Consider the following 72,089-nt stretch of genomic DNA (forward strand, 5'->3'; position numbering starts at 1 on the left):
TATGGGTGCTGAACATGTCCTGTGGATGCAATCTGGGTGCTGAGGCCAGTCGAATGTGTGCAATGGGGGTGCTGGAGTAAGTCCAATGTGTGCAATTGGGGTGCTGGGGCAAGTCCTATGTGTGCAGTTGGGGTGCTGGAGCAAGTCCTATGTGTGCAATTGGGGTGCTGGAGCAAGTTCTGTGTGTGCAATTGGGGTGCTGGAGCAAGTTCTGTGTGTGCAATTGGGGTGCTGGGGCAAGTCCTATGTCTGCAATCTGGGTACTGTGCAAGTCCTGTGGATGCAATATTGGTGCGGGGGCAAATTATAATGTTTGCAATCTGGGGTTCTATGTGTGCAATGTTTTACAAGACAGCCTAACAGTGATTATATATGTGTTAGGTTGCATAAAATGAAACATATTCCTATATTTGTCCCAGTCCCCACACACACAAGCTGTGTTTCACATAATCTTCATTGTACCTACTTGTGCTGTACTGGGGTGGAGGTCCCCTACACCCCCGTTTAAAATCTACCACTACTTTCCACCACTACAGACCTTTACGTTTTTGGTTCATTCACTTCAGTTTATGCGCCTCCTGATGCTGGGCTCCAGGATTTGATGTAATATCCTGGGACTCTCTAACAGCAGGCTGTGATAAACCGTGAAAAAGAATCAATAGTGTCATAGTGTAGGGGGCCTAAGAGACAGGGCAAAGGGTCTCTAAGATAAACTGGGGTTCAGAGTAATTACCCAGCATAACAAGGACTAGATGCTATTGTCCATGAGAAATTCAGGTACCCTAGGTCTAAGCCTATAGCTATGTGAATAGTCTATACTTTTTTTCTGTATTAAAATATCTAGCGATGAATTTGGAGCAGAGATACATTTCTCATGGATAATAGAATCTAGCGCTTACTGTGCAGTTTCATCGAGGGTTGTTTTGCTAGTAATGTAATAGGTTGGCCATAGACACGCTATGTAAAGAAGCTGGTCTGCAGTGATGCAGCTGTGTTACAAATGCGTCCATGAGTCTCAGCTTACTTGTGACACTTAGAAAGCATGTTTGACATCTATATGTGTGCAAAAGTGTCAAACAAGTCAACATTAAATTAGTCTTGTTTGTTTTGTACAGTATATGGTGCCACATTTTTACTAGAAAATAACCAGTGGCTAAGAATAAATAAAACAAACGTGTGCTGTCCTGTTTTCCCTTAGATTTGGTAAAGTAGTTTGCAGAATGGGAATTGATAACAGGTAGCACTTCAGGACTACACTGTCACAATAACATAGCAAAAACATTGTGGCTACTCCTAGATGGAACATTACGGAAGTATTGTTACCATACTTATTGTTTCTACCTGAAATCATACTTGGTATTTGGCCTTGGTGATATGTTTACCATAGCACAAGGCCTACTACATGTATGCCTCAATGGGAACTCCCTTTATCTTTTCTTGTAAGTGGCATATTAATATTGTTAGTAGGATATTAATATGTGCTAAGTACGCCTTTTGTTACTTTTGTTACTTGAAGCTTAGGAGAAAAGTTTAGCATGGGTATCTGACTCCATTTGTGGCATAAATATCTACATGATTACATTACAAGGCTTCACTTGTGATGCAACTCGTGCCATGTTCCGATCTCCAAGAGGCTACCAGATCACAGGAACTAGCTTTACAAACTACAATAATATAAAAGTATAGTGTGAGTTGCCTTTTAAATTACAACACTGTATTGGCATCTAGGTATATCTTTTCACTCTTCTAAATCAAATTACTCCAATCTCCCGTCTAAACCAAACTCATGCCAACCTTCCACTCTCCTTACCCTCCTATCTCTGCTAACGCCAGCTTCCCGTTCCTGCTGATAATGGCCTCCTGCTCATAGCAGTGACCTACAAACCTTACCGTCCTGCTAACATTAGCTTTCTGATTTTGCAATACTAGCCTCCCATTCCTGTTCACACAAGCTTCCTGATCCTCCGTGCACAAGCCCTTTACCCAGGAAATCTTTTCTGTCAATATCATAAGATTTGATCTACGGTATTTACAAGTTGCTTCATATTGGAAGATATTGATGTTGTTGTAAAGTTTGTTTTCTGCCTTGGCAGTTTGCTACAGATTTAATAAATATCTAGAACAGTTTCACACATCAGTATGAAAGATAACTGTCTGTTTCAGTAACAGTAAACTGCAAATTGTCTGCTCTTTTTTATCTGTTTCAACTAATACAATAGAAAACTGAAATAAAAATAAAGGGGTTGCCAATTACGTAGTTAAGCAATTCTATGTAAGAATTTTTTCAAGAGCCTTATAAAAAAAATGTAATTTTTGCTAGACTTCCATCAAGATTATCAATAAAAAACCATCAACATGAAAAACAAAATACCACTTTGAACTAAGAAATATAACTACAAGTGCAATTTTTCCACGAGTGTCTTCCTGATTTCACCTGTGCTGCGCCTAATCTCAGGAATGTTTTATCTCAGCCTTTCAGACTCTTGTCTATGATTTCTAGCTTTGAAAATCACCAATCTCTACCTACATCTGTCCAGAAAGTGTATAATCTATCTTTTACTCATCCACAACATACATTCCGCTTTCCCAGCTTTCCCATATCTCCAGACCACCCCCATCTTGATTCATGGCTCACTAGGTCAACATGGTCCTTTTAAAGCAGGACAGGGCCTCCACCTCAGGAACTGCTCCTTAGGCCTACGTTAGATTACACCACTGCCTGTTGCTATCAAAAGCCTCCTGTATAAAACTGATCTGCTGATGAAAATGAACAGTATTTCTGTAACTCACTATGATGCAATATTTTGTTGCTAGAAGCATTATGGCATTGTTTTACTAATTGAACCATGGCTCAAATGCCTGTAATGGTCTCAATAATAAACAAATTCCTCCAACTCAAAAGGAAATGGAACTCCTTGCATTAATGATGCAGTCATCAACTTTATAATCACTCCCTTTCCAAAAACACAAAACCTTTCCGTTCTTGTAGCCTACCGTATCTATATTTTAATGGTCGTTTTTTTCTCATATAATGGCTGTTACAAGACAAAATATGCATGTGTGGTTTCTGTCAAATGCAATCCATTTGAATGATGGTGTCTTCAGTGCACATGACATTAGAGACAAATGATTAGTTATTCCAATAAATTTCAGAAGGTTTGCAAACCTGGCAAACAAAGGCAGTTGTCTAGGGAATGGGATTTGCTTTGAGAAGCAGGAGTAGCATGCTAGAGCTGCACAGCAAGACAACAAAGGACAGGCTAAACCAGTCTATGTGCATACTGTAGGAGTCACAGCTAGTCTCAGGGAAATCAAGACTTCTAGTTACTTTCTTCTTGCATGCTATCACTGTTATTATTGTTTGAGTTATTACATGGCTTAGTTCTAGGACATTTATGGCTTCGCCGAATTTCATCAAATGACATCTTTTGTGGTTGCTCTAGAGCAGACCTGGGCAAAGCACGGCCCGCGGGCCACATCCGGCCCGCTGAATAGCTCGGACCGGCCCGCAAGGAGTGTCCTGGTGACTCACCAATGAGTCCGGTCTCCCCCCCCCCGCCCCGGTCACTTACCTTAAACTCCTGTGTTGGAAGCGTTTGTCTCGGGTGCCGGCGCTTTACGCTGGGCGCCGGCATATGACGTCAGACGCCGGCGATCAGCAGTGAAGCGCCGGCACCCGAGACAAACGCCTCACGCTTCCAACACAGGAGTTTAAGGTAAGTGACCGGGGCGGGGGGGGGAGATCCTGAGAAGGGGGGGTTAGGGAGTTAGAGGGGAGATACTGAGAAGGGGGGGTTAGGGAGTTAGAGGGGAGATACTGAGAAGGGGGGTTAGGGAGGGAGGTCTTACTGTGTGTGTCTTACTGTGTGTGTGTGTATCTTACTGTGTCTGTGTGTGTCTTACTGTGTCTGTGTGTGTCTTACTGTGTCTGTGTGTGTCTCACTGTGTCTGTGTGTGTCTTACTGTGTCTGTGTGTGTCTCACTGTGTCTGTGTGTGTCTCACTGTGTCTGTGTGTGTCTCACTGTGTCTGTGTGTGTCTTACTGTGTCTGTGTGTGTCTCACTGTGTCTGTGTGTGTCTTACTGTGTCTGTGTGTGTCTTACTGTGTCTGTGTGTGTCTCACTGTGTCTGTGTGTATCTTACTGTGTCTGTGTGTGTCTCACTGTGTCTGTGTGTGTCTTACTGTGTCTGTGTGTGTCTTACTGTGTCTGTGTGTGTCTCACTGTGTCTGTGTGTGTCTTACTGTGTCTGTGTGTGTCTTACTGTGTCTGTGTGTGTCTTACTGCGTGTGTCTTACTGTGTTCATAGCTTATTCAGTTATTGTAATAAATATTTTAGCCCATTTTTTAGCTCAAAATATTTTTTCCTTTTTTTTCTCCTCTAAAATCTAGGTGCGTCTTATCAGCAGGTGCGTCTTATAGAGCGAAAAATACGGTATGCACTCCGAAGCCTTGTTCATTTTGTTCACTTCTGTGCTGTGCTAATAGTTATTCAGGCCTTACTTATTCAAGCACCTCTACCAATGACGTAGGCTTGAATAACTTTATTAAACAGCACATAAGTTAACAAAATGGACAAGGCTTCGGAGTTTGTAGTTTGTAGAGGTCTGGCCCTCTAAAACCATTCCAATTTCTCATGTGGCCCCATGGGAAAATTAATTGCCCACCCCTGCTCTAGAGCAATGAACTAGGACATTCTTAATAATAAAGAAGTGATCACTGACAAAATTGTGGTATATATAAATGTAGAGTGCCCTGAGTCGTTTGGACTGTGTTGGACCACAACTCCTTAAGCCATCAGCCACCAGATCCATCAAAATAGTCCATTGCTTGACCCGAGCCCATCCATCTATAAAGTAAATTTCTACTGCCATGTAATAAATCCATTAGTAAGAGACAAAACAAGCAAGCAGCATGGAATGTAAATTAGGAAGATTTCTGCATCCAGCAGTTGGTTTCTAATAGAAAGAAATACACAGCTATATATTCCAGAGGCTAATGGAAAGTAAGGACAATGTCTGTGGGTAGGGAACAAAATGCAATTTAGCGAATGATTTTTAGTTTAGGGGAAATCTCTTACAGTGTCTGTTCTAATGTTCTCAAACATTCATTCTCTTTTATCAATACAACCCAAATTTGCTGTGTTTCTGCAGTTTGGTGGATACCTGGGTTATAAATAGAAAGAAAAAAGGTAAAAAAAAACGTTAACAAAATATTGAATATGTCGGCTTATTGCATCACTTGTACCACTTTGGGATGGGATTATCCACTGCCTCTTGTGATTTTTTCTTTGTGTGTCGTTTCCATTTCCTTGATAACTATTTTTAGAAATGTGTGTGTATGTGTATATATATATATATATATATATTTATTTTTTTTCAAAATCTTTTATAGCTACATTTACTGTATTTGATATATATTCACAGCATGCATTTTTTGCTTTCTTCCTTTAAATGTCTTGCATGTAACATGATACATTGTTTTAATAAGTAAAGAATCCAGTTTTACAGTTCTCTTGGCAATTAGGAAAATTACATGAACTGAAATGTTATTTGCAGTTGAAGCACTAAAACTTGTGAAATTAAATGCTTATGTTTTCATCTTATTATAGTTTTTTGTCAGTCTGCTCAGTAGAATATATTATATCAGATGATTATAAAATCTTTTTTGTTATATCATCAAAGTTATATAATATCAAGTTATCTGCTACTCCTATGCTTTGTGTCTTTAAGCCATAGGACACGAAGACTAAAACAAGCAAGACTGACTACATTATAGCAGGAAGCAGGCATACACCCATAAATGTTAAAAATGATAGGCTGAATATGTGTATCTTCCATCATTTTCCATCACAATGATAACAACTCAATAAATACATTTATTTTTTTGTATTTAAAAAATAAATAAATATATATATAAGCTGGTAAGCTTGTGGGCCACGATTCCCATCACCCTCAGCCAGCAGTGAAAGGCCTAACACCTGTTGTTATTTCTTTAAATAAACCAATATTGCGGGTAGAGCAGAATAAAAAGCATTCAGAGATTACCAATAATAATTTGAATCTGAAAAGTGGCCAAAGCAGCAGCTTTCAGTTCTCTGATCAGTTAATTACGCTTAAATCAATTCATCATATGAAAGGCAGCCTCTTTACCCGTATTTAGTGGCATTTCAATTACCGAGAGCTGTCCAAAAAAAAAGAATATTATGTGAAAATACAAGATTTGTGTGAAAATGCCTGTTTCTATGGTAACACTTAGCAATCGGAAACCTTTTTTGGATAGTCATTTACTGTACAGAAGTATTTCAGAACACAATAAGCATAATCAGTGTCAACTGCATATAAACATCGACATCTCTGAAAGACTGAAGAGATGCTAAGCAACTAAATGTCATGTGCATGAAATTCTTTAAGTGCCAATCATGTAAAGTACGTGGCTGACTACTTGGGTCTGGACGACCTCCTATACGGCTGCAGATTGGTCACGGCATCAAATTAAAAAAAAATGTACACTACCAGATCTATCCCTTACGAAAAATTACTGCAGTTTTTTCTGAAGTAATACTGCAGTTTTTTGGACATGAAAAAACTGCAATACTGCACTTTTACTGCAGTATTACTGCACATTTACTGCACTTTTACTGCAGTATTACTGCACATTTACTGCACTTTTTTTTTTTATACTGCAAACCTACAGTTGTACTTCAAAGTACTGTAGCTTTATTGCATTTGTACTTCCGTACAAAAATAACTGCAGTACAACTGCAGTACAGTGAAGTACAAATGCAGTACAACTGCAGTAAATGTGAAGTAATACTGCAGTAAAAGTGCAGTATTGCAGTTTTTTCATGTCCAAAAAACTGCAGTATTACTTCAGAAGAACTGCAGTATTTTTTTTGTAAGGGATGTGCTGGGATTGGTTTAAGAATATGGCAACTTAGTGTAGCTACCGGTTTCCATGGTTACACAACAATAAATAAGAAAAGCCTACATGTTCTCCTCTGATCTAAAGCAAGATCTTCTTGTTAGTATGTAGGAAAAATCATTTGATCCCTGCTTACATATATAAATTATAATTTCAAAAACAAGCATACAAATTATGGCAGGGGACCCACATCTTATATGTGTTTATCCTACGACCCTACGATGTGGCGTTTACCATCCCCTCCATAGGCTTTGTGTGCAATCTACATTTTATATAATATTGGAAGTATTTACTAAGGGGTTTTACTGTTTCAAGAAAAAAAAACTAGGCATTTGAGAATAGCCTAATCTCCTGTTCTGAATATATATATATATATATATATATTGTGACAGAAAGCAGGGGATGATAATGGAGGGAGTGTACTTATCCCCTTATATTTTGCAGGGTGGTTACCCACAATAGTTTCTACTAGCCCCAGGGAGATGTATTGTTAAGATTGTAATTGCTGATGTCTGTTATTTGTGTATTTTGGGTCCCTGGGGTGGAGCACTTGGAGAGTAGGGCGGGCCAGTGCTCCACTCCACATTTTGTGAGCAGCTGAAGACCAGCAGGTGAGAATCCAGTCCGGAGATTCACAGAAACTCTCCTACTACTCACCTGGTTCCACTAATTAATGGGAGAGGCAGTTAAGTAGCCTCCTGATCTGAGAGCAAGAGAGAGAGAGATCATTTGGCTCCCTGAGTGAGAGGGAGAGGGAGAGGGAGAGGGAGAGAGAGAGAGCTGCTAAGCTACTGAGTGCTGCCAATATTGTATACAATTTGTTATTTTGTTTGTTGGGAACGGATAAGCCGTCCAACTGCTGCTAGGCTGGAGAACTGTGTATTAGTGCTCACGAGAGCAAGGCTTTTTGTTTTGATTTATTTATTTTCTGTAATGCCTGTGATGACAAAATAAAAACAGGCCCAGCCTTTTATTTTGCCCTCCTCGTGTCTGAGCCGTCTCTGCAGCCTGGAAGACTGTGTGTAAGTAAAGATTCCTGGACAGAGTACCAAGTGAAGGGGTATTGTGTCACAATATATATATATATATATATATATATATACTGTACAATTATCCCATAGGTAAAGTGTAAGCTGTTCATAAGGTTGCTAAAACTACAAGGTTATCATACAGTCTATAACTATAGTGAAACTAGACACTAGGCATAATCGCCAGATTCCCAGAACTGAAAAGAAAAGAATAAATAATGTGCAAGTGAATGTCAACAATAACAAATATGAGGGGCCTATTTCATTATGTAAATTGTTAAAGTGCCACCAAACCGAAAGTGGCAGAGCTGCGCAAAGAAACATGGAAACCCCCTAGATTGCGCAGGTAGGAAGCAGGTACTTCATTCATGTCAGAATATGCGTGACCTGTCAAATAATTGTATTCAGTTTGTGTAAAAAAGAAATCTTCTTGATAAGTCTAAATTTAAATGAGGGATTTAGACAATAATCTAAAAGCATGACATTCAAGTATCGGTAGCCACCAAAGATCCATGCTGCTAAAGATACATATTGGCTATTGCATTATTTTGTTTATTGTGTTGTTTCATTGAAATATTTTATAATAAAATAAATCTGTAAAATATACACGGGAAGGGCTTCTAAAGACAGATCCACTGAGTCATAACTGCGAGGTCTATTATTAAAATGTTACAAGAAGAACATCTGATGTCCTGAAAGTTTACGTAACTTTATGCCTCTATCTACTCTGGCTCAATAAAAGGTATCAACTTCAACTGCAGACTCCGATTTCTGTTGGGCTAATACGGCTATATCCATTTACTTAAACAAATACAGAGAATGCAAAAGCGTTCTAAACGTCTAACATTTCTATTTTAGATGCTAATTCTTTCATAATAAAGTTATTTGTCGTGTCCTAATCAATATGGAGCTTGGAGTGATGAATGCAAAACACAGCTAAAGGCAGGCAACGGTTAAGATCTAAAAATGCCCTTTATATGTTATTAGAGTGGCTCTTCACAAAGAGTCGCTGTTCTTGTGTTTTTTCCTGGTGTTTTCATTGGCTAAGATGTATTTTCTTAAAATGAATGAGGAGGCTAACAGCACCATATAGTCTGCCCTCTTGCTACATCTAGTGGCGGACTTCTGAGATTACTGAAGTCAAAATGTTTTATTAGCCCATCACTATTTTACGCTGAGTAGTTGGCATGATGCTACTTAAGGTCTGCAATGGTCCCTGACTTTCCAGCAGTGAGTACAATGACTGCATCCACATGTGCCTCAACGTATTCATCCTGGTAAAACAATTTCTAAATAAGGATGTTGTATATTGTCATGCCTACAAAAGGGAATCTGACCCTTTAACACTGCCACCGCTATGTCTCAGTTTGAGTGTCAAGACTACGTAGTGGTTCTAATGGAAATATCAATCATAAATATTATTAAATAAACTGAGCAAATATATTCAGCATCTTTATGGTTCTTCTAACTTTGACTATCATGTTCCGTTACAGGGTTATAATGTCATACCGCGCTGATTCACTCATTACACCATGATGCGGTGTCTGCGAATGTCCAGCCAGCTTCCACCACCATTATGTGACTCTACATCTTGTTCTGTGGCTATGCTGGCTCTAATGACCTCTGAAGATGCTTTAGGGTCGAAAACATCAATATCTATTCAACCCTTTAGGATACACTTTCTTGTCTGGATTGTTGAGGACAAAGTGTGTGATTTTCTGTGCTACTGTGGCTGAAGGCCAACCTCCCCCCCCCCCCAGTTATGCACATCTGCCCCCAGGCTTGCCACTCTGCCCCCAGAAATGCCTTATACCCCCCCCCTATTTGCCACTCTGCCCCTTGATGTGCCTTTTAACCCTCTATATGCCACTCTGCCTCAGAAATGTCTTCTACCCTCCTATATGCCACTGTGCCCCATGATATGCCTTTTAACTCCCTATATGCCCCTCTGCCCCATGATATGCCTTATACCCCTATATGCCACTCTGGCATATAGGGGGTTAAAAGGCATATCATGGGGCTGAGTGGCATATAGGGGGTTAAAACGCATATCATGGAGCTGAGTGGCATATAGGGGGTTAAAATGCATTTCTGGAGGTATATATATATATAACAGTATCCCGCTGGTTGTTGGAACTCATAGTTCCGCCATATTGGCACCATTAGGTAGACATACTGTAGAAAATACTTACAAGTATCCTGCTATACATTCTCCAGATCAAGAATACAGTATGTGTAAAAAAAACAAAAAAACCCCATATATCTTAAAACATTTATATATTTAATTAGAAGCTAAAATGTAAATCAGAGCTTTACATTTAGTTTACATCAGAGAGAGGAGTGGTCATAATACAAATGTAAAGAAAAAAAGTACACATTTTGTCTTATTCCTGACACAAAATGAAAAGCTCTGTTGCTTAGATACAAGCAAATAAAGGACAATGTTGGTCATTCCTTTAAAAAATAAATCAACATAAACAGTTTTAAGTAAAGGATGACATTTTAGATGCAAGAATTGGAAGAATTATTTATATGTATGGCTATCCGATATTTTCTATGCTTTGCTACAAATGGAAAGGAAAAAGTAAAAAAGCAACAGGTACCCTCCTCCTCCGTGGGCCGACTTTCTTGATATTGATTAGTAGATCACAACAGACCCTCGTCTGCATTATCTGCATATTGGGGGACCAAAAAAACAAAAAGCCTGAATATAAGACTACCCTATAGGAAAAACGTTTTACTAGTAAATATTAATTAATGTAAACATATTTAATAAAAGCTATGATTGAGAAAGATATATATTTTTTATTTCCTTTTATTTGCCAACCTGCCCCCCCCAGTTATGCACATCTGCCCCCAGGCTTGCCACTCTGCCCCCAGAAATGCCTTATACCCCCCTATTTGCCACTCTGCCCCTTGATGTGCCTTTTAACCCTCTATATGCCACTCTGCCTCCAGAAATGTCTTCTACCCTCCTATATGCCACTGTGCCCCATGATATGCCTTTTAACCCCCTATATGCCCCTCTGCCCCATGATATGCCTTATACCCCTATATGCCACTCTGGCATATAGGGGGTTAAAAGGCATATCATGGGGCTGAGTGGCATATAGGGGGTTAAAATGCATATCATGGGGCTGAGTGGCATATAGGGGGTTAAAATGCATTTCTGGAGGTATATATATATATATAACTGCTAACAGCAATCACACTCCTATCAAGCCAAGGCAGCCAGTACATGCTGGAACCTCGTCTTATAATCGAGCAAATATGGTACATATCTGGGATCTTGTGGGCTCCAGCTACTCAGAGCCTACCCTTGTGCACGCGGCCAGGACTGCCCACTGTCCTGCTGACGGTCCTGCTGATATTGCGGGAAACACCCCAGGGGGAAATGGTCAGGGGGTGGGTTGTGTCAGGAACCTTCTCCCGCGATCCAGAGGATTTGTGGGTCAACCCCGAGAACTGGCCAAACCCGGAGAGTTCCCAGGTATGATCGCATACATTAAAGCATGATGGCTGGATCGTCCCTTTAAGTGGGGATCACAATAATCATATGCTCCTGAATTCCACACCAGAATTAGCTGTTTAATTCTGGATAATTATGTGAAGACCTTAGGTTTCTTCATGAAACAATATACTGTACTGCGCTACGGAATTTAATAGCGCTATATGAAACAATAAATAATAATATTGCAAGATTAAATTAATGACCTAATTCCACAAATTCCCAATGACCAAAGCTGACGCATTTTCCTTGAAACTAGGCTGGAATTGGTCTTGGACATATCAGTTAGAATGTCCCTGACAGCCCTACTAAAGAAGAATGCATATTAACCCCTTAAGGAGCAATGGTAATTTCACTCTTTTCCACATTTCTGCTACCTCCTTCTACTGGACTCAAGCTATCAGACAGTTTCAAATCAGTGGTCATGCCATCAGACGCTTTTTCTTAAGATTAGCAAAAGGTGCCTTAGACCTGGAAAAGTGATAATAATCATATAATGTTACAATTTTTAGTGGATTTTGCAGAGTTCTCACACAAATATATCTAACTGCAAAATTAGATACGTTTATTAAACAAATTAAAGGTAAATATCCGCTGATTTCTAGCAAATTACCTTTTATAACATTTCTGCATATATTACAAAATTCCACCGTTGGACCAACACATTTACACTGCACATATCTCACACACACACCCCTATATAATATCTTACAATATGGTGCATTTTTACTGTGGAAATTTAAAGATATAGCACCCCAAATAGCAGTGCAGTACTTGATAAATGTCATATTTCAACATTCTAAATGGAATTAAAAAAATTTCCCCCATTGGACCAATACAGTTACACTGCAGATATCTCAAACACAACCCCCTCTATTATTTCTGAGAATATGGTGCATTTTTACTGTGGAAATTTAAAGCTATAGCACCCCAAATATCATCCCAGTAGACAGCAACTGGCATTTTTCAGCATTCTACAGAGGGTTAACAAAAATTCCCCCATTGGACCAATACAGTTACACTGCAGATATCTCAAACACATGCCCCTCTATTATTTCTGAGAATATGGTGCATTTTTACTGTGGAAATTTAAAGCTATAGCGCCCCAAATATCATCCCAGTAGACAGCAACTGGCATTTTTCAGCATTCTACAGAGGGTTAAAAAAAATTGTGTTTGAGATATCTGCAGTGTAACTGTATTGGTCCAATGGGGAATTTTTTTAACCCTCTGTAGAATGCTGAAAAATGCCAGTTGCTGTCTACTGGGATGATATTTGGGGCACTATAGGTTTAAATTTCCACAGTAAAAATGCACCATATTCTCAGAAATAATAGAGGGGCATGTGTTTGAGATATGTGCAGTGTAACTGTGTTGGTCCAATGGGGATTTTTTTTTTAACCCTCTGTAGAATGCTGAAAAATGCCAGTTGCTGTCTACTGGGATGATATTTGGGGCGCTATAGCTTTAAATTTCCACAGTAAAAATGCACCATATTCTCAGAAATAATAGAGGGGCATGTGTTTGAGATATCTGCAGTGTAACTGTATTGGTCCAATGGGGAATTTTTTTTTAACCCTCTGTAGAATGCTGAAAAATGCCAGTTGCTGTCTACTGGGATGATATTTGGGGCACTATAGGTTTAAAGTTCCACAGTAAAAATGCACCATATTCTCAGAAATAATAGAGGGGCATGTGTTTGAGATATCTGCAGTGTAACTGTATTGGTCCAATGGGGAATTTTTTTTTAACCCTCTGTAGAATGCTGAAAAATGCCAGTTGCTGTCTACTGGGATGATATTTGGGGCGCTATAGCTTTAAATTTCCACAGTAAAAATACACCATATTCTCAGAAATAATAGAGGGGCATGTGTTTGAGATATGTGCAGTGTAACTGTATTGGTCCAATGGGGGATTTTTTTTTTAACCCCATGTAGAATGTTGAAATATGACATTTATCAAGTACTGCACTGCTATTTGGGGTGCTATATCTTTAAATTTCCACAGTAAAAATGCACCATATTGTAAGATATTATATAGGGGGGTGTGTATGAGATATGTGCAGTGTAAATGTGTTGGTCCAACGGTGGAATTTTGTAATATATGCAGAAATGTTATAAAAGGTAATTTGCTAGAAATAAGCGGATATTTACCTTTAATTTGTTTAATAAACGTATCTAATTTTGCAGGGAGATATATTTGTGTGAGAACTCTGCAAAATCCACTAAAAATTGTAACATTATATGATTATTATCACATTTCCAGGTCTAAGGCACCTTTTGCTAATCTAAAGAAAAAGCGTGTGATGGCATGACCACTGATTTGAAACTGTCTGATAGCTTGACTCCAGTCCAGAGGCGTATCTACTGAAAATAGCGCCTATGGCAAGCACTGAAATTGCGCCCCTGTCCAAATATCTAAAACCCATTTACTAGCCCCTGCTGCCTATATATATATATATATATATATATATATATATATATATATATATATATATATATATATTAGTCCCTGCTGCCGATAGCAGGTATAGATCAACACACAAACCCAGATCAATTGAAATTCACTTGTGACCTCAGCACTGAAGGTATATATCAAATAAACAGAATCAGACATACAAGTCCTGTATTTGCAGGTATTCAATAATAATATATGAAACGTAGCATCGCAGGTATAGATCAAATAAATACATGGAAACAGCATTGCAGGTATTAATCAACTGAATAAGACATATTAACCCTGTATTTGCAGGTACACATAAATAATGTATGGAAACATAGCATAGCAGATATGGATCTACAGAATAACACAAAAACCCAGCTTTGCAGGATCAATTGGAATTCACATAAAAACACGGCATTAAAGGTATATTTAAAACCCCCTAAATTACAGGCATAGATCACAGGTTGCACACCCCAAAGCCAGCCCTGGCGTCCACATTGCCCACATAGAACCTGACCAGCGCCCAGATTACACACATAAAATTTGCAATCTTTGTCGCCAAATAGCCCAGCACAAGTCAACTTTGTCCCCAAACAGTCCGGCCAGTGCCATCTTTGTCCCATATACACCCTGCCTGTGCCATCTTGGTCCCCAAGGCTCAAACCTCCTGCTAGTGCCAACTTTACCCTTCCACAATTATACATCTATGATACACAAACACTTTTACAGTCACTCACTAATTCACACTTTAATTCAGACAACTCATCCACACATTAACTCATGCTCTCCCTCATTCACTCAATGCATCCACACATTAATGCACACTCTTTACTTATATCTACCCCCTCTCCCTTATCACTTTTTAACCCCCTCCCTCCATCCCTTATCACTTTTTAACCCCTCCCTCATCACTTTTTAACCCCCTCCCTCATCACTTTTTAACTTCCTCCCTCATCACTTTTTAACCCCCTCCCTCCCTTATCACTTTTTAACCCCTCTCCCCCCCCTTCTCTCTCACCTTGAAGTCCAGCGACGGGAGGACGATGCTTCTGTCTTCCTGCACCGCTCGCTGGTGCCCGCTGCTTCACTGCTGAGCGCCGTAATATGACGTCATATTTCGGCGCCCAGCAGTGAAGCAGCGGGCACCAGCGAGCGGCTTTTAAACGCTGTCTTCTTTTTTTTTGATGCGGGGGAGAACGAGGGGCGCCGATCGGTTGCTAGGCGCCCCTCTCTCTCCTCCGCATCAGTGTTTAAAAGCCGCTCGCTGGTGCCGGTATTTCATGCAGAGAGCCGCAATATGCCGGCATATTGCGGCGCTCTGCATGAAATGCCGGCACCGGGACGGGGGTAGAGGGCTCGTGGAGGAGAATGAGGGGCGCCGAGCGGTTGTTAGGCGCCCCTCTCTCTCCTCCGCATCAAAAAAAAATACAAAAAAAATGCCGGTGAGCGGCATTTAAAAGCCGCTCACCGGCGCCCCCCTTGAGATGACGCCCATGGCACATGCCATGGCTGCCATACCCTATATACGCCTCTGCTCCAGTCTCCTTCTTTCATGTTTCTCATTCAGCGTTTTGCATAGAAAGTCATTTCTGGCAGCCAGAATTTAGGGACACAACAACATCATCAAAGCGCAGGGGCAGGAGTTTCTCTGAGCAGCTTTACTTGAATGAAAAAATATTATAAACATAACTCAGAATAACTAAATCCGATTTCATAAAGATGTTTATTAAACAATGCTACAAAACCATATATTTGCATACATGGATTGTGGTAAAACTAGGTAACATTTTGGCTGAACTGAATCTGACACCAGTAACCAGTTTTCAGGAACCGGAAAGAAGTCACGACAAACCGGGCAATCACACCGTTTTCACAGTTTCGTGTGCGGTGCGACCGCCAAAACCAAGGCATCTCTCTCAGTCTCGATCCCCCGTCTCCACGCGCACGCGCGCTTGCCTAAAGCCACATCCTGTGCGCGTTCACGGAATCCCCGCCCCAGTCTCCACCCCCGGGTGCCGCTCCTCCCATGGTTCCTGCCTGTGCTTCGTTGCTGTGAAGTTTCTGCAGACGGTTATTACAGGAACATGGCTTCCCTAGCGACGGTCGGCGGCGATTCGGAGGCGGCAGAGCCAGGTTTGGAGCAGGTACACAGTGGCCGGGGGTATAGATCTGAGGAGATCATGATGGGGCCCGGAGTCTGCTTGCCTATAGATGTGTGTCTGTGTGATAAGTTCGTATCAGGGCAGCCGCTGTACAATAACCATTAAATATAACATATTTACTAACGAGTCATCTGGGAAGGTGGCTAATCCAATATGATTCATCATTATTCTAACATCCCTGAAGAAGTCAGGTTCTGTGTAACATGTATTTATGATTAGGAGCATTTTAGGCATATTTAAATTATCTTTCTATCCATGGTCCCCCTGGAATCAAGATGATCTTCTAAGGTCTGAGATAGGGAAGACCCTGCAAACAGGTGCAGCAAAATACTTTAAAATTATAAGTGGTGACTACAGCTCCATATCTGCTTGCCAAGAAAAATATAATTGTTGTTTCCATTCATTCTTGTGTCCAAAGGTATAAAAAGATCGAGGGCCGATATATTACATCAGAACACCAATACACAAGTTATAAGTGTAGCTCACACACTTGTAGTTTCAGGATTGCATATACAGTACTTATAATAACTAATAAAAGCAATAATCGGTTACACAGCAAGTAACATAAAGGAACAAGACATGTTCTTGGGTACGCCAATAGGAACTATGTACGAAAATTAAGGGCCATGCTGAAGGGCCACACAAAAAGCCTGCACTACCTACAAATGTAATACATTTTACTTGGAATTCTAAATATCCTTTTCCTCTGCTCACCTTGGCGCTAATTCTTGCCCTATACCTCTATCATACAATTCTCACCAATGGCTATAGGTGATATTATTTACGGAACCAAATTTGGGCACCTTGTGGGCAAGAATCCTCTGTGTACTCCCTGATAGTGTTACGGAGAGCTGGCCTACACTGCATCTCCTGTTCTTCAGCCCACAAGATCCTAAATGGACTGTTTTATGCGCTACACTCTCTTCCAACTCACAAAATGTTTATCGTTACAATTCATCTTCTATGTTTTATACTTATTATTGCGCACAGGATGAAAGTTGTTTTAGCCAAGTTGAAGAAGAAAGAAGATTCCATGTTCAAAACTGGAAAATAAAGGCTGATCAAGCAAAGAAAGCAGAGTTCTTCCGCGAAGCTGAGAAACTTAAGAACCAGTAAGTGAAGCCAGCGAGTGGTATTTCCGCTGCCTCTTAAACTGATTGAGAGACCTGGGACCACACAGGCCAAGAAATCTTCTGGCGAAGTCACGAAATAGTGACCAACCATGTTCCTTCCAACTAGCTTTTTTTTAGTCCTCACTACTGGTGGATGCAGGATAAGTGCAGTGTGACACGTCCAAGACCATGGTCTTCTCCTGGGTCGCTTCCTACTGGCTGATGGTCATGCTTGGTTGTCTCTTTGAACATTCTGTGCTGAGGGAATGTGTAAAGTACTGTATACTTTATATAGCATGGCATAGTGTGTGTGTATATATATATTAAACAGGTTTTTCTCTCATTTAAGAATTGCACATTTAGAAAAAGACAAGAATGGACATCTTTATAACAAGAAGAGCGACTTCAGGACTGAGTACAGCACGCTTGAAGAATATGAGCAAAAACTGGCGAACAACAGAAAAGCAGAAAGTAAATTAGAGTTTTGTCCATGCTTCCAGGCATAGTTTCTAACAATATAAATTATATATATAAAACCAGTAAAGTCTGTGTGTCTATATACACATTTAGGCATTCTATAGTATTCCCAGTGTTTGTAAATATAAGAGCCCCCTTATTGTAGCCTCAAAATATTTGAAGACTACACATGGCTTCTCATAAGGGGTTCTTTATATACAAAGTGTTCCGTCTCTTCTCAACCATTTTATATTCTAAGTAAACATTCCATAAAAAGTCTAGATATATTGTGCAATGTAGATTTTTATTTTTGTTTTGTACTAGCACATTTACACCCATATTTGTAGATTAACTTGTATTGCTTCGTTTATTCCACAGAAATTAAGACAGAACAACAACTTTCAAAAATACACAACAATGTCAAGAGACTTCAGCGACAACTGAAAGATGTGAAGCCTACTCCAGAATGTAAGGATCAATAAAGCAGAACTATTGTTATGTACAGTAATGATGTTTAACGGGCATCGGTGAGGATTTGGCTCAATGACGTTCTTCAGTGAAACAAGCAGGAAGAACACTTCTCTTCAGTTGTGAATGCTTGCCCCGGGAAGCACTAACGATTGTACTTAGGATATGCTCTCGGGTGCAGGTATTGGGATCACATTTGAACCCTCACAGTATCTGTGTTGTCAGTGGCATACTAGCCTTTTAATTAGGCTAATGTGCCATCAAGGAGCAGAAGCAAAGAGCTTTACAGAGCACTTCAGGCAGGAACACTTTGCAAAACAGAGGGAGATAGGTGGGGATTGTTCAAATTCACTGAATTTAAACAAAAATGTTGGTACTTTTCAAACATTTTTAAGAACGTTTTCAAGTACATTAAGTTTTGTATCCTGAATGGATCTGCTGGGCACTTTCTAATTGGTTGCTTGCGTAGATCACTTTTAAATATAACATCTATAGTCTATTTGTGTTTCCTTATATTTCAACAAAATCTAGAAGCCACTTTAGTAAAGTGGTTTTGATGCAATGAGATAACGCAGACCAACACACTTTCTGCCTTTTTATTTCACTTTTGTTTATCTCGTTCTGCATGTCTTTGTAATATGTTCCAAATGTCAGTCTCTTATATGTAAGTCTTGCGAGGATTCTTTAGTTCACTGTATAAATACATCCAAAACAGATTGCTTTTTTCTTTTTAATGTGCTCAAAAACATATGCATTAAATCTTGTGTTATACTCACAATTTGTGCCCGGATTTAGACTTTTACAGCAGGGTCCTACTGCACAAATAAGCATGATGTGTTTATATTATACAAAAACTGATATTATAATGAACTTGCAGTATAAAGGTGTATGTTGTGAGCAGTAGTAGCATATTTGTGCCATAAAAATAAAATCCTATGGGAACTCTAGATATAAGACTTATTTGGCAATGTGCCACATGTGCTACTATCAAAGTACCATTACAAAAGGATGTATAATATTTATTCATATGTCTTACAGTTGTCGAAAAGCTCAGAGAAATGATGGAAGAAGTAGACAGTGCAATAATAGCTTTTAAAGAAGAACAGAGAGTTATGTAAGTAGGAACGATACCGCCCTCCATATTGTTTCAAAGATTGGAGCTTTTTTCATTTTGTTTTTTCTAAACGCCTTCATAGACTTTATTTAAATTTAATTTGTGGTATTATTGTATTTGTGATGACCGTATGTCACTGGGTAATGTAAGAAACTGAGATCCATTTGCTCTACAAGGATTAGAACATCTCTCAAGAGTTTAAAACTCACCTTGGAAAAGTTAAGAAATTTGCAGGAACCTGATATATTAACTGAAATATATCTTGCGCTTTTTAACTTCTTTACTTATTTCAGTTATGAAGAGCTAATGAAGGAGGAGAAGTCTACCAGCATTGAATTGACTGCTTTGGAGAAGAAAATAGAGGCATCACTGAGCACGGCTCCAGAGAAGGTCTTCAGAGCACCTCCTGGGAAAGTGCTAGCAGACACAATAATATCTCACCAGCTTCCCGAAGAGGTGATGGCCTTTGAAAGATTTCTACAGCAGACAGGTGGCCGTCTCGGAGGATGGGATGATTTCGACCACCAAAGCTTTCTTAAGGTGTGGACAAAGCATAAGGGCAAGCCTGCATACCTGGAAGAAGCAATGGCATATCTCCCTAGTCGAACAAGAGAGGACGTACAGCAGCATGAAAAATGGTATCAAGAGTTTCTCTTCCTTGAGGACAAAAAGAAAGAGGTGAGGTTCATGCCCTTTTTTGTATTTGTTTAACACAAACCACAAATGCTTTTAAGCTCACCAAAACTCCATATGACATGCTTTTGATGGCACCTAACTAGCATACTGCATTGACTAGACCAATAAATATATAATATCTAGCTTAGGAAAGTTGTTTTAGTCCAGTAGTGTAAGTGTAAAAAAAAATGAGTACTGCTAAATAAAATAATACATTTTTAACGGACTAACATTCCATTGTAAGAACAAGCTTCTGAGAGTATCAAACTCCCTTTATCAATTCCAAAGCAATACTAACCACAAAATGGTATGGGGGGCCACTGCAGGTTAGGGTAGTCTTAAATGAAGTGGAATGGTAAAACAGTATTTTATCTAATGAACAGGAATACATGTATTTTAACATTTTTGGTATCTAGTATGCAGTTAGTCAGCATATGTTCTATACAGAAACTCGGAAAACCAATTGCCATTTTAAGCTGCCCCCCCCCCCCCCGATTCATAATGCACCTTACTTATAGATATGCTTTATGCCCCCAAATATGCCTCTCTGCTCCCCAGATATGCTTTATACCCCTGATATGCTTTATGACCCCCAAATATGCCACTCTGCTCCCTAGATATGCCTTAGACAACCTCCGCTGCTGCCTGTCACTTCCGCCGGGGCTTCTATGGTGGAGCACCGGAAGGTCATATAACGCCGGCGCTCCGTCATAGAAGTCGCAGCCGAAGTAGCGGGCAGCAGCAGAGGTTGTCTGCGTTCAGGAAGGTCATGTCAAGTCGGCACTCGGTCGTAGAGAGAGAGAGAGAGATTAGTTCAGTTGTTAGGAGTATTCCACTCAGAATTGGGAGACTCTTATGTGAACTTCTAAATTCCTACCTAAAGCAGCGCTTCCTTTCTGTAATTTTGCTTTTTCAGGCTATTCAGAAGTGGAAAGCACAGAAACAGCTGGAAAAACATGAAATATCAAAGTTACAAGAAAAGATGGAAGATGAGTCTGATCGGCAGCAAAAAGAAGCAGCTCAGAAACAAAAACTGGAAGAGGAAAGAAGGAAGCGGCAACAGGAACTGGAGGCCTGGAAAAAAAAGAAAGAGATTGAAGTGGCAGCAAGGCTTGAAATTAGGTTAAAAGAAGAAAAAGAACAACAAAAGAAACAGAGGAAAGAGCGCCAGCGTCAGCTGGAGGTTAAGCTTTTGGTGGAAGAACACACACGCCTAAAGAAAGAGCAAGAGGAGTTTCTAAGACTGGAAAAAGAGATGAAGGAAGAAGCGGAGATAGAAGAGAGGAAGAAGATGGCTCTGTATGAAATATACCGATTTCAGGAACGAGTAAGTTTGAGGAAATCCATTTTGATTTTGATGCGTTTTGGGGACAGGACAATAGATGGCCCGCAGCTGAACAATGAAACGTAATATGATGTGGCACGCACGGGAGATTTGTTTCTGTTTCAACTTCTTTAGGGTTTCACATGAGCAGGTAATACATTTTTTATAATTAACTGCTTTCCACTAAGATGACTACAGTACATTGAGTTAACTAACACGTTAGGGATCACAGCATTAAAACATAGTAACATACAAAAGGATTCTCAAACAACATTGGCTGTTGTGGCTACTCATTATAAAACAGTGTATACAACACTTTTGGCAATAAGAGACACTTATTAGTCTTAACTTACTAAAGATTGTTAAGACTAATACAAATAATATACATTCTCAATAATAACATTATAAAACAGCTTCATTTGCAATTGTAACGGGTGGCGCCATTTAATGCAAAAATATCCCGTTGTAGGATCAACAGAAACTTGAAGAGAAAGCACGAGAAAAACGAGCTAAAGAGGAGGCAGAAGCAGAAAAAGAGAAGCGGCTGGCTTTCTTAAAGGAAAAGGTATTGTGCTTTGTTATAGGTAGACAACAATCTGAACCTAATGAGTATATGCGGCGATATACAGTACGGTATCTCCTACCTTTGCATTTGCCATTAGTACCTGTAACTTCACACAGACTAAATCATCGAAATTCACGAATCAAATTCAGAAATCAAATGACCCGTTTGCATAGTAACCAACTGAGTGTGCTTACCATCAAGATTTCACAAACACCTGCGTAAACGTGGTTTTTTTCGATAGTGAGGCACATCAGTAATTATATTGATGAACTAATAAAACGTGAAAAGTAAAATCCATCAATGGAGGTCATTCTAGCTGTATTGTTATATAAATCATTGACTTGTATGCACCAAGTGGTTATTGCATCTCCAAGTCTTTATCAAACTGTGATATGAACTATAAAAAGTTACATTCTGAGGAAGTCTTGCAGTCTTTTACATTTTACTGCTACAACTACTAAAATTAGCTTCTTTGTTCAGTTAAGATTGTAGCTCATGTCTAATTTTGAGTTGCAGTTTCATCTCACTGATTTCCCTTTACATCAATCCCAACGATCTTCTGCTGCAAGAGTCCCTTGGGTGCTCGGTATAAAGCACATTTAAGTGAGATTTCTTGAAAGTGGAACTATGAATGGCCATCTTACAGTGAAATATTCCAGAAATTTCCTTTTATTATGCTTCGTGAACTCAAGGAGCTTCTGCTCTAGTGAATAAACCCTTTTCTTTATTTAATTGAGTTACAAAAAGCTATTTAATGTGACTGTGGCGGTGCAGATGGATATGTATTTCCCTTACCAGAACTATGTTTTAGGAGAGAAAAATTAGGTTCACGGCACATGATCATTTTCTGGGCTATCTGAACAGAATACAATATATAAGGAGGCTTTTTACTTTCTTTGGACAGAGACACACAGAGATGCACTTCAGATGGTTTTTAACTACTTATAGACCATAGTGCATCATCCCCATAATCTCATGCTGTCTGATTTTTCTTCATTAATAGGTAGAAGTTCACGTTGAAAGGGATCCTTCCAGACTTTGCAAACTTACCAAAGGATGGGAAGAACGTTGTAGAGAAATTGGACCAACTGGATCAGCTCCTTTACTTCATATTCCACACAGGTAAGATGATAGCTATCTGTCTCTTGCTCTCTCTGTCTATATCTCAAGTTGTCACTGCACTTTATGAATTAGTTTGTTTTGAAGAGGCCAAAATTACTTTCATTTGCAGATCGATTTTTCAGGAAGCAGCTTGCCGATTTAAAGTTACAAGCTGTGTTCTCTGGCCAGGTGGCACTGTCTGGACAGTGATCCAGTCTGTGGCACCTCCACTAAGCTGCAGAGTGGTTCTTAACTAGATCCCTGCCACTGATCTGGGGTAAAAAAAGCAAGTTTTACACTGAAGGGGCAATAAGAGAAAATCACTTCTGTAAGAACTGATCTCAGGCTATTAACTGGGATAACCGCTGACAGTATTAGCATATACCTCCAGACTGGGATAACCGCTGACAGCATTAGCATATACCTCCAGACTGGGATAACCGCTGACAGCATTAGCATATACCTCCAGACTGGGATAACCGCTGACAGCATTAGCATATACCTCCAGACTGGGATAACCGCTGACAGCATACCTCCAGACTGGGATAACCGCTGACAGCATTAGCATATACCTCCAGACTGGGATAACCGCTGACAGCATTAGCATATACCTCCAGACTGGGATAACCGCTGACAGCATTAGCATATACCTCCAGACTGGGATAACCGCTGACAGCATTAGCATATACCTCCAGACTGGGATAACCGCTGACAGCATTAGCATATACCTCCAGACTGGGATAACCGCTGACAGCATTAGCATATACCTCCAGACTGGGATAACCGCTGACAGCATTAGCATATACCTCCAGACTGGGATAACCGCTGACAGCATTAGCATATACCTCCAGACTGGGATAACCGCTGACAGCATTAGCATATACCTCCAGACTGGGATAACCGCTGACAGCATTAGCATATACCTCCAGACTGGGATAACCGCTGACAGCATTAGCATATACCTCCAGACTGGGATAACCGCTGACAGCATACCTCCAGACTGGGATAACCGCTGACAGCATTAGCATATACCTCCAGACTGGGATAACCGCTGACAGCATTAGCATATACCTCCAGACTGGGATAACCGCTGACAGCATTAGCATATACCTCCAGACTGGGATAACCGCTGACAGCATTAGCATATACCTCCAGACTGGGATAACCGCTGACAGCATTAGCATATACCTCCAGACTGGGATAACCGCTGACAGCATTAGCATATACCTCCAGACTGGGATAACCACTGACAGCATTAGAATATACCTCCAGATGTGAGGCAGCTGTGTTTTCTTCAAATTCTTCTTCTATATTAAAATTGCTTTCCTTCTTCCAGAAACCCTTTATTTATAGTTTCATGTCCCTTTAAGTAAACTTCAACATTCACTTTGTCTTCTAGGGCTGTACCAACGTGGAGGCAAGGGTTATAGGCATTCTACTCAAGAAGACTACTATATGTTCTGCACACAATATTGTAACAGCTGCATCAATAAAGAATCAAAAGCCTAACCAAACCAAACTTTATTAAAAAAGTCCCCTAGTTAACTTTTTTTAAAGGAGGAATATCATGTTTAAATGTTTTATGTGTGTTTTGTGGTATATGTGTTATAGGGCATTGGATAAGGCTTCTCTCTCTTATATGGCACTTAATCCGTTGGTACAATCCCTTCTTTGTGTTTTATCATGTAATGTTCACCTACAGTTCAGGCATTAAACTACACTGTTTGTTTTTTGGCACGTTTGATTTGTGCATTTCTCCTTAGGTGATCGTCGGTAAACAGATTGTGACTCTTACCAAAATAAACATCCTTTTACCACTAAATCTTTATTCAGGATATGAGTAAAACAAATTATGTTCTTGATTTTATATATACCACACTGTTCATATCTGTTCATAAAGTAAAATAAACACATTTTATGTGTGTGTATATATATATATATTTACATTCTCAAGCCTATGCTTCCATATACAACACACCAGGAAACAAGTAGCATTTATAATAGTACTTAGGTGAAAATGCTAAATATACATTGTATAGATGTAAGGAGTAAATTTGTGTATAATCTGAAATCTATTTAGTAAGTGTGTCCTTTATACATGTTTCCTATTAAGATATAATCTTGATAAGCATCTACTTAATTGAAACTTAACATAAAGACTGGGGTTTATTCACTAAAATAGGAGAATAACAGGTTCATCTCACTGATTTTACTATGGGTTATAAATGAGGCACCCTAAAAGGTTATTCCTGCAAGAACTGCTCCGTAGTTATGAAATTTCATGATATGGAATGGGAAAAAACCTTCTGTTAATTTACTTTTACTGCTAGAAGATCTTTTTTCTGTATAATCCGTACTTCCATGTTTGAGAGTTTTAATGCATTATGTAGGGTGAACTCACCAATTCTGGCATGAAGAATCACTGTTGGCCATCGCAACTCTTTGTGAAAGCAATTTGAAGGCAATGAGTCGAAATGACAAACGCCAGCTTTTATGAATATGCCTCTAAATGTGTAACCCTTTCATGGCTAACCGCGGCTGCTTTGAATGCTTCCTTGTCTCTTCAACAGATCATCTGTGTGGTTGGGAAGTAGGGTGACAAAATCAGCTGTGTTTTTCAGGGCACATAATTTTCACATTTTGCTCAGACGTAAAGTGCTGCCATATGTGCCATATATAGAGTCATCTAAGGGAATTGCCAACTCAAGTTATATATCCCACACACTGCGTGTGCTGGCAGTAATATGTAAAAATTATACATGTTCTGGAAAACATGGATGAGGTGGTCATCCTATAGCCCTACTAGCTGGTAGGATGTAGAATAGTTAATAAAAAAAAATCTAATTTCTCTTGGTTCTATGGGATGTTGCTGCACGGAGCAGTCTGTTTCCATAAAAGCTGTGCTTCTACTATGTACTACTTTTCTCTTATTCAGGAGGAAGCTATAACACTTAATGTTAAACCACTGCTATTTTATTTAGGTTCATCGTCATTGTCTTTTCTTCATTGTAGCGAACGTAGCTGTAAATTAAAGTTTTTCATCATTACTAGGAATATGTATTTATTCCCCCTAGTAATACATGCACTGGATATAATTGGTATCCAGAGACAGCAGACTCTTGCCTTGTTTTGCAACGCTCTCAGTAGATTTATATACCTTCCAGGATTTATACACAGATGGGGCTCAAGCAGATGAGCGACCTAAAACACAGACTTTTCATAAACCGTACAATAATTGTATACCTGAGAGTAGAAGATTCAATTCCCGCAGCACAGGAATGGAAGCTCCATGTGAGCAGGACCCATATTGTTACACACTACTTGTTATGAACTGTTTAACCATTGTACAGCGCTGCAGACTATCATAAATGAAAAATAATTGCTGTAAAGTATTTAAATGCATTGCCTTTCTGCGTGAGTCAAGACGGAGCGAATGTTTTTGCGAGGCTCCAGTCTTGTTTTAAATTGTTTGCAAGGTTCAGAAGCCTTTTGACCCTCATTCATAACAGATACAGTCGTCTTGTCACGTGACCGGTCCTTCTTAGTCGGTTGCCATGGTTGCACGACCGGCTTCCGCCTGTCCCGGAAGTATTACTGTTGCTTGTTGTATAGATAGAGGAGGTCCTGACTGACTGAAGGATATGGCGGAAGAAGAGAATGGGTTATCAGAGGAGAGGTTGTTGTTTCTCCCCGATCGTCATGTGCGATATTTTCAACGCAGCCTGCAAGCCCTTCCCGAGCAGTGCGCCTCCTTAGAGACCAGCAGGTGATATGTAACAGGCGTTGGAAATGCTAACGGATTGTATAGATACTTCATGTGAACGGTCCGGTATTGAGTGATGTACACTGTATGTACGTGTAGATGAGGGTTATATTACAGTGTAACCGTGTAGAAGGTCAGTACAGTGTAGAAGTTTGCATGTTATTTGTATGTGTGTTGTGTAATACCGTTACACGGATTTATAGAGGTTAAAAGAGGGGGGAGGGAGGTCACTATAGTCCCTGCTCACTCACAGTGCTCTGTGGGTTCAGTACCAGCTACGTGAACATACACGATGGGGCTAAGGGTGTCCAAGAGCAGTGGGAAGGACACGATTGTTAATCATTTAGTCAGCTGGTGGATCTAGAGTAAAAGGATGAAGATTTAATTTTGTTACTATTTTCCAGTACTTCACAAAGTATTAACGGGCTTTAGATCTTTTTCTTATAACAAACAGTAGAGATGCACCGAAATGAAAATTCTGGACTGAAACTGAAAATGCAGCATTTACTTGGCTGAAAATGAGCCCCCTGCCTTTAAAAAAATAAAATAAGCACACTTTTTAATTAAAAATAAGTAACACACCAGAATGGGACAAAAACATTCAATAACAATATTTATATATATATATAGCTAACAGCAATCACACTCCTATCATGCCCAGCATGTGCTGGTTGCCTGGGTGTGATAGGAGTGTGATTGCTGTTAACAATCATATATATAATATAGCAATCACACTCCTATCGTGCACAAGCAGCCAATACATGCTGAATCCTGGCTGGCTGCCCCCCACGTGTATTGATGCTGCCAGTAGTATGGGGACTGCACATCACTTACAGCCTCCCTATGCCATGCCCTATGCCATGCCCCCCCTTACACATACACACACTCATTTATTTACTCATTCACAAACATTAAATCATTCACAGGTAATCATTTATTCCCTCATACACCCTCTCCCGCCCCTTTATCTGAACTGCAGATCTCTTGCTCACAGACTTCCGAAGGGGCCCTGCTGCTTCCCTCTGTGTTGCTCTCACTCTGTGCAAACAACTTCTCTTGTCCAGGGGAAGCAGGAACAGAGCAGAGTCATGTGATGTGCATCCCCCTGGTCGGTACAAGAGAAGTTGCTCGCACAGGTAAGCAGCCTGGCCCACGCAGACTATTATTTTCAGCGTTTTTTTTAATTTGCCATTTTGCGGATAATGCCTTTTTCGGCCACCTATATATCAGTGCTTGTTGGATAGCATCGGTAATAAAAACTGTATTCGTAGATATTTGTCAAAGAAGGAGCGCTTCTGCACAGACTGAAAAGTTAACAGAAGCTTCCAATTTCAGGTTGACGATTGCATTTTTTGCACTGTCCGGTCTTGACATGCTAGATTCCTTGCACGTGGTGGACAAGGCAGAGATTATTGAATGGATATATTCCCTTCAGGTCCTTCCAACTGAAGACAGTGAGTATCCTTTAAACAATTATTACTTAGTTATTAGTGTGAACAGTGTGTATGGGACTGCAGCTGTTACCCAACTAATTGTTTCATAATGAAGGTGACTAATAAAAATAGTTTTAACAATTGGAATTAAAAGGTAATGTATAAATCAAGAAATAAAAGGGAGTTTCACCAATTGCTTTAGTCCGCAATGATATATCACGTTGTGGCGCAGTATACAAATTGCATCATTGCCCAGTGGAGTAGTTCATGTGCACAAAGTCCCATATAGTGATGTCACTAATAGGTCATATTGCAAACAATGTTAAGATCCTTTTTCTTGATGTGTATGTATATGTATATCTTCTTGCCCAAATTATAGATTGCTCATGGTCAGTAATTTTTTGTAAGCATGGTTTAGGTGGCATGGTTCTTAGAATGCAGATATTTTAATGGTTTTGGTCAACGGAATGATAATTTTTACACTCTTGCAAGGCCACTTTGGAAAAATTTTGTTACTATTGGAAAAAGCATGGGAGGAGTAACTGGAGACTGTGCATCTATAGACACTTTGGTTGTCATATTACAGTGACACAGGAAATATATATATATATATATATATATATATATATATTAGTATGCTATGTAGAAGGCAATTGCGTAGCACACCGTGATATTTTAGCATTTAGTAACATGTTTACATCTATACCAGAAGGTTAGTGTTACATTATTTCATGTGGTTACTCCGCAGTCTACATATGTTTCAACAACTAAAAAGACTGGTTTATGACCCACAATCGAAAGCAATATTATATATATTCCTATAAACGTTTTTGGCTTTCCTTCCAGAGTCCAATTTAACTCATTGTGGATTCCGTGGCTCATCCTGTTTGGGGTTGCCCTTTAATCCCTCTAAGGTAATTTAAAAGGCATATTTATTTTTATATCCAGCATAACATGTAATTATAATCCACTGGTTATTTAGCAACAAGTTCAAGTTTGTGATAAATGTGTGGGAACATGTACTAGGAATACACATCAGTGGTGCTCCGACAGAATAATCCTTTTAACAAAACATCTGCAACCCATAACATAACTGCAAAAACACACAGTTTATGCTTTATCTAATTATATCCCATGTAATGTACCTGTCAGCTTGACTTTATCATATTCCTCTCCCTGTTTGCTACATCCTATAGTAAAAGTGTTTATAATTTATTCTCTAGGATCCTCATGTCTGTATAGAATATTTAGTTAAACACCACTGAGCCAGCTTGCTCAATTAACAGAATATGCTAAATTATCGTACTGCCAGGGGATAACAGAAGGCAACCTGTGTAACTCGTAAAAAAGTGCTGCTGATTCTCCCTGAGTCCTCTTGGTGTTTTGGTTTATGTGGCCGCATAGAACAGCCTCCCATCAGATGTGGTAGAGGCTAATATAGTGAGGCAATTTCAACATGCATGGGATCGGCATAAAGCGATCCCCAATCTAAGACAAGATCACGGTCTGAGTCTTTACATCAGGAGAAATGGGCAGACTAGATGGACTGAATGGTTGTTCCTGCTATGAAATTCTATGTTTCTATGAATTGGATTTAGCATCTTCTAGTTTTATTTTTACATAAAAGTATATTTGCATGGCTAATGTTCTAGCTCTTCACATGAAAGAAATTCATGTTGCTGTGTTTACAGAGTAAATAAGCGATGTAAATGTAATTAGAACCCTGAAAGTTGTGACCAGGCAAACTGGGCTAAGGAAGCTACGCACCTCCTAAATTGAAGCACAGTGTAGATGTTTTTTTTTGTAAGTGTAACTGTTGTCACGTAAATGTAACTCCACCAAAAGTCTGAAAATTGCCCTTACCATGGGGTGGGTGGGGTGAGAATGTGTCTGAGCCCCTGGCAGTCAAAGAGTTAATGTAATCAGATTATTTCCGGTGCCATATGCTTTGCATTGTTTAGCAGACGGTGCCAGCTGTCCCATGCGTCGGCTACTGGTACTGTTTGTATATTTATCTGCCATTTTTCCGTTCGATGTCCGTTACGTTGAACGAGCTTCATAGACTCTGATGTCCGGTGTTAGCATTTCTATGAATTATTAGCGAATCGTTTTCTTTTGTTTCCCAGAAACAGCTTTGTTATTTGCCTTTGTAATGGATAGTTATATTTCCTTCCTAAATCAAACCAGATTAACGTCTCGTATTAGGTGGGAGATATGGATAGCTTACATTTTATTCCGTTGAATATTCATCACCATGTTAATCATGTCATTTTCATACATCAGGGTGGCTTAAATAAAAATGTTGCCAAATCTTTGACTTGTGCTCCGGGTTTTAGTGCCTGTCGACAACGTGCCATTGATATACATTTCTTTTTCTAGGGTCACGGATTGTATCACCCGTATGACAGTGGTCACATAGCGATGACTTACACGGCTCTGTGCAGTTTGCTCATACTTGGGGATGATTTGGGCCGTGTAAATAAGGAAGCCTGTCTAGCGGGACTGCGAGCTCTCCAGCTTCCTGATGGGAGGTATGGGTTTAATAACATGAAAAACTTATTGTTAGATGTTGCTATTGATCTTTATATGAAGGTGACGCCTTCAATAGTGTGTGTGTGTGTGTGTGTGTGTGTATATATATATATATATATATATATATATATATATATATATATATATATACACACACACACACACTTTTTAACCAAAACATTTGTGTTCTCTTTCAGCTTCTGTGCTGTCCCCGAGGGAAGTGAGAATGACATGAGGTTTGTGTATTGTGCATCCTGTATCTGTTATTTTCTTGATGACTGGTCAGGAATGGACATGGAAAAGTCTATTGATTATATTAGGAAGAGTATGGTAAGAATTTTTTTTCCCCACTCAGTGAATCCTTTACTGAAATTCTCCTACTTCATCAAGCAACACGTTAGAATATTGAACATTTCCATCTAGATATCTCCACAGGCATTCTCTTTACGGCCATGTTGTTCTTCCCCTTTGTGCTGCCTGTTCTCGGTAATACAGATTGAGATGTCTGACTTGGCCGAGGTAGATCCTAAAAACCTCCTCTACTGTGGCTTTGGGAGCTAGAGTTGGGGATGGCTGCCATCTGGGCTGAACTGGAGATGACTCGGCAGCCTTAAGACTTTAAGGTCAGGGGGGTAGCAAACAATGTATGTTTGGCTGAGCAAGTTATGGTTTTTATATTTGCGGGACATACATCTACACCCTGTAGGACCCAATCGGAGCCGTATCGGAAGGTATCCAGCCCCGCCAGCCCGTTGGGCGTTTGCGATAACATGGCTGCCATAACATCCAAGTTGCCTGTTAGTTGTTTGTAGGCGTGAATTGTTATTACAAACATAGATCCTGTTGTCCTTTTTAGCACGCTATCAGGAATATTTATCCTTCTTATTTGCATGGGTGTTGCCCGAGTAAAGATTTAAATTACGTATTAAAAATGTATATGCTGTTGCATTGTTTAGTTTCCTGTTACCGCAATAGAATACAGTGTGCTATTGTTAACTATTCTTTAATAAATGCTACAAAATTTGCAAATCAAGCCATTTGCCATATTTCCTTTTTAATATGTAAATGTTTACCGTGGAAAATGGGAAGTCCCCTTTTCTTTCATCTGTCTTAAAAACAGGAGAATGATTCACCTTGTTTTGTTTGTCACATTGCGGCAAGCAAAGTGTGCGTTAATGATTAGATCAAATTCACACAAACTATTCAACAAAGGCCAGCTTGGCCTGAGCAGACGTTTGACGTGATAAATACCACTAAACACAGACAATTAGATATTGACAGCAGATAAGAACCGTTTGGTTCTAGGCTGTCCGTTTTTCCCGATGTAAATACTTGACCCTTAATCAGTCTTAGTTTCATCTTAGACTCGGGCTAGCTATATGCCTGTCCTGGGTTTAAATTCCCTTACTATTTTAACCTCTACCACTTCTACTGGGATGATGTTCCACTTATCTATCACCGTCTTAATGACATCTGTGGAGACTGAAGCCTGAAAACATTAAATTCCCAGTGTTTGGATCTGAAATTTGCCTGTGTCTCCTACCTATGTTAAGGAATAGGCCGCTATGGTTACTTTAAAAACTGGATAAGGTTTTAAAGGGTCTTATATATTCTCTTCTTTTCATACAAAGAACTATAGAACTGTTCTTTTTTTTTTTTTTTTTTTTTTTTCCCCAACACAAAAAGTTTCTTGCCATACCAACCATAGTTACATCGACTATATACACGTTCCAAAATAGAGGTACATCTTTCACAATTTCCTTAATTTGTAAAAAAGTACAGGAGGTTCGAAGTTCAGTCCATAACTGGGTGATAAAGCTACGTAATTCTGCCAATGATGATGAATTGCATCCAAAAAAAAGAGCTGATCTTTACCATTAGAACCTTAGAACCTCAAAGCCTGTCTCAAAAAAAAAAAAAGCTGATCTTTACCATTAGAACCTTAGAACCTCAAAGCCTGTCTCACGTTTAAATATTTAATGCCTTAACAGGTATCGCAGAAACTGAGCTGGTTTTTGTTTATATGCAAAGGAGCGGGAATATAACCTCTCTTTTTATTTATTTATTTATTTTTTTTTATTGTGTGAAAAGGAAAAATATCCATAATTAAAGGAAGTATAGTCAGGAATGTTTGTTGTCTGAGATCTAAGCATATTATAATTTGTTTAACGGTAGGATTCAATAAAATAAATAATGCATTGGAACTGGCTGACTGTGGTCATCAGGGGACCATTCCCTAAAACTTTGGCCATCCTAGCATTGTATAGTAATAGCAGTTTTTCCTCAAATGCTAAAGATTTGGTAACATTGAACGTATTGGAGCTCTTATTAACCTCTACACCTTTGACCTTTTATTGATATTTGTTTCCAGTCTTATGAAAATGCGTTGGGTCAGGGAGCAGGATTAGAAGCCCATGGTAAGAATGCTTTTTTCCTATCTACATATAAACATATGTATGTTACTTCTGCATTAAAATGTCAGCCCTACTTTCCCTTTAGAATTATTTGGTAGATTCAAGCAGCCTCAGACAAGACCACATTGTGAATTTATCTCTGCTTCTGGGATATTTACCTAAACGTGTGTTTATCTGACGCAGGGCCCGACGCTGATACAATTACAGCTGCTGACTCCTCCACTAAGCAAATTTAACTTGTGTGTACTTGCGTGTGTGTTATGTATTTAAATTACATTTTTTAAGGCAGCGCGATAAGATTAAAAAGGTAAAAATTTTACTTTTGATATAACTTAGCATTGATTCAATTTGTTTTATAAATAACTATATCCTTGTATGGGGATAAATTTCCCTTAACCATTTTAAACATACAGATTTCGGTAGGCACGTTTGTCAGACTTTGGGAATGTTTTACATGGTCTTAGGCCATGAATCTCCCAGTGAACTAGACAAAATGTGGAATGTGATATTTTCATTCTCTTGGCAAATATACACAGTTTTTTTTTCTTTCTTCCCAAAGTTGGCTTTCTTTGCACAACTCTTATAAAGGAATTCCAGGCAAACTTGCCCAATTTTAGCTCAGCTCTGCCCTTTCACACACAATGGGGCAAAGGGGTGTTTTTTTCTTTCTTTTCTAAAATGATGTGGGAAATCTTTTTGTAGAAGCTGAAGTTTTTTTTTGTTTGTTTGTTATATACCATTCCACATTTGACCTTATATTTTGAGGAAGATGTTCTTAACCGGGCATTCTGTATCGTCATTTTAATGCATATTTCAAATGATTAGTCAATTGCACTTGTATGTAAATATAATAATATTACGGTATGTCTGTGCTGGTGACTGCTGTTATCACAAATAACTTAAAGCAAGGCGGTAATGATCAAGGAGGTATTAATCCATTAAAACATGATTGATTATGTTGGGAAAAGGGGATAGTTGAGAATGTGACAGTCCCCCTTTACATTTTATGTAAATACATTTTTTTTTCTATTAATACCCAAAAGGTGGCTCTACGTTTTGTGGCATTGCTTCCCTCTGTCTGATGGGGAAGCTTGAAGAAGTATTCTCAGAGAAGGAACTGAACAGAATAAGAAGATGGTGCATAATGAGACAACAAAATGGCTTCCATGGTCGACCCAACAAACCTGTGGACACTTGTTACTCGTTTTGGGTTGGAGCAACTTTAACGGTAAATAAAATGTAGCAACTTAAAATAGTAAGAAACATTTCCCCCAAATGATGCATTATAGTTCTGCTGCCCCATTTCCTTAAATAGAAAAAAAATCGGTGGTCGGTTGAATATGATTTTATACAATAATTGTATTTATGAAGTATGTCTCATCCACTTTATTTTTTATTTGCAGCTACTAGACATCTTCAAATATACTAACTTAGAGAAAAACAGAAATTTTATATTGTCCACCCAGGATCGTCTTGTTGGAGGATTTGCAAAATGGCCAGATAGCCACCCAGGTAAATAGATTAAAAAGCATTTAATAACATTATTTTGCTTATTTTTGGTTGGCTAGGTGACATAAGTTCACTGCTAATAGGTTTGTCCACAGGTAGAATTTACAAGTAGCTTTTTAGGTGCATTACTTCTTTTTATTAAAAAAACAAAATGTATTTTCATCTAATGGGTAGACATTATTTAAAGGGGCAGACGGCACAGCACAGATGTATGTACCAATGACCTCTGTGACTTAATGGGAAAATTAACCTGTCACCCTTCCAATAACCGATACATTTAGAATATAACATTTTGTATAAACTTGTTTTGGGGAATATTTACTATTTTTACTTTGGCACAGCTCTTTTTATTGTGCTATTTTGTTTTAAATTAGCTATCCCATTTTATTTTCATTTTGCCTATTTTATTATTCATCTGTTTGTTTTTTATTATTTTGTACAGATGCCTTGCATGCCTATTTTGGGATCTGTGGTCTATCCTTGATGGGGGAACAGGGCATCAGTAAAGTACACCCAGCTCTGAATGTAAGTTTAACTACGTTTAAACGTCTACAGCAGCTCCACGAGTCTTGGAAAGCACAGGACTGCCTAAAGAGTTCAGATGATCATCGCATCACCACGTGACTGAAGTACAGCCACATTGCGTTAAGTTGCAGAATTGTAGCCTCACTTTTAAAGCCATGTATTAACCAAGTGTGCTTTTTGTCTACTGGAGTCATTTGATCAAAATGTTTCTGTCACCGCTCTGTTTGACAGCTGTGGCCATTTCTCTTGTACCTCAATAAAAGTATCTTTTATATGCTGCTGTTATTTATAACCATTCATTGGTTCATGGATTGCTGTTCAGAACTAGTGTTTCGGTAACAGACTATCAATTTGAGATTTAGTACATATCTCGAAGGAGCGTTCTCATAGAATTAACAAAAGGAGACTTTTTTTTTTGTTGTTGAAGAGCCAGGCATTGTAGCCGTTGTCCTAAACTCTTGATAACTTGATAACCTGCGTTTTGAGCTGAACGATGTTAGTTTAGTGTCAAGCAGGTTTGCTGTTATCCATTTGAACAAAGCCAAATTGGACCACGTTAAACAAAAAACAAGCTGGTGCACATTTAGATTATACTAATATTCTGTACACCTATTTAGTAAGATAGCTGGCAGCAATGCAGTTAATAGCTGTTAATGCTATTGGACATAAAAACATATTGCATAAAAATTCTCCCCTGTCTGATATCTGCATTGTTCCATATTTTTACATGGCTTTTGAGCACATCATTTTGCAGGTTCTAATTATATGGAGAGGGAGTGTGAAAGGACAACTGCCATCAAGCTTTGGTGCTGCTTTTATTTAATTGATGTGCTGGGTAAGCTAAATTGCAATTTTCAGGTGTGAAATAACGTCAAGCCAGTAAAAAGGCATGATTAGGAGTTTGACCTTTGCAAACAATCAGGCTTTGTTTGGCCCAGCTCTACTCAATATGAATCCAACATTAGTCCTTGCAATCCTATTTTAAGTTTTCTGCGTACAAGGTTCCAAAGCTGCATTATGGTGCATTCACAAGACACCTTTGAAAAAGATGGCTTTGCATATCTGTCTGGAAAGGAATACATGGCCGCTTCTAAGGCTTTGGGGCTCCACTGTACCACTGTCTAAACCATATTTAACAAAATGAGAATGGTTGTTACAGTAGTGGATCTTCATAGAAGTGGACATTCTGTTTAAAATATTCCAAGATGTCTCAAACTACTTTAGAACAGCATGCATGCATCTGCAGGCCACTTTTGACTTGGTCAAAGTCAACATTCATGACTCTGCCATCAGAAAGATTATTGGCAAACCCTGGATTGGTGGCAAAATAACATAACAGGAAATAGCTGTAAATGCTTCTCTAGAGTTTGCCAAAAAGCACCTGGATATTCCTCAAAACAAATGGGGTGCCACAGGCACACCTCAAACGAACAGCCAAGCATGATGGTTCCAGTGTTATGAGTTGGGGCCTTGGACAACTTGCTGACTTTGAACCATGAAATCTGCAAAATGGCCAAGGAACTAGAAATTAAGTTTTGGAATTATACAGTCATAGTCCAGACCTTAACCTTGATTACCCTTACCTTCATTAAGACTTTGCATGACCAGATTTTGAACCTTAGGCGATTACTTTTTTTTATTCATGGGCTTTGTTGCATACAAAGCCCATTTTTTTTCTTATGTTTGGCTGAAGATCTAATAACTTTCAATGTCAAAAACATGCAACAGTTCAGAAATACTTTTTTTTTTTTTACACTGTAAGGAAAGCCTTATGATTTTTACCTAGGCATTTACTGGTAACTGTTTTCTGTGCATGAAGACAGCTTTGATGAGGGTGTCCACCTTTAAACTTTTTCTCTGGTTTCTGTTTGACTCGGTTGTGAATTATGTGTTGGTGGCTCTCATTCCACCTCAGTATTGGGGTGTGTGTGTGTGTGTGGGGGGGGGGGGGGGTGACACGTTGCATGTTGGATATTGCGTCACTATAATGAGACTGCAACATGTACTGTTAAATGCATCACACAGCATTGACAAGTACTGACCACAGAATGTGCTATCAATTGCAACTCAATACAGAAATATTTAACCAAGTAAAAGTTTTAAAATTACCTATGTAATTTACTGCGTAATAAAAATAAACGTGAATAAAATGATGGTTTATATTAGCATTTGTTTTTAGTTACTTGTAATCAAGACTACTTGGATTTTGGTATTCTTTATCTAACCAGTGTAACATTAAAGGAATGAGATGGTTTTCACATAATGCATTTCTACATATAGGGGTCTGCGCTACTGGAGCAGAATCTTAACATATGTTTACAGACAATATATCGGTTGTTGTGGGTTGTATTTCCTACTGAGTGAATGCTTGCCACAATGTTGAACAAGCATCTTGCCTTTAGTATCTATTTAGTATTTACTAAGGGAAATTGCATGACCGTTCCTTTGAACATACATATGACTTTAGTGTTTGGTGATTGTCAAGCAAAGCTTGGTGGTTTTGCAACGTATGACCCAGATTAGTAGAAACTAAGTCTGAGAAATTTCTTGCTCTGACATCTTGTACTCTGCTTTGTCATCTGAAACTTGTACTTCCTGTGTTTGAAGTGACCTGCTCGGAGTCGCAGTGGATGAGAGCAACATCCTCCAGCATTTTGTAACTTAATATTATTATTTATTCTCTCTGTATAATAGCACTCCTGTTTATTTTGGTTTCAGCTCTTCATCAAATTGAAATAAAGCCTGTTAAACCCTCTCTATCTCTGGATTAGGTCAGTGTACATCCATTTTTTTCCACCAAAAAATACACAATCCTGACACAAGCTGAAGGTTAGAGCATTTTATCGCCATAGTATTGGAGAAATCAAATTGTGATGGCTAGAGGACTGGGTCAGAGCATCTCCAAAACTGCAGCTCTTGTTGAGTGTTCCCGGTCTGCAGTGGTCAGAACCTATCAAAAGTGGTACAAGGAAGGAAAATTGGGCGACCAAAACTCCTTGATGCACGTGGGGTGGGGTGAAGGCTGGCCCGTGTGGTCAAATCCAACAGACGAGCTACCGTAGCTCAAATTGCACATGTACGGGCATTGTTTTCAATGGGTTTAGGGACTGGCCATTGTCCTTACGGGGTTAAAGTTGTTACATGTTTTTAAATTCTGCTCATCCGGACTTCTTATTACTTTTGAAACATGGAAGTTGTTGACTTCTGCATCAGTGGTGATCGCAGTCCCCCGTGGATTCTCTCAGAGCCAAAATTGGTGAGCAGCTAGTCTGCAAACATAAAAGTGAGTGTTTTACCAAGGAGGGAGCCCTTACCTGCTTTACATAATGGAATTATACTGTGTATATATATATATATATATATATAACATAAACATTGTGGTGTCTATATTAATTGATACATGCCACTATTTAAATAAAGGTCTAAATTGAATATAATGTTGTTTACTTTCCTAGATCTTCATAGTGTGTTTGAGTGGGGGAGTTTGTTGATGGGAAGTAAACCCACAAGATACATAAAGTTGACATATCAAATGTTACCAAGGCTTTACAAATCATGTAGTGTCATTTAATTAAAACACAAATGATAATGCCATGTTTAAGCCATGTTTCTTTTTTGGTTGCTAATGGTTGTTGCCGAGGAAGTTGTCTCCTGCTGACATCTTATTTCTGAAACTTAATAGAAAATTTAGCAGCATGATAGCCCTTAGTGAACCTGCAAGAATGTTCAACGCCCAATAGCTCGGTTTCTGAAAGGCATTTGTAGTTCTACATGATCAATAATAGCAGACAACACTGTCAGCAGTTGGGTAATGTCAAATGGAGTCTATGAGCTACTTTTCCAGGAAACATTACACAAGATCAATACACGCTGTAAAGGAAATGTAAATGGATTTACCATTTATAGTGTAAGATTCTGCATTAAAATATTATTATTATCTGCTGTACAATCTTGTGTAATTGTAGTGAACAACTATATGACTTTAGAGATATTCCCTGACCTTACATGACATTTTGGGTTTATATATATAAATTGGGTATATATTTCAGAGCAGGGCCATCAAACTCTTCAGGGGCACAAAAAGTCTTGGATTTAAATAATTCCAAATGCAACTGTGTTAATAACTTCCAACCATTTTCATTGATCGGCCAGTGCTTCTGATTGGATCTCCAGGAAATCTGGCCTATCTGTGGCCATTGATGACTGGAAAAAAAAAACAAGAGACAAAGCATCCAGGAACCATTTCTTCCATGAATATGTTTTACCTCTTTCTGCCCTGGTTCTTCCAAGTTCCTGTCTATGCCTCATCATCTATGTATGTACTCTAGATTGCTGTTTGGAGCACCGGTATGTAAGCCCAGCCCCGCGTAGTCCCTCTGACCTTTCCCACATTGTAGTTATGAATATAGGTGGCAGTTATGCATTATGTTACTGGGACACACAGGAAATTAAGGTAGCGCTGTAACTTTTTCCAAATATTAAACATGTTTACATATTAAACTACGATGGTCTGCGCCATCATTGCCCCCAAACAACTTGTCAGAAAGACAAACCTTGACAAACAATGACTTACCAGGTACATCGCGAAAAGATGGTTCTACAGGACCCATGTCATACCTGGTTAACATCGCTTCCACATTGATTGCCAAGATCACAGTGGCGCAACTGCTGCTGACCCCTCTACAATCTGAGGAATCAGTCTAAATCTGTGAATAAATGTTTTTCTTATTCCACTTTTTTATATTTTATTAATAAAAAAAGAATGTCTTACATTTCAAAATAAGGTTTAAGAAGGCCCTACTTTTCCTGAAATAAAAATACAATTTGTGTGGGTACGCAAACTGAAAAGAGGGAAATAATGGGTGAAGAAAGATAAAAATGGCTCAGGTCCTGTTAAAAGCGTAGAATAGCCCTTGTACTTATGGGGCTTTAATAATCATGTATGGCTTCACTCCAATAAATATATATATAGATATATATCTTCAGAGACACCATAACATCATCTAAAAGGAAAGAAAAAGAAACAAAAAAACAATATGAAGAAGGGAAAATAGAGGGCTATTTTGAGCTATATTTCTGGGAACGACTCAATAACTTGTATCCACCTAAACAATACCTCGTTATCGGGACACATTAACATTTAACACATCTACTTTCCTGGAAATTTGCTTCCGTTATTGTGGGTTCTAGAGCGGCTCACAATCTCATTGACATGAATTTCTATAAATAATTATTATTTAACATGGCACTTGCTCATTCTTTATCTTTTAGTTTTCTGCGTGATACAAAGTACCATTTTCTGTATCCAAGCAATGCTTCTTTGCTATCAAGAACGTACAGATGTTGCAAACAGGAACATTCTGTATTATGACACAGGGAAATTCAACAACATTAAATAACAAGCGCTATCTCTCTGGTCTGTACTGGAAATTGTTTAATGAACTGAAAAGAATATAAATGATTCTCGTCATGTATTCTCAATTGGATAATTACAGTAGAACTTATATATATTGTCTAAACCTTTTTTATTCCAACTTAATTTCTTTATTGAAGATTCAAGGATTTTACATACAATCATAAAACAAACATGTATTTTAGCGAAATACATACCTAAAATGCAATTCAGCCAACAAAAGAGAAAAGAAAAGTCTTCCCGGAGGTTACCACCTCATGCCTGGTAGGCAGGAAGGGAAAGCTACAAGAAACTTAATGACTTAACTAAAGCTTTATAAGAGTTACTAAGAAGGTCCAGAGACTCTTTAATATTCTATTTAGGATCCAGAATGATTTAGAGGTATGTGGAGACTCAATGGCAACTCCAAACACATCTTAAATTAATCCTATGATAGGAAATTCTGACGTTATTATAAAGCAGGTTATTGATTGACGTGTTTGTCCAACGTACTGGAAGCCATACGATGTCTGCCAAGTTAATTTAATTCCCTTAAGCCACTTCTTGCTCTATACCGAGCAACCGTTACCACCAAACTCACTTCAGCAGCTACATGTAATTTTGTCAGATAGATGTTTCCCTTGCAGAACTGAAAATAAAATGTTGTGTAATTTTGGAAATGTGATGATTTATGCCAAATAACGTATCACATAAATCATACCTCCCAAGGGTCCCTCTTTTGGACCTAAATTGACCCAATACCGCCTGTTCATCTTTCTTTAGCGCTGAGAATGTTTGGTGGGGATGAATGTAGCCCGAAAGATGCCTGTCTTTATCAGAAATTATGCACTTATATATATGTATAGTAAGGAATTCAATAGAAATGTTCACTTGGGTTTAAACAATTTAATTGGTATATAATACAATCAGGAACTAGTAGAACTCCAAGTAACTAAGTAGCACGAGAACCATGTGCTGATCAGTATGTATAGATGTTATCACATATCAATGAATTATTTGTCTATTCTGGCCCTCTTGCTGGGCAGTTCATGGCCACTGTTGTCATTTGGAGTGGCGGTTGGTGAACTGAAACTCCTCTTCTTCCCTTTTTGAATGTAGTTTTCAGGCCCATTCACTTTAATAAATGTCCCCCCACAGGTAAGCTGATGGTGTGACCACCAACGTTCCCGAGCAGAGGGTGCCCGATTTATTGCCCGCATTATGAAGCCAAACTTTGGCCCCCAAGCTCTGCAGGGACCATTACAGAGCCACCAGTGTTTTCTGCATTCAGCAACCTCTGCATGGAAATTGTGGTAGATGGAAATGTTGGCGCCAGTGATGTTATTTATGCGCTCCATGTGTTTGCAGAACTCTGGTCCGTGGGCTCCATCATCTTTGTATTGGCGTGTTACAAACAGGAAAGCGTGAATCATTTCATGGAGAAGGACCTCAACAAGATCTCTCCTTGATCTCAAGCTCAATAGTGGCTTGCTGATATATATAGTGCACACGTCTTCATTTTCCTTGTAGTAACAAATCCCGGTGTTTAGTATCATCCTGCGGCTCCATTTTACTTCCACCCCCTTCAACTGTCCCTGGAAAAACATGCCATTAAGTGACATGAACAATTCCTGGAGGTTGGGGTTTGGGTCCAGCACCTCCCAAGCAGGATCGATAACTGATAAGCACTCAGGATCTATATAATCCATCGCACTGGGGAAAAGCTTCCACAGCTAATCAAGTTTATCACTGCAGCAGCTCCCTCTCACAATAATCAAGTAGCAAATGCAATGACAGCAGAAGCTTATGACACTATGATGTCATGGTGAGTTACAGAATGTTTACACCCAGCACTAAGCTACGTACACAAACTCACTGAAACTCAAAAAAAGGTTGAATGTTTGCTGCTATTTATGACCTTCATGAAAAGGGTTTTCCCACCCTACAAAGCTTTTTTTGCCATTTTTTTTACCTTGTTCAATCGCAATTTCCATTTTTGCTATTTATTGTATCCACACAATTTATATATTACTCCCCCCCATGGAGAGATATAAGCCATCATTTAATATGAATAATATTTAAAAAAGATAGAATAATTATGAATAAAAATAAATGTTCAATAATACATACCTAATATCAAACCTCTTCTTTTCTAGGATCCAGTGGCATCACTAGAATTACAGTCACACAGGGCAGGATACAATTTTGCAAGCTACCCTGTTCCTGTTCATCTTGTGGTAAGGGTGCAGCCTCACACCTATATGTACACGTACTGTACATATATACATGTACTATACACTGCCTTTATGCATGCCTGCCCATACATATACACATATACTTGTACCCTTACACACGCTTGCTCGCACACATACACACACACACACTGCCCTTACACTCACATATATATATATATATATATATATATATATATATATATATATATATATATATATATATATATATATATATATATATATATATATATATATATATATATATATATATATATATATATATATAAGGGGTAGTAGAAGTATTATTAAACACTCATCTACAGACACCAGACAAGCCAGAAGGCTTGCTTTTCCCTCAGAAATCTCAGTGGAAGGGTTTCCATCACCTTTTACCCACCATAACTTATGTAATGATATATATATATATATATATATATACATAAACTGCCCTTACATTTGTCTGCCCATATATATACATATATATATATATACGATGTAAAAAAATAGAGTATTGCAGAGTATGCGGTGATACCTTTTTTATTGGACTAACATAAAAAGACAAGCTTTCGAAAGTTATCCTCCCTTCATCAGGTCTGATGAAGGGAGGATAACTCTCGAAAGCTTGTCTTTTTAATATTATGTTAGTCCAATAAAAAAGGTATCACCGCATACTCTGCAATACTCTATTTTTTGACATCGTGTCTACTGGACTAATACGGCTTCACCCTTTTACATTATATATATATATATATATACATATACATAAACTGCCCTTACATTTGCCTGTCCATACACACACATATGCACTGCCCTTACACATACATATTCACTGCCTAAGCAGCCTAACACAAGCCTGCTTATTCAAACACATATACACATACATAAACACATATACACATACAGTACCCTTACACACCCATATCCTACACATACACTGCCCTACATTCCTGCGCATACATGCACATACACTCAGGGCCGGTGCCACCTATAGGCAAAGTAGGCGCCCTGAGGGCAGAGTGGCATATAGTGGGTTTAAGGTTTATCTGGTTTGTTTATAGTGCATGTATGGGGCAGAGTGACATATAGGGGGGTGTAAGGCATATCTGGGAGACAGAGTGGCATATAGGGGGTCAGGGGCGGGCTGGGCCGGGGGGCAGGGGGGCAATTGCCCCCCAGGCCGCCCTAAATCCGGGCCGGTGGGCCGGACGGACGACCAGCAGACGAGCATTCAATGCGGCTGCGGCCGCAAAGTTAAAAACTAAGCGGCCGCGAGCAGGATTGAATGCGGCCGTCATGCGTACCTGGCGGGCGGGGGAGGGGGGCGGTCCACCTCGGCTGCCGCTCATCTGAGGGGTGCCACCATGCCGGCACGCCTTCAGAAACGATGCGCGCGGCAACTGTGGCTGTGCGCCGGGACTTGATGTCAAATCCCGGCGCACAACACTGAAGCCACGCCCACCGTCTTCCGCGCTCAGTGCACCGGAAGGACAGGAAGAAGAAGAAGAAGAAGAAGAAGAAGAAGAAGAGGAAGAGGAGGAAAAGTGAGAGTGAAAGAAGAAAAGGTAGGAGAGAGTGGATTAGTAAGTGTGTGAGAGCGATGGGTGTTATGCTGAATGTAAGTGTGTGAGAGTGATGGGTGTTATGCTGAATGTAAGTGTGTGAGAGTGATGGGTGTTATGCTGAATGTAAGTGTGTGAGAGTGATGGGTGTTATGCTGAATGTAAGTGTGTGAGAGTGATGGGTGTTATGCTGAATGTAAGTGTGTGAAAGTGATGGGTGTTATGCTGAATGTGAGTGTGTGAGAGTGATGGGTGTTATGCTGAATGTGAGTGTGTGAGAGTGATGGGTGTTATGCTGAATGTGAGTGTGTGAGAGTGATGGGTGTTATGCTGAATGTAAGTGTGTGAGAGTGATGGGTGTTATGCTGAATGTAAGTGTGTGAGAGTGATGGGTGTTATGCTGAATGTAAGTGTGTGAGAGTGATGGTTGTTATGCTGAATGTTTGTGAATGAGGGTTTCAGATAGCATGGATGTGTACATGTTGGGGGATAGCTTGGCATAGGGAGTCTGTAATCACATCCCTTTCATGCCCAGATTCCAGCATGTAGTGGCTGCCTAGGCATGATAGGAGTGTGATTGCTGTTATAAATAATTTTTTGGTCCAACTTCGGTGTGTTAACACTTTTATTGGACAGAATAATTCAATGACAGTATTAATATATATATATATAATTGCAAACAGCAATCACACTCCTATCATGCTAAGTCAGCCAGCACATGCTAGAACCTGGGCATGATAAGATTGTGATTGTTGTTATATATATGTGTATATATATATATGTATATATATATATATGTGTATATATATATATATATATATATATATGTATATATATATATATATGTATATATATATATATATATATATATATGTTAATATTGTTGTTGATTTTTTTGTCTAATTTTGGTGTTACTTTTAATAAAGTATTTTAAAGTTTATTTTTTTGTTTTTTTTTTCAGTTTTGGCCAAGTGAATGCTGAATTTTTAGTTTCAGTCCAGAATTTTCATTTTGGTGCATCCCTACTTTATACTATGCCAGTCACTAAAGTGGTAAGCCTACACCACATCAATGTTTGGCTTAGTATATAGTGATAGGGGTTGTCAGTGTCTGGCTCAATGTGGTGGTGCTGCGTAATTCCTAAGTATATGATAGCAATTTTGCTGTACCCCTGTCAATGTTTGCCTAACCATACAAACTATGCAGTTTTAAAGTGTGTGTGTGTGTGTGGGGGGTGCCACATACAGGGTCTGCCACAGGTGCCAAATACTCTAGGTACGCCCCTGTATCATGCGGCTGTCAGACCCAACGGCCATGCCTCAGCTCCTCTTCCCACGTCTTAAAAGTGGTGGGATGAAGAGCTGAGGCATGCGGTGCGTGCACACCGGCCACTTTAATTTCATTAGGCGCTGGTGGAGTGACTGCCGCACGACGGCCAATTTCAATGTCGCTCGCAGCCGCTTTGATGGTGCAATGGGCCAGTTGACTAGACTCGCCCCCCAGGCCTTAGGCTGCCAGCCCTCCCCTGGGCAAGCCTGGGGTCAGATGTGCATAGCTGGGGGGCTGGTTGAAAGAAAACAAGAAATTCATTTTTCTGAATCAGTTTTTATTAAATATGAATTAATATTTACTAGTAAAACTTTTTTAGATATTAAAACCTAGTTTAAGAAATATTGTGTTTGGGTTCTTGTACCTTTAAAATATAGCTTTATTTAAAATAAACCAAAAATGTGCATATTGTTTTTTATCCGTTAAATCTAAAAAATAACAGGCCAACTAATCGATTATGAATGAGGTGAAGTCCCCAGGATGATGAGCTCTGTATGAGGAGGGCTGTTATGCTGGCTAACATCTGCTCACATGGTGTTATTAATATAACTTTAATATAACATTAGGGGATAATGTATGCAATACAAAGTATCACCTCACACACCACATGATTTAGTGGCACCAGGCATATGCACATTAAGAGCTTTGATTAAAATTATTTTTTGTATCAGGATGAATAGTTTGTCATGAGGGACTAGTAGATTGGGCTACCATTTTAGTCCCTTGGACTAAAAAAATTCCACACCACTGCCTTAAAGATCAGGCTGTTTTTTATTTTTTGTACCCTTTGCCCTTTGTGACCAAGGCTGTTTTAACACTTTTGCAGTACCCGTGTTTAGCTGTAATTTTCGCCTCTCCTATTTAGTGTAAGTTACATATTGTTCATTTGTTTTCAGGACAAGATAGGTTTTCTTCAGATACCATTTTTTGATCATATCATCTAATTTCCTAAAAATAATAATAATAATAATAATAAGAAGAAGAAGAAGAAGAAGAAGAAAATATGATGAAAAAGTGAAAAAAAATATTGGAAAAATCTTTTACTCAGGGTATTTAAAATGCTGGTATTGTAACCCTTTCCGTACACAAGATTCTACCAACAGCCTTTGTCAAAGTTTGTGGTAGTTTTTAAAAAATCTTTTTTCACATAAATTGTACTTCAGGTGTGAATTTATAGCTCCTGGTATATGCCACTGCTCTTTTTACTTCATTTTGGTCAGTCTGTGTATATGCCCTATTATGCCCTATTTGAGACATCTTTGAACTTGGCCACTTCAATTTACCCCACCAAACCATTTAAAAAAAAACTCTTTCCATGTCAAGATTTTTGGGAAGATACAGCACTTGCTCATAATTTTAATATTTTTGGAGTGGCATATAGGGGGTTTAAGGCATATAGAGGGTTCAAGGTATATCTGGGGTTCGTGGCATATGGGGTTATAAGGCACATCTGGGGGCCAGGGTGGTATATAGGTGGTAAATTGTCAGGTTGTTTGGGAGGTAAAAGGCCACAATTGGGGAGTGCGCTATTTTTTTTGTCTATGCCTGGGGTCCTCAAACTACGGCCCGCGGGCGGGCCCGCCGGCGGGCCCGCCGGGTGTTTTTGCCTCAGGACATCCATGTGTTCCGAAAGATGCTTTCGGAACACAAGGATGCCTCTGTGAAGTCCCTGCAGCACGCGTTTACTTTAAAAACGCGGGGACCGCCGGGAGCAGGCGCACGCAGCGACGTCACTGACGTCCCATGCGTGCACCCATGGCAACCGAGCGCGGAGGAGCGGAGAAGCGGAGAAGAAGAGAAGAAGCGAAGAAGCGAAGAAGCGAAGAAGCAAGCGCGCGCTGGAGGTAAGTGTTTACCAGCGGCGCGTCCCTTCGGTGTTCTGACCACCGATCCTCCGGTCCTGCTATGGCCGGAGCGGTGGTCGGAACACTGAAATGGGGCAGTACACAGGCATACAGCCTCCAGCCATACAGTATGGCTGGAGGCTGTATGCCTGTGGGGGAACATACTGCCAGCCCCTATAGTCCGGCCCTCCAACGGTCTGAGGGACCGTGAACTGGCCCCCTGTTTAAAAAGTTTGAGGACCCCTGGTCTATGCCATTGATGCCCTGGGAATGTGACACACGGGCCCTGATGGTGATTTCGGTGTTGCTGAATGCCTAGACATCAAGGCATTACTGCAACAACGTTTGAGCGAAGAAAGCGATCACATTTGTTTAATGCCATGCCAGACGTTCACTGGCTGCCCCCACTTGGGATGCACAGTCTAGGGGACAGTTTGGCCTATAGGTGGGTATAAGGCATTTCTGGGGGGACAGAGTGGCATATAGGGGGTATAAGGCATTTCTAAGGGCATATAAAGGGGTATAGGTCATTTCTGGGGGCAGATTGGCAAGCCTGGTGCAGATGTGCATAAATGGGGGGCAGGTTGGCAAATAAAAGGAAATAAAACCAAAAAATACATTTCTCAATCATAGTTTTTATTAAATATGAAAAAATAGTTTGCATGTGAATTAATTTTTTTTTTTAAACTTTTTTTCCTAAAGGGTAGTCTTCTATTCAGGCTTTTTTTCCCCCTAAATTAATATTCAAATTTTGGGGGTCGTCTTATAATCGAGTAAATACGGTCCTCACAGTTCATGGCTCTTTCAACCTCTGTTGTTTCTTGAGCTGTTTATGCTATAACGTCATGTAAGGGCACCTACTCACTCATATAGAATGCATTCACCAGGAGCGGCCTTAGGGGTGTGCGACCTGTGTGGCCGCCTGCCCGGGACTTAAATTAAAACATCGTTTTTTTTTAAACTTTATTTAACATCCATCATGTTAAATAAAGTTTTTTAAAAAAAAACATGCTTTAATCTAAGTCCCGGGCAGGGGCGACGAGCGGTTGCTCGTGAAGTTTTCAGCAACCGCTCGGCACCCCTCCATGACTCGCGACGCTCATACTCCGACGCTCAACATGAAATGCCGGCACCGTGGCAGAGCGGGAAGACGGATGCCTCCCGCTCCCACCGCAGGACTTCGGCAACAAGGTAAGTGAGGATAATGAGAAGTAGGGAGCGGAACTACATAGTGAGAAGGGGAGAGGGGGGTAGTGAGAAGGGGCAGAGGGGGAGAGGTAGTGAGAGGGGGCAGAGGGGGAGAGGTAGTGGCACAGGGCGCCAGAACACTTAAGGCCGGCTCTGAATGTCACATTGTACAAATATAGGTACACATGTTTATGGCCTGCCAGGCCTCTCCCTCTGCCCTATTTTGACACTAACTCCCCTTAGTTCATCCTTACACTCCTCCACTAAAACTTTCCAGCACCCCTTATGCCCCCCCCAGTACAGATATATACGCACTGATTATTTAAATTTGGTTCATAGAAAAATAAGCCATGCTGACCTTGTAGACACCGAACTAGGGATCATCTAACATCCATGGTGATTGGTGTAAACAGCGATCCTAGGCGGCAGGGGTATATACCCAATGGTGCATGATGGACGCCGTATTGTGTATTTCTGTGTATTTGTGTTTTCTCGGGGATAAATGGAGTGTAAGGGTCTCTGTACACCTATGAAGATATTCCAATAAAAAATTACACATTTCCAGGTACAATAATCATTTACAACATTTACAACGTCTGCACTGTATTTTATGTTATTTTAATGGGTAAAATTTGCTTTTATTCAAAAACAAAGACATTTTTATTTGACCCCAAACTTTTGAACGGTAGTGTATATTGCTCTTATGCAAGGATACAATACACCAGTGGGAGAAACACATGCTTTTTTCGGTTGCTTTTGTATTATTACTGATTTGAGAGTGCAATTGTACCTGCAGGTTTAGTCCAATGAAATGTTAATTTGTATAATTTGTATAAAAGGTTTTAACAGAAACTCATGCAACTTCTGGAATAATATATTTTCCGTTTGATACAGCCTAAAGCGTAAAATAGATGTTTTTTTAATATCAGTTCTCCTAGAATTTATTTTCTCTTTCATTTTTAACAGATAATCTATTTTAACTCTACAAACAATCAGTTATCATTTATTATTCTTTTTTCTAAATTAGGTCTTAATGGTCTTATCATAAGTAAACAGACAGGACACGTTTAGTTCTTTAGTGGGTGAACACTTAGGAAGGAAATTCAAAAAGCACTCTGAGATAATTAAGGCAAAAAGGACACAACCAACTAACATGTTTCATGTAAGGGAACTAATTGGCAATGTGATGCATTGTCAAGAATACTGTGCTCAGTGATAAAGAATCACATATTATGTGCTCTATGTCTGTTGAAAAGGGAGAAACCCTCTAGTGCTATTAAATTCATTTAATTAAAGTTTCCCAACCCCCCCAAAAAATATATTTTAAAAAAAGCAGTAGATAGATGAGGTTTAGTCTTATTCTGTTTCTAAATTGGTAAACCCTTTAGATTAATAAACAACTCAATTATGGGTTTAATGAATGGTGAATGAAAGTAAAATGTTGCTTTACTTTAGCTAGGTTGCCAATAAAAGCTATTTAAATAGTTTTATTTTAATTGGGTCACCTGGATCTTCTGGTTTCAATATTGTTTTATCTCTAAATACATTGGTCTGTGACACCGTGTCTCTTTCTACAGAGACTGAAATAATGGCTGCTCTCCAACAAACATTCTTTAGGCTGTAATATTAAGTATGCGGTTTTAGACAAATGTGTAACAAAAGACATGGTTACTGTATAGGGTTGTACGGTATATTGTAACAAATAAACAGGATATCTGCTGACATGCTCTACTTTCCAACAAAAAGAGATACAGTTTCACATTGTTGAGCCTTATGAAGGATGCTCAGATGAGGTTACCCAATGATAGAATCACCGAAGAGTCTGAAAGAACTCCAACAAAATACACAGAAGGACGAATAATCAGGACACTGGTTCCATATATTGTTCAAAATATCTTACATAAAGCCTTTTTGACATTGTTTGTACATAAAGTTTAGACCTTTATTAGTTATTTATCTTGATTATATAATAACTAATCACGATTACTAATACAGTAGCAAAAGTAGTGCTTGCATTAAAATTGCTTTCTTGTTTGAAATGTCTGAATACTTCCTCTCCTATAAAAGTAAAGTAATGACTTTATGAGCTGAAGTATAACTAACCAAATGCATGAGTATCAAGCATATCAGGGGCAATCCTGGTGTTAGTGGCCCCTGGATGTATTTTTTCTTTTATATCCGCCCTAGTACCATATATAACACACACTAACATGCAAACTCACTAAACACTACATGCTTGCATATACATACATACATATATACCACCAGAGCCGGCCTTAAGTGTTCTGGCGCCCTGTGCGGACTATTCCTCTGGCGCCCCCTTCTCACTACCCCCCCTGTCCCTTCTCACTCCCCCCCTCTGCCCGTTCTCACTATTCTCATTATCCTCACTTATCTTGTTGACAGAGTGCTGTGGTGGGAGCGGGAGGTATCCGTCTTCCCGCTCTGGCATTTCAAGTTGAGTGCCGGAATATGATGTCATATTCTGGCGCTCAACATGAAATGCCGGCACCGTGACGGAGAGTGATGGGTCCCGAGTGTTTGCTGAAAACTTCACGAGCAACCACTCCGCGCCCCTGCCTGGCACTTAAACCAAAGCATCGTTTTTTTTTTAAACTTTATTTAACATGAACGATGTTAAATAAAGTTTAAAAAAACCCAGATGTTTTAATTTAAGTCCTGGGCAGGCGCCCCTGCTGCTAACGGCGCCCTGTGCGGCTGCACAGGTCGCACACCCCTAAGGCCGGCCCGGTATACCACACACATTCTCCTCTTCTCCCAGACTCCAATAACCCTGGGCTAACCCCTGGGTCTCCAATACCATCAGCTGGCACACACTCATGCTAACACCCACGTATGATGACACACACACATACTAACACAATTTATTGTTCAGGGAATATGCAAAGTAGGACCGGACTGAGGATGACTAGGCGACACTTAAAGGGAAGCAGCTAACAAATAATGTACACTATATGACCACAGGTATGTGGACACCCCTCCTAATTATTGAGTTCAAATGTTTAGCCGCATCCATTGCTAATAGGTGCATAAAATCAAGCACATACATATGTGATCTCCATAGACAAATATTGGCAGTAGAATGGGTCATACTGAAGAGTTCAGTGATTTTATACATTGTCACAAAGAGAAAGGTGGGTCTATTAATCAAGGGAGTTTAGGACCCAGTAGACACCAAGACACCAAGGGTGGAGACAGGCATAGGTAATGTGCGGGAAGGAGAGTGTTTGGTTCCCAGCAGGTTTTTAAGGTTGTACCCATCAGCCTCACCCGCAGCTACTAATTAAGGACCAAGGCCTTATTAGGGAGGTTGTAAAAAGCAGAGCCAAGAAGTTACCTTTGAAGCTGCAACATTGAATAAAATGTAAAATAACCCATATTTTGGGCTTTGTGTATCCGTTGCTTTGTGGTTTTGAGCAGACTAGCGGTCCTACCTGAACAGTTAGCAAAAGTATTGTTTAGTCAGAGCTACAAGTAGGAGTTACGATTTTGTTTTCGTTTATTTATTCCATGTAAAAAAAAGCCCTATCAAATGAAAGCATACAAATTGTATCTATGGCTTCATGCCTTTGGAGAAAATATCATGTGAAGTTATCACAACATTCATTAACAGAGCAGAGCTGCTGAGTGCTAAAGCAAGTAGCGTATACAAATTGCATGTCCTCTGTAGCATCACTCACTATAGAGTTCCAAAATGCCTCTGAATGCAACATCAGCACAAGCACTGTGCATTGGAAGTTTCATAAAATGAGTTTCCATGGCCAAGCAGCTGCATACAAACCAAAGATTAGTATGCACAATACCAAGGATCGGTTGGAGTGGTGTGAAGCATACCGCTACTGGACTCTTGAGCAGTGGAAAGGTCTTCTCTAGAGTGATGAAGTTCAATGGAGAAGGGATAATGGTCTGGGGTTGTTTTTCACGGAAGAGCTAAGGGAATCCCAAAGAAACAAACATTTTGTTGGATTTTTCATTTTCACTCTCACACCCTTGTTCATGCTCTCTCATGCTCTTTTGAAATGTCCCCAAAACCAAAGCCACCAAAACTTCTATTTTGCTTGCTACCGGGCTACTCCTGCAACAGAAAATTATATGGATCCCGCCTCATTCCTGAGACTAGGGGCATAAAGAGCAAAATCTGGGACAACATAAATCTGTATGAATCAGCACTTATGCTATTCAAGTGAGTGCTACCCTTTTCTAACTGTTATTATCTGGAACAACACTGGACAACACAACAGCTTCTCTGGAACCCTTAACAGCTTGTTTGTGACAGCTCTGCTCCCAAACAGCTTGTCAGTGTCCCCAAACTTGCCCATGCCATCTCTGTCCCCAAACAGCTTGTCAGTGCCCCCAAACAGCTTGCCTGTGCCATCTTTGCCCCATTCTATCTGCGCCATCATTGCCACCAAACAGCTTGCTGTGCCATCTTTTCCCTAATCAGCTTGTCTATAACCTGAAACATCTTTGCCCCCAAAACAGCTTGTCAGTGTACCCAAACAGGCTGCCTGTGTCTTCCATCTTTGCCCTATTCTACCTGTGCTATCTCTGCTACCAAACAGCTTGTCTGTGTCATCTTTGTCTCCAAACAGCTTGTCAGTGCCCCAGACCATTTATTTGTGCCACCTTGTCCCCAAACAGCTTGTTATTGCCTTAAACTGCTTGCCTGTGCCATCTTTGAACCCCAAACAGATTGACAGTGCCAGCAAGATGTGCCACCCTTGTCCCACAAACAGCTTGTCAGTGCCCCAAACAGGCTGCCTGTGTGGTATTTGCCCTCAAGCATTCTGCCTGTGCCATCTTTGCAAATATATATTTATAATATCAAATAAGTATCTACAATCATTTTGGTATTGGTGTCACATTTATTTGTTTTAGCTCACTGTATATTGGTTATTTATTTTTAAGTGCCTCCCAAACAGCAAGGCTGTGCCATCTTTTACCACAACTTGCCAATTCCCCCAAACAGCTTATCTGTCCCATCTTTGTGCCCGGCTTGGCAGTGCCCGAAACAGCTTGCCTGTGTTATCTTTTGTCAATGTCCTAAAATAGCCTGTATGTGTCATATGTGTGCCTGAACAGCTTCCATGTGCCATCCTAGTCGCCAAGCAGCTTGTCAGTGCCCCAGCTTTTCGGTGCAATCTTTGTACCCAAACAGCTTGCCAGTGCACCCAGACAGCTTGTCTGTGCCGTCTTTGTTTCTAAACAGTTTGTCAGTGCCCCCAGTTTGCCTGTGCCATCTTTGTCCCCAAACAGCTTATCAGTGTCCCAAAACAGCTTGTCTGGTTCATCTGTGCCAATAAACAGCTTGTCAGTGTCTTTATTCCTCCATGCTGTATGCAGACTGATTCACCATGCAGGATAGATGCCGTGTTGCTTCCTGCCCGCTGCATTAATCATACACAATGTGCATGGAGAGAGATCGAACGATTGCTACACTCTCCGTGCTACGGGTATAACCTGCATCTAGCGGCTTTAAAATGGCGTACATGAGATTGCCCTAGAGTGGCGGGCCTGGTCGCAGTTGCAAACATGACCATGATTGTTCTGCCCCCTGCTGAAGATCTGTGCCAATGAGGCACCCCCGATTAGTGGTACCCGGTGCAGACCGTTTCCAGAAGTACACCACTGCAGAAGTGCTCCTTATGGAAAACAAGAGGGCAAAAAAAACATTTCCAACGTGCTTACAAGGCCAAGCAACTCAATTATTCACGAAAAACACAGCATTCAGGGTGCATAAAAATGGCACCAGGTGCTCTGGATTGATGAGTCAAAATTTGGCTCCAGCAGAAAGAAGTTTGTTTGGCAAAGGGCTGGATTGCGGAACAAGAATGAGTGTTGGTAGAAAACAGTAAAGTGTTACACTATCAGGGAGGAATCTGATTGGCTGCAAATTTATTCTGGAGAATGAAAATGACTGCAAACATACAGTCAAAGTCATTTAGAACTTTCTTCACCATAACGAAGAACAAGGAATCCTGGAATTGATAGTAGAGCCTAAATCTGAGACTACATAAAGAAAACTACTTAGTCTGCCTAAATCCACAGAAAAACTGTTGTTAGGTCTTCAAGACGTTTGGAACAACCTACTCGCTGAGTTGCTTAAAAACTGTGTGCAAGTGTACCTAGAAGAATTGATGCTGTTTTAAAGTTAAAGGGTGGTCACCAAATATCGATTTTAATTTTTAATGATAAAAAATAAACTATTGACATGTCAGTTTTTTTAAGGTTTTCTTACTTTACAGCATTTTTTCCACACATCCCTAAAACTTTTGCTCAATACTGTATAAAGGTTTTATTGACTTTTATTATGGTTAGGCATTCTGAGTAGTAGTGGTATGTTTGCCATTAATGAACTGTGGTTACGAGGTAAACATCGTAGTTCCGACTGTGTTACACTTCCAAAGGGTTTGGTTGTTCCCCCATATCTTGGGGGTTCACTTGGGGTGAGAATTTTTTTCTGTTTGCATTCTATAATTTTTTAATTCTATAGAACTTGTTAAGGGTTCATCTGTACCACTAGGTCTACATAAAGACTGAAACTTGATTACTTAAATCATTGGTGTGCTATATATATATATATGCCTTGACTGACATCCACTGGCTGAAGCCACACCCCCTGTCCTTAAATCACAATTAGAAAATGTGGAAAAGGGTTATAGTCAATAACATGTTTTCAACTTTATGAGAGACTCATGTTGGTAGTTGGACACATTGCTGGAACGTATGAAAAAAAACCCAGTGCATTATAAAATTTATGAAAATACATTTCATCTCTCATACAATCTCGGTTACTATTTTGGGAAGCTACTAAGCCTGCCGCTAACAATGTAACTAAGGATTGCTGCACCCTGTCTGCAAATGCAAAATAAAGTCTGTGGGACAAAGATACTCTACATGCATAAATTAATTTGGCATTGATTATCCTTGCTTTGGGAACAGAATAGAAGCATGTGAATTTTCGGTTCTATTTCAAAGCAGTGATGGGACAATAAAACCTCAGCAGAACTGGTATAACCCAAACTGCCCCCCCCCCCCCCGCAGGCTGTGTTAAGGTACCTTCTTTCTATGTACATATATATTTTTGTATCTGAATGCAATGCGGGTATTGCTGAAGACAAGGCAAGTGAGTTACGCGTGTCTGGCTGGGTGGGTATGTGTCTGGGTAAGTGACTGTGTATGTCTGGATATGTGTTTTGTGTGTGCCTTGTTTAGTGTGTGTCTGGGTGCGTGTGTCTGGTTATGTTAGCATGTGTGCCTCAATATGTTGGCATGTGTGCCTGCATATGTTAGCCATTGATACGTGCCTATGGGTATGTTAACCTTTGTATGTGGGTATGTTAGTGTGTGTGTGTCTGGGTAAGTGTGTTTTTATGTCTAGGTACGTTAGTGTGTGTGCATACATGTGAGTTAGTGTCAGTGCCTAGTTGTGTTAGTGTGTGTAAGCTTGTGTGTCTGTGTGCATGTGTGTTAGTCTGAGTGGGTGTGTTAGTTTGAGTGCCTTGTTATGTTAGTGTAAGTGTCTCTATGCATACGCTAGTGTGAGTGTCTGGTTGTGCTAGTGTCTGGATGTGTGTGTTAATGTGAGAATGTTAGTGGTTGAGTTATTGTTGAATGTCTAGTTGTTCTGGTGCAAGTGCCTGGATGTGTGTTAGTGTGAGTGTCTGGGTGCATGTAGGTATGTGTAAATGTGTGTTAGTGTCTGGTTGTGTGTGTTATGTCCACTTCTTCACACGTCTAGAGTTTATTAAGATTGTAAAGAACCAATAAACTCAACAAAATGTGCATTTACAATGTGGTTATAAGGCACAGTTCTACACAGTAGCAACTAATGAAATGTTCCCTCTCGTTGCGTCAGTTTTACCACTTTCCACCTCATTTTATTTTTATATAAACTTACTAACATTTGGGAAGAACTTGGCTACAACCATTGAACAAATCAATCCGGAAATTACCCTATGTTCATATAAATCCATAGTATCCATTTACTTTATTTCATGGTCTAAAGCTGACCTAAGTGGGAATCAATCACATCATAACTGGCAGTGAGTCCCTACCAAGTACAGTTAGTGTCTGGGGGAGCAGAGGGGCAAAGTTGGACCTGAGTTTTAACTAACTGTTAAGACTGAATACAAGCATCACTGGAAAGTATAGTTTTTTCCTATTAGGTTTGCATAACGGAAATTATTAATATACCATACAATATCTTTTTAAGAGTACCACACAGCATATGTGGCCACTTTTTTATTTTCAACTCACCTAAGCTCTATAATCCACAGCCTGAGAAGGGTCCAGCTATCTTAATGCTGGTCTCATGACGTTTGAGCTACTGAAAAAGTATCTTTTAGTACCACCCTTCAAAGCATTACATTATTCAGAAACAAATGATATATATATATAAAAATATTCACCTTAACTCCTAAAGCTGTAAAACCTTTTCCCATCAATACCCAATTAACCCAATTTCTTATCCTCATTTAAAAAGGAGCACAAAACTAAAAAGATGCTACAAAATAAAAAAATATATATAAATAAACTAAAACATCACACTGTTGTATAATTTTGGTGGTACAGAAATCTTGTAAAATAAAATCTTCAAAAAAATATAATCTTCAAAACAGGCCATGATGCTTCTTGCAAGCTCACTCCAGCCCTTTAAGAGAGATGTCTGTATTAGTAACCTATAATTGGAGATATTGTCCAGCAGGGTGGAGGAGGGGATTTCAAGGGTGGTGCTAGCCAGTGCCCAGCTTGAATTGCTTCCATTAAATTTTCACATCATCCCAGCATATCAAATTTATTTGTGTTTTTCCACCAGATCGTCTCAGTTACTTTGTGCACTGAAACAATTAACAGACGACGATTAGGCTATTTGGCTGGGTTGTCCTCTGCATACAGATCCTAACTTGTGTTTTCTGGATTCAAGGTCTTCATCTGCTTGTTGCCAGAAGGCTCTTCATTTTAAGGGGTCCAGGAAGGTTTTTTAAATGGTTATAATGATTGGGTCGGACGAAATTCATCAGTTTGGTTTCATAATGGACACAATCTCAAATAATCAGGTAAGAAACTCCAGTGGTTGAATTTGAGGGGTTCATCTGATCACAGCAGTCAAAAAATGATATATAATGTAGCAAAAACTCACTTTCAGAAAATTGTTTGTACTGTGGTTTGAAAACTAGATACAAGTATGTTTTAAATGTCATAAGTCCTAGAACAGATTTCTTCTCATCAGATATCTGCATATATAATGGAAGCTTTGTAATATGGGATGGGGATCTCAGTGCCAAGACCCTCTTAGCAGGTCATACAAACTAGAGATTGCCTTTGCATAAACACATTTACCCATTGTATGTAAGTCTGATGGCCACAATGCACTTTGTGTATTTATAGCTAGATTGTTACAACAAATTGTTTTGTAAATTCTCCAAAATTGTTGTCATACAAAACTACTCTAAAATATTCATAATGTGTTCTATGGACAATGGTGTGGTCTCATATTATAGGTATCTGGTTCAGTAACTTAGATTGTATTGCAGCTTTTACGAAGGACGCTACAAGGGTTCATCAAGATAATGAGAAATATATAACATACTGACTGTGTGGAAATATGTAATTCAGGCATTGAGGGTTTATTCACCAAAGGAGGAGCTGGCAGGAAAGCTGTTGTTTCAACTCACCAACTTCAGTATACATTATGAAGGGCCAACCCCAGTGAACTTCTGCTGCAAGAAAAGCTTGCTTGACCTTGTACAATATATCAATGAAATGCCTTCATTTTCCACACCCATTTAATTATGCATTATACAGGCCCTGTCCAGACCTTCTTGCAGGAGAAACTTGACAACGTCCACCCTAAATCATAAATGGTGAACTGATGAAGTTAAACCCACAGCTGTCCTGCCACTTTGCCTTTAGTGAATAAACCCATAAAGTGGTATATCCATCTACTATAGCAAAAAATGGCATTGTGCATCCCTCCTTGTAATGAGGAAGTAGCGTAAATTGAACTGTATTCATAAATCAATTTACTTGTTATTAAGGTTACACTATGAAAGAGTACATCAAATCCTTACTGCAAGTTTGTGCTGGACTCAATTTTCAAAACGTCTTATCTTTATAGCCTGGGAATTCATTGCATTTAAATGGAACATAAGTTTAAATAATACATGCTTCAGTGCACCTATTTTTGGGTGTCTTCAACTGTTTTTGTCTTACACAGCAATACCCTGAGATACACATAATTATGTATGTGGGGTTAATTGCTTATCCTTGACCTTCCTCACTTAAAGTAGGCCCTCCTTGACATTGCAAGCTTATACGTAGGAGCCTATACCTTGGATATTGAAATATAATCGGGATGCTGGTTTATATTTTGGGTAAATGTGTTACTTGACATGACAATTCTTGCTGCTATGAATATCTATACATTCTCAAAAGGCATACCCTATTGGAAGAACAGCTAAAATTGCCCTGTATAATGCATATGTAATGTGGAAGCTTTCTTGAAACCGTCACCAATTAAAACCTCTCACTGATTTAACTATGTATTATACAAGGCCAAGCTAAGAAAAGCTGACGTTTTCAACACTCCTACAATCTTGAAGAAATTGACCCTATGGTATCCTCAACCTTGTAGTGCAGTGTTTTGGGCAGCATCAGTTATGGACCAAATAATGCATCAGCTGAGAACTCCTGATAGTTGCATATTACAAAAATGTAAGTATTGTTGGGTAAATGTTGATTTCATTTTGGTCACTTTACATGCCTCGGCCTCTGTCTACCATATGACACGTGAGCCACGGAGTAAGGTCGCTATGCTGATTAGGCACAGTACTCTACAGTGTATATGATCTGGTTATAAGGGAGATATGTGATCTCCCAACCCGCCCAAGAATAAGTGGAGCGCCAGGTAGCCTGATCACCTCCTAGGGCAATCAGGCACCTGGTTATGCAGCCACTGCCTACATCTCTAGTACTATTCAGTGTTACATCTTTACCCCTTTACTTCCACTATGTAGAGCTCATATTTAGGGACAGTTTTACATTATGGGTTTTGGCCAATAGTGAAGTGAAAAAGAAAAGGGTAGAGAGACAGGTCTGGCCTGGGACATACACCTTTTAAATAAACACAAACATGTAAAATGCGCTGATGCGCTTAATATTCTACATCTCATATCACAAATACTTAAGTCTTTTTTTTCTAACAGTTTTTTCTAGAACAGATATATTGCCAAATGAACTTTAACTTTTGAAATAAAAGAAAAAAAAAAATGCAGCAAGCCTGTTCTTGTATAATGTAAATTAAATTGTAACCACATTCTTCTTTGAAAGCCGTCTATATTTATCACTTGTATTTGGTAGTATTGGCTATCGCTGATCCATGCTATTAACAGAGGGGTTATAATCTGGAACTTTGAAAAGAGGTAGCCTTTGAACAATTGACTTGCTTCCTTTACAGGTTTTGTCTCATAAAGGCTATAGTTTCTGTTGCTTTTATTAATATATACATAAACCTGAATAACTGTATGCATAAGGACCACATAGCTTTGGGAGCAATATGTACAGCTTTAAAAAAAAAAAAAAAAAAAGTTTTACTTTACATACTTTTATATGTAAAGTCATTTATCAACATTGCCTATAGCTTGTTTGTTACAGCAAGTAGTTTTTGTGGATATATTAAAGTGCAGGTGTATTTCAGAGGTATAAAGCTGAGATCTTTGTCAAAACTAAACTAAGCAATCTGGTGTCCGGAGGTGACGCTTGGACCAATAAACAATTATCAGGTCCCAAATTTACCACTTTATGCCCCGAATTTCACAAAGGAGGCGAGTTTAAGTGGCAATGGAAGGTGACCTAGGGAGAGTAGCACGTCAGCTCGTACTGTGTGAATGTGATGGTGTATTTCAGGGTAAGTGAGTTGCATGTGTCTGGTTAAGTTAGAGTGTGCGTGCAAGTGGCTGTGTTGGTTTGAGTGTCTGGGCATGTTAGTGTTGAATGCCTAGTGGTGCTAGTGGGAGTGTCTGGATGTGTGTGTTAGCGTAGGTGTCGGTGTATGTTAGTGTATTTACATGAGTGTTTTGTTAGTGTGTTTTAGTTGTGTGAGTGGGTGTGCACAGTTAGTGTGCTAGTTTGCATGTCTGAGTATGTCCCCGCTAGGATGAAAAATGACAAGGCATCACTTTGCAGGGTGTAACATTTCACCTAAACATTGTGCTAGCCAGTTTGGCTAAGAAATGTATCGGAGAAAAGATACTTTATATTTTATTCCCCCTCCCCTCGTGTGTGTGTGTGTGTGTGTATATGATGGAGAAAGACTTGGTCTTATTGGAGGTCTAGAAGTAATGGTGGGATGGTACTCCGTTTCTTTTGTCTTGTTGAATAATTCTATTCACCCAGTAGTTTCTCACATTGATTACCAATGGGAAAAATCTTCTGTGAAAAGAAATGTGAACAAATGCATGATCTTCCCACCCCCTCAGTTACCACTTTCCCACCACAGAGTGGATTACGACCCCCCCCTCAAAAAAAAATAAAACAAAAACAGAGAGAACTAGAAGAAATGATCACTGAGCACATAAAAGTTGTATGTTACAACATGCAGCAAACAGACAGTATCAAGCAAACAAGGAGATAATAACTTAATCGGGTTACAAAGGATTGAGCAAACAATCTGTGCTCAGGCACACCCTGCAGAAGTAAACAGCCTAGATTCTTGTAATCCAGCCATAACCGGACACTCGTAGTCAGCCGACTGGGCTAGTACAATCTCATAATATACATCATGCATGAGCCTACCTATAAAGGCTCTTGCCACAAATGTTACCCTGTACATATGACATGTATATGTACTAAATACCCTCACACGCTATGCACTAAATACCCTTCATACATACATACATTGTATACATAAACCTGAACATATACGCACAAACTGCATGTATAGGAATACGGCCTAGTGCCGTCTTAACTTCTTGTCCGGGATTAGCCTTGAAAATAGTTATTCCTCCACTTTGGTTAAAGTTGACTGATTCTGTCAGCCTTTGTAAGGAGAAGGAAGTGAACATCGGGTTTGCATTTTGCTGCCAACCTCCACCTTCGTCCAAAACAATTACACTGATACAAAAACAAAAGGTGTGAGTTTAAATAATGAATGAAGTTTAATGGTGTGTGGCTGTTGCCCTTTTAAGGTGTTATTCATTTTACTGTAATTTAGCAGCTGAAATTCAGTAAGCTGAAACATTTCTTTCTTGGCTATTCGGGTATAAACAGGGCCGGCCCGACAATGGAGCCGAGTGGGGCAACCGCTCCAGGCGGCACTTTTGAAGGGGCGTCACTTTGCCGCCCCAAGCCCTTTTTTTTTAATTTATTTTTTTAAAGAAAGGGGCGCCGAGTGGTTTTCGCTTACCAATCTGTCAGTACCCGCTCGGCGCCCCTCTCTCCCTCCTCTGCGGCGAGTCTTCCTGTTCGGTCTCGGTGCCAGCTTGTAATGCTGAGTGCCGGAAGATTTCCCGCGCCCGAGACCGAACAGGGAGACTCGCTGCAGGACTGCTGAAAGGTAAGTACAAGGGGGGGGCGGCAGGGACGGAGGGAGAGCAAGGGTAGATAAGGGGGGGGGGCGGCATTTTAAAATTCGCCCCAGGCGGCATTTTGCCTTGGGCCGGCCCTGGGTATAAATAATGCAGATGAGCTGCTGGTTGTTACTTATAATTTGTCATTGCAAATACATTCCTGCCTACCAAATGAACTATTTTCCGCTATAGACCATAAGAAGTCAGAGGGTCGTCCTTATTATTAATAGTGAGCCATTCAATTGTTTTTGCAAAGGGCAGTATGATAATATACTGTATCTGTATGTTTATCTGATAGATAAGCAGTAAAAAGATTTCAGTTAACCCATTCAGTCCCTTTAGGACGTACCGGTATGCAGAGACAGGAACATCTCCTTGCTGCTACATGGGATATCATGCTGAATTGTGATCAGCAATGCAGGGCTATAGATCAGGAGGAGGAGGAGAGTAGGAAAAGTTTCTCCCACTTCAAAAAAGGAAAAAATATAAAATAAATAAATAAATATTTATTTATAATAAATAATTTATTGGAAGCCCAGTGATGACATCACTTTCTTAAAAAAGACCACCTTCCTAATTTTGTGTAGGTCTCCCTATTGCCACCAAAACAGCCCTGCCCCGTCGAGGCATAGATTCCCCTAAAGCTCTGAAGGTGTGGTATCTGACACCAAGACGTTAGCAGCAGATCCCTTAAGTCCTGTAAGTTGCGAGGTGGGGCCTCCATGGATGCATCCTGGTGCCATGTGTTCTCCAGGTAAGCGACACACATGCACCCAGCCATCCACGTGATGTCAAAGAAAACGTGATTCGTCAGACCTGGCCACCTTCTTCCATTGCTCCGTGGTCCAGTTCTAATGCTCATGTACACATTATAGGCACTTTCAGCAGGGTCAGCATGGGCACCCTGACTGGTCTGAGCCTACGCAGCCCCATACACAACAAACTGTGCATCAATGAGCTGTGACATTACATAAGAAACTTTAAGCAAAATTGCAAAAAATGTGTATACTATTAGTATAGCTTTTTTATCTATTTTCACTAATTATGGTTTAAAAGAAGGTCCCACTTCTGAACAAAATTATTAATGGTTTGTGTGGATTCACTAAATATGGAAACGGGGAATCGTGGCTTAACAAACATGGTAAAAATCTGGTCCTGAGGTTGTGAACATCCCTGGGCCTAAAGGGGTTAAATGTATTAACACAAAAGAACAATCGCATTATGTCCAGGTAAACACAGGCAATAACCATAATATTTACATTATGAACTGCATTGAAAGGCAGTAAAAATAAGGAAGTCATTAAATAGTCTCCTGCATGCCAGGTTAGGAGCCTCAGAAGGATGGGCAGTCGTGAGAATTACAAAAGAAAAGAAACACAATGAAAAACAAAACACAAAAAGACCCTAAAACTTTATACTAGTAATAAAAAATGGTGGGAGTTCTCCATTTAAGTGTATATCCTTTGGTGAATAAGAATACCTGCCGGCTCTGCTAGACTGAGTAGTACTGAGTGGACAGCTCCGATGCTGGAGGACCACGTGTGCGTTCAGCAGTAGCATTTACAGCGAGTTCTCTATGGCTTGCACTGGCCATTTTCCAGTATGGACACTCCCTTCTCTTTGTAATTGTTCCCATCCCCCTTCCGGAGGATCCTATTTCAAAGCATTTTCATTTCCTTGTATGAATAATATATGTGAAGGAAAAACAAAAGTAGCAGTTGGCACTGCTTATCACCAACCTGCGTGTTTTTCAGTAATATAATATAACAAATTTAATTTATTTTATTATATATTTGGTCAAAGTATTGAATCTGTATCTTTATTTTAACAGATAAATAAAAATAAGTGATATCACTTAAATGAATTACCAAAGATATAATAAAATACTTAATTGTTAGGCCTGAATTAGTCATCTGGCACACCAAGCAGTAAACTAACCGATATTGCCACTCCTGGGTCAGATTGGGTCCACCGATGTGCGGCTGTAGCTTGTATTTGCATGTAAGTCATTTGGCAGCTGGTGGCCTTAAAGTGGCAGGGACACTTAATCATCTGTAGTCCAGCCATATTAATTGTTATTAATTGCACAGGACAACCTTTGTAAGTCCTGACCAGTAATACCATAAGAACACTTGATTAAGAATACTCAACAGCCCCTGTGTTGTGATTTCTGCTGATTTACTCCCTTAGAACACATAGTCCTTAGAAAAATGCCACCACTCATCTATTTTAATTTTAAACTTTTGTTTTGTAGAACAAGGATAGATGGGGAGGGAGAAACATCATCAGTGATAACAGTCAAAGGCTGTCTGTGTAACATGCAGACTTTGTGGTTATTGAACCAGATATAAAGACCCTTGTTTGACTGATTTAAGATGTTGTTGAGGTATGGTGGCATTGGCCAGAGTAGATGAAGAATGGAAAGGTTCTGAAGGTAGAATGGGCATATCTTGACAGGCATTGTTTTGGATTTCAAGAAATGTAACGTGCTTGGAGAAAGGAACTACGTCCTAGCACAATGAGCATTCCTTTGCCTGCTAAGGAGTTTCCTTGGCAAACCAGGGCACTACATTCCTTGGTCCAGTGCGGTTTCTTTGCAAAGCCAATAAGAAACTACAGGGAGTTAAAATAAAAGAACATGATGTGATGGCAAGCAAAACTGACTATTGACCCCCCCCCCCCCCATAAAATTGATCAGGCATCGTAACATTTTGAGATTCTGATTATATTGGCTCAACGGTCTCAAGAATGGACCAAAGGGCTCCTCCATTTTAAGTAATCACCATCTATGTAGACCCACCATTTCGGAGCTTTTAATGTCATGAACTCATAATGCTTTACCAATACTTTTGTGAAAACCACCTAAAACCTTTTTTTTTTTTTTTATTAACCATAAAAGCATACCGCTTTGATGACTGAAGGAGAGAAGACTTACTTAATCGTTGACGTTCAATGCTGTTCTAGCTTTGAATTTGTGTACCAGAGTTTAAGATGAATTAGTCTAGCTATAATCAGATCATTATCATCTTATTCTACTCTGCAATGTCAAGGAACTGTTTGTGGCTCAGATGGAAGTAATGGAAATACAAATGCAGACTAATTATTGGTAAAACTCTTACATTATATCAGACTGTAATGGCCTGTCTGCAAAGCACTTAAACAATAAACAAACATTTAGCTTGTGTGATATTTAATGTACAAAACATTTTGCTAAAAAGTAGTAGCTTTTATAATTTATTGTTTTATATAGTGCCACCATAATCCGCAGCGCTGTACAAATGTAGATGTATTCTTTAACAGGGTACTATTGTCAGTTTACATGTTTTTGGGCATATTTTATGAAAAAGAAAATGTAATCTTTGATGCGTTGCATCAGTTGTATATACGGACTTGGCATCACCTCTTAAGAGACCTTTTGGCTGCTGTTCATACATATGATGACACTGTCGAGGTTGCCATTACCAAAATGTTGTGCCAAAACAATTATGCAGTATTTGTAGCTGCGTTTTTTTTTCTTTCTTTAATGTCAGGGCCAAATTCAGAGGCCAGTGGGCCCAAGAAGGATAATTGCCCCTCAGGCTGGTCTTGAATTGGAATAGCCCGCTCACAGAGGCAGCTCAGTAGTAGTGCAGCAGCTTGCACTGTGTGTGTAACGAAGGCTCTTGGCACCTGGGAAGGCCCAGTCCCACACTGAGGAGGTATTCGCTTCCAGAAGCAGGAGGCACAAGAGAACTGTGGCCTAAGGGTGCCCCTTGCCTTACAGCACCTGGTGCAGCTGCTCCTTTCCGGCCCCGATAAGCAGCTTTGTGTTAGCGTGTGTGAATGTTTGTACAGAGAGGATGTAAGTGTGTGTGTGTGAGTGTTGGTACAGAGCGGATGTAAGTCTGTGTGTGCAGCACTTGGCTTTACTTGCCCCGGGCCTAAAGATGCCACCCTTCCCATTGCCATATTTCAAGACCAAGCACACCAAATAACTTGCCAACACAAGTCAGCACTACAGTTCTGTTTAACCCCTTCGTGACAAAGGCTGATTTTACTTTTTGTACCCTTCGTGACAATGGCCGTTTTAACATTTCTGCGCTGCTCGTGTTTAGCTGTAAATTTTCTTCTTTCCCGTTTACTGAACCCACACACATTAGATATTGTTTTTTTCAGGACAAGAAGGGCTTTCTTTAGATGACATTGTTTTGATTGTATCATATTATTTACTATTAAAAAAAGTATAAAATATGGTGAAAAATTTAGAAAAAAATGACTGTTTCTAACTTTTAGTTGAAAAATCTTTTACTCATCTATAAAAGGTAATGAAAAAACCTGCTAAATAGATTCTACTATTTGTCCTGAGTTTAGAAATACCCAATGTTTTAATGTTTTTTTTGCTTTTTTCTACACATTATGGGGCAAAAAGTACAGGTAGCGTTTTGCTATTTCAAAGCCATTTTTTCCAAATCTGGTAATTCTTCCCCCCATGTGCCATTTCGGGTATCTTTGAAGCCGGCCAATGCAATTTACCCCATCAAGTCATATATTTTTGAAAACTAGACAGCCCAGGGTATTCCAAGTGCTAGTATTTTAACCCTTTCCAAGCACTAATTCTACCATCAGCCTTTGTCAAACTTTGTGGTAGTCATTTTTTTGCATTTGTTTTGTCACACACATTTTACTTCAGGTATGAATTGAAAAGTTCTCGTATACGTCACTATCACAAAACACCCCAATATGTTCAGCAACATCTCCTGAGCGCAGTGATACCCCACATGAATGATTTTGCCTGGCTGTTTGGGGGCAAAAGGGCCACATTTGGAGCGTGCACATTTTTCATCTTTGGCATTTGGGGATCCACTGCCCATGCCCTATTTGGTACATCTTTGAGCCATATATTTTTGAAAACTAGATACCACAGGGTATTTTAAATGCTGGTATTTTAACTCTTTGCATGCACACATTTTACCACCAGCATTTTTTCAAAGTTTGCAGTAGTATTTTTGTGAGTGTATTTTTCCCACACACACACCTACTTTATGTATGAATTTACAGCTCCTGGTATATGCCGCTGTCACACGACACCCCAATATGTGTTCAGCAACATCTCCTGAGTACAGTGATACCCCACATGCATGGGTTTGTCATTTTTGGGGGGAACTAAAAGGCCACATTTGGTACGTGTGCATTTTTCTAATTTGAAATTAGATGTGTGGCCATCCTTCCCCCCGTGTTATTTGGGACATTGTTGAATCCGGCCAATTCAATTTACCCCATCAAATCATACATTTTTTTAAAAGTAGACACCCCATGGGCATTTAATATGCCAGTATTTTAACTCTTTCCATGTGAGAATTGTTTTAAGCTAATGTGCTAATTTTAGGACTTGCTCACAAAAATATATTTTTTATATATATATTTTAAATTTTTTTTGCCTTTTTTAAAACATAAAGATTTTTTTTCAACTTGAAGGTTCCCCTGATAGTGACATCAGAGGGAAATTATTTTTACATTTTACTGTTTTTTTACTATTTTTTTTTTTCTAATGATTATTAATTTTATTATTTTTAATTTATTTTTTTCTAATCACACTGTGATTAGAAAGCTGAGCTCCATTGACTTGCATGGTTGAATGCAGTACCTGTATTCAACCTGCAAGTGGAGCCAGAGTTCTCTAGAGGGTCAGGAGACCGTCTAGCGAACTTTTTTTCGTCTTTATTATTTTTTTTTCCCGCGTCGCCGCCATCTTGCTGATGGCGAAGATCACCGGCAGCTGCGGCTGTGACCGCTCTCCGGAGCGGTCACAGTCCATCAAGAGGTAAGTGTTTGGTGTCGCTGGATGCCTCCTGATCGAGGCATTCCAGCGACACCATTTAAGTTTAGGAGGTGATCGTTGATCGCCTCCTAAACGCTTTTAAAACGGGCGTCCGCCGCCATACATTGTATGGCGGATGTTGACGCCCCGGGGAGGGCCCTGATTCCGATCATGGCGTTGCTGAATGCCTCGAGGTCGAGGCATTACAGCAACGCCGTTTGGGTAAAAAAATCGATCACGGATCGGTTTTTTGGGTTTTTTTTACCCGTTTTTAACAAATGACGGTCCTGGCACGTCATTTGTCGTTAACGACATGTTTTTCCGTGACGTGCCCGGACCGGCAATTGTCATCAAGGGGTTAAATGTATAACGTAGGAGATCCCGGAGCTCATTATACTGTAAAGAAAAAATGATGCAGTAAATATTAGACTTGTGCTACCAATTGCTTGATGCCAGAGGAGGCCCCTGCAGGCGACCAACAGTCTCTCACGGCGCAACTTGGCCAAGAGTTAAAGGTCCGTACAAGCGACCATTGATCGTTCGTACGGACCTTTAACTCTTGGAGCGGGGAGACCAGTGGTCTCTCCCGGCCAAGTTGCAGCACCAGGGTTTTAAAAGTCTGTACGAGTGACTATTGGTCGCCAGCAGGGGGCTCGTCTGCCATCAACCAATGAAGTACAGGTGCACTTCATTCGTTGATGGCAGAGGAGGCCCCTGCAGGCGACCAATAGAATCCTGGCGCCAAAGCTGTGGGGGCTACTCCTCTGGCGCCACCCCCTCAAAAAGGGGAAAAAATCCCCCCCCCCCTTCCCTATCCTTACTTACCTTGTTGCCGGAGTCCTGCGGTGGGGGCGGGAGGCGTCCGTCTTCCCGCTCTGTTGCGGTGCGCGCTTCACAGCTGAGCGCCAGAACAATTCCGGCGCTCAGCACGAAACGCCGGCCCCGCAACGGAGTCACGGAGAGTGAAGGGCGCCGAACGGTTTCTGAAAACTTCACAAGCAACCGCTTGGCGCCCCTGCACGGGACTTAAATGAAAACACCGTTTGTTTTTTTTTACTTTATTTAACATGGAGGATGTTAAATAAAGTTCCAAAAAAACCAAACTGTTTTAATTTAAGTCCCGGACGGCGCCCCTGTTGCCATGGCGCCCTGTGTGGCCGCACGCCCCTAAGGCCGACCCTGCGTACCGCGTTAACCCCGTATTAAACCCGTCTACAAAAAACTAAGAAAAAAACTAACACAGGAACGGGAGAGTATTCGTGGGATAAAAATATTTTTTTTCCCAGACAGACTAACAGATTAATTTTGGAACGGCCGGTGCCAACTATATTTACCAGACTTGGGCGCCAACTGTTTCAAAATCCCTCAAGCAGGGCTGCTCAGTGCCACACTCATGTTGGCTTGACTTGGAGTGGGCCACATGATGCAATGTTATGTGACTCTGTGATGTTTATTGTGGGAAAAGTGCAGCTATTAGAAAAAGGCATATAGAGAGAGAGAGCATGTGCGTGTGTTGTCCAATGTGTTGGTTAAGAGCCATGGGATGGCAGTATTCGTGCAGTTGCTGTAACCAGTATATATTGTTTTTTTGGTGAAAAACGCTCAGCATTGCTTAAAAATTGTACAGACTCATTAGGTTTTCATATTATAGGAAATAAATCCTGTGATCATTCACAACGCAGGGACCCGTCTATTAACAGCTGCCGTGTCATCTTAGTACACGGGACGGGTTTGTCCATGTGGTGACGCAGTGGCCCCACCCCCTGCCTATACTACCGTATCCGCCGGGGTACCAACAGGTGACCGCTGCCCCGAGCAACGCGACTCGAACTGCGGTCCCGGGAGGGTATAGCGGAGCGCGCAAGCTCCGGCACCCACAGCGTTAAACTTGCTAGGGGGGGCACTTGCAGGCGTCACACACCCCCTCCACGAGAACAGAGACACGCCTTTTTACGATTATCTACCAATCGCACCCTCAACTCCCGCCTCAGTGTTTGATAAATTAATTGGTTTCCCCGCCCCTTCCTCTTGGACACACCCATGTGATTGAGTGGAACTTGTACTGGAGATAAGTTGCGGAGAGTGCGCTCCGGGTGTTGCTGGGATGTTGTGAGCTTATACTGGCCGCATCGCGATATAACACGCAGCGCATGTTCATTTGTGTCCGTCGGCGAGTTACAGCTCGGTGATTAGCGCCCGGGTACAGCCTGCAGTTGGTGAGGCGCTGGGGTCTCCGGTGCCCGCGCTTCGCGTAGCGATCGAACCTTCTGTGTATTATAAGGAGCCCGGGACCATGGAGCAGCTGGCGGCCGGAGAGGCGCAGGATACACCAGTGAGTAACGTGTACCAGGATGTGCGGTATGTGTGTATCCGAGCCTGTGCTCACCGCTCTTAGCGCCAACATGCACCGCAGTGCAGTACAAACGCGTCCGCGTACTATCCAGTGCACCCCTTTATAATAAAGCCCGCTAAACCGAGGGTACATTTTATTGTCCTCATGATAACCCCACCACAGTTAGCACTGCGTCCCAGAGAGGATCGTTGGCTCGTTGAGGTTATGTCTGGAGCTATTCAGATGCAAAATCGTGCAATCTCTATAGCAACTGTTGGAACCTTCCTATTGATTGCTACGTGACACGAGTGCGGCGTGTTTCTCGGCCTGGCTGTGATTGTTCAGAGTGGGAGTGTACGTGGTGTCCGGGATCGCTTGTCTAAGCCTGTTCCCCTTGAGCAGCAGTCAATGATGAGTCTGTACCATAAAACCCCCTCCCTGCTGGCTGCAGACCCCATGCTTTGCTCTGTATTGGGAATAAAATCTCCCTTTTGCCAGCTGTTTGTCCCCATCGGGCACGCCTTGGGCACTCCTTTCAGTGTATGGGGTGAAAAAAAATAACCATTTGCTAGGGGTTTATAGAAGGATGGAATGGATGGTCTGCCATCTCTGGATTTGGTGAACACATTGTCACAGCCGTTCTTCCGCTGATCAGTAACCCGTCCTTCACTCCTATACAACTTTCCAGTTATGCGTTTCCAATGAGTGAATGTTTCACCAGACTCCATTACTTCCCTGTAGGCATTGGGTCTGATTGATGCATCTTAATTCTTCGCTGTCGTTATTAAACAAGACTTAGCCCCTAACACTTCTGCTGGGAGGCTGTTCCATTTATATACAATACTCTCTGAGATCAAACATCCTTACATTCCATCTAAGCCTCTGACTCTCTAGCTTTAGATTATGACCTCTTATTCTTATATTTCTCCTCCTTTTGAAATAAATCATCCCAACTCTACTTTAAATCCCTTTTGTGTATGTCATGCTTCTATCGCATCTCCCAGTCCCTTCTTTCCAAGTTCCGCACTCTGAGCTCCGTGGAATGACTTGACTTTGCTCCATCGTTTGACTGCAGTGTATCGAAGGGCGGCTCCTGTTACTGGATCCGTTGAGCATCTCTCTTGGCACTCTTTATGAGGCTGATCTGCAATAGACTGAAAGCCGATCTTCTAGAGCATAACCTATCGCATCGCGTTTACAGACTGAATATGGCAGTAGATGTCCTTTGTTTTATTGACATCTGGGGTGTGTCAGTACCTCATAAAATTGCTTTATATGCGAATGCTGAGCCATAGATACGCTTAAGGCAAAGTACTTTCCGCAGGTCATATTATTGTTTGTCATGTTCCATGAGGGGTGTATGTGATATATAGATATCTCCCAACCCTCATTTTACTAGTTTTTTTTTTTTTTTTTTTTTTGGCTGATTAAATACTAATTCATGTGTCCAGGTTTTGATTATGATTTAAAAAGCTGATATTGTGTAACTAGATGGAATTTTGTTACATAGGCAAACAGACATTCTTTAAATCGCCATAATGTTTTAGATGGTATAAAGTAATGGAAACTAAGAGGTTGCCGGCAGATAAGAACCAATTGTCCCAACGAGTTTGCCCGTTACGCGCTTAGACCTTAAGCTGGTCTTGGTCTTGGTCTTGTGTGCCTGTCCCATACACGTTTACCAATCGGTCTAATGAATGCCGTTTAATAATGGACTGTTCTTTAAAATGTTAAGCCATCTGGACATTTAAGCCTAAATGTTTGATTTGTCT

The 72,089-nt window shown here is 40.0% G+C and overlaps 2 protein-coding genes and 1 pseudogene across 2 annotated transcripts; 2 read left to right on the forward strand and 1 right to left on the reverse strand.

The window, feature by feature from the left end:
* The first annotated feature begins 15,984 nt into the window (after positions 1 to 15,984).
* Positions 15,985 to 24,307, forward strand: LOC149302970 (coiled-coil domain-containing protein 112-like). The gene is made up of 10 exons (XM_089481727.1): positions 15,985 to 16,044; positions 17,053 to 17,174; positions 17,524 to 17,645; positions 18,009 to 18,098; positions 19,137 to 19,212; positions 19,506 to 19,890; positions 20,804 to 21,214; positions 21,681 to 21,776; positions 22,780 to 22,898; positions 24,277 to 24,307. Exons 1-10 carry the CDS (start codon positions 15,985 to 15,987, stop codon positions 24,305 to 24,307), a joined length of 1,512 nt encoding a protein of 503 aa, XP_089337853.1.
* A 2,211-nt stretch (positions 24,308 to 26,518) lies between these two features.
* Positions 26,519 to 35,152, forward strand: LOC149302971 (geranylgeranyl transferase type-1 subunit beta-like). Its single transcript, XM_089481890.1, has 9 exons — positions 26,519 to 26,643; positions 27,976 to 28,094; positions 28,920 to 28,987; positions 30,453 to 30,604; positions 30,803 to 30,935; positions 32,977 to 33,022; positions 34,063 to 34,247; positions 34,423 to 34,531; positions 34,971 to 35,152. Exons 1-9 carry the CDS (start codon positions 26,519 to 26,521, stop codon positions 35,150 to 35,152), a joined length of 1,119 nt encoding a protein of 372 aa, XP_089338016.1.
* A 6,306-nt stretch (positions 35,153 to 41,458) lies between these two features.
* LOC149302972 (DNA-dependent metalloprotease SPRTN pseudogene) lies at positions 41,459 to 42,154 on the reverse strand (annotated as a pseudogene).
* Between the last annotated feature and the right edge of the window lie 29,935 nt (positions 42,155 to 72,089).

The sequence above is a fragment of the Sceloporus occidentalis genome, unplaced genomic scaffold, assembly GCF_023333645.1.
Source record: "Sceloporus occidentalis isolate IW3139 unplaced genomic scaffold, rSceOcc1.0.p SCAF_16, whole genome shotgun sequence".
Classification (NCBI taxonomy): Eukaryota; Metazoa; Chordata; class Lepidosauria; order Squamata; family Phrynosomatidae; genus Sceloporus; species Sceloporus occidentalis.

Coding starts and splice junctions, on each gene's coding strand:
- LOC149302970 (XM_089481727.1), top strand. CDS start 15,985: ATGGCTTCCCTAGCGACGGTCGGCGGCGATTCGGAGGCGGCAGAGCCA. Junction 17,175..17,523: donor GCTGAGAAACTTAAGAACCA/GTAAGTGAAGCC, acceptor CTCTCATTTAAG/AATTGCACATTTAGAAAAAG. Junction 21,215..21,680: donor TATACCGATTTCAGGAACGA/GTAAGTTTGAGG, acceptor ATCCCGTTGTAG/GATCAACAGAAACTTGAAGA.
- LOC149302971 (XM_089481890.1), top strand. CDS start 26,519: ATGGCGGAAGAAGAGAATGGGTTATCAGAGGAGAGGTTGTTGTTTCTC. Junction 30,605..30,802: donor CTCCAGCTTCCTGATGGGAG/GTATGGGTTTAA, acceptor GTTCTCTTTCAG/CTTCTGTGCTGTCCCCGAGG. Junction 30,936..32,976: donor ATTATATTAGGAAGAGTATG/GTAAGAATTTTT, acceptor ATTTGTTTCCAG/TCTTATGAAAATGCGTTGGG.